Source organism: Nyctereutes procyonoides, unplaced genomic scaffold (genome assembly GCF_905146905.1).
Source record: "Nyctereutes procyonoides isolate TBG_1078 unplaced genomic scaffold, NYPRO_anot_genome, whole genome shotgun sequence".
In the NCBI taxonomy this organism is placed as follows: Eukaryota; Metazoa; Chordata; class Mammalia; order Carnivora; family Canidae; genus Nyctereutes; species Nyctereutes procyonoides.
In genome coordinates this window covers 28,415,752-28,479,976 of record NW_026575049.1, presented here as the reverse complement: position 1 = coordinate 28,479,976, position 64,225 = coordinate 28,415,752, and the positions used below count along the sequence as shown (strand labels likewise).

The 64,225-nt window shown below is 51.1% G+C and overlaps 3 protein-coding genes across 5 annotated transcripts; 1 reads left to right on the top strand and 2 right to left on the bottom strand.

The window, feature by feature from the left end:
* Positions 1-19,137: 19,137 nt before the first annotated feature.
* On the bottom strand, positions 19,138-35,163 carry TEX33 (testis expressed 33). Its single transcript, XM_055329485.1, has 5 exons — positions 35,142-35,163; positions 31,504-31,952; positions 29,590-29,734; positions 19,439-19,549; positions 19,138-19,235 (listed from the first exon to the last, which is right to left on the bottom strand). The coding sequence occupies exons 1-5, from the start codon at positions 35,161-35,163 to the stop codon at positions 19,138-19,140; spliced, it is 825 nt and encodes a 274-aa protein (XP_055185460.1).
* A 7,685-nt stretch (positions 35,164-42,848) lies between these two features.
* On the bottom strand, positions 42,849-55,787 carry TST (thiosulfate sulfurtransferase). 2 transcript variants are annotated; one of them, XM_055328310.1, is made up of 3 exons: positions 55,705-55,787; positions 54,373-54,988; positions 42,849-43,309 (listed from the first exon to the last, which is right to left on the bottom strand). In XM_055328310.1, exons 2-3 carry the CDS (start codon positions 54,983-54,985, stop codon positions 43,011-43,013), a joined length of 912 nt encoding a protein of 303 aa, XP_055184285.1. In that variant the 5' UTR covers positions 54,986-54,988; positions 55,705-55,787; the 3' UTR covers positions 42,849-43,010. The 2 variants fall into 2 exon arrangements, with proteins under 2 accessions (XP_055184285.1, XP_055184284.1); XM_055328309.1 differs by lacking the exon at positions 55,705-55,787 and having other exon boundaries at positions 54,373-55,570.
* A 171-nt stretch (positions 55,788-55,958) lies between these two features.
* On the top strand, positions 55,959-64,023 carry MPST (mercaptopyruvate sulfurtransferase). Of its 2 annotated transcripts, none has more exons than XM_055328308.1 (3): positions 55,959-56,073; positions 59,670-60,297; positions 63,453-64,023. In XM_055328308.1, the coding sequence occupies exons 2-3, from the start codon at positions 59,700-59,702 to the stop codon at positions 63,749-63,751; spliced, it is 897 nt and encodes a 298-aa protein (XP_055184283.1). In that variant the 5' UTR covers positions 55,959-56,073; positions 59,670-59,699; the 3' UTR covers positions 63,752-64,023. The 2 variants fall into 2 exon arrangements, with proteins under 2 accessions (XP_055184283.1, XP_055184282.1); XM_055328307.1 differs by having other exon boundaries at positions 56,069-56,170.
* Positions 64,024-64,225: the final 202 nt, after the last annotated feature.

Sequence of the window (64,225 nt, the reverse complement as noted above, 5' to 3'; positions counted from 1 at the left end):
TATTTCTTATAATTCTATTCATTTTTTCTCTCTCCATGACAACACTTGCTTTTCTCCTTTGTACATTGTATGCTTTTGTTTTCTCTCTTAAAAATTTGAGGTGGGCAAGGTCAGCATTAAAGCTTCTAAACACTGAGGATAAAATTATTGATAAAATCTCCACGTAATACATGAAACCACTAATATCCTCAATGTACAATGCTGTCTAACCTGGAAGCAGAAAGATTCCTAGTTGTAACTTTATCCACATTAACATTCCACCTCGGTGGATCATTTTATCAGGTTTCTTTGGGGAAACTCTCTGTGGAGCCTAAGACCAAAGTATCAGGACTTTATTCTTCTGGTGGGAAGAGGAGAATCTTTCTTTCTTCTGAGGCCAGATGCTCAGTTCCTGAAACTCTTTTGAAAGCATAAGCAGAACTATAGTTGGATTAGTTGCATTATTAACTTAGTTTCACATTGTGTTTTGTTCCCTACTTAATTATGTGTTATGTACCTCTTAACCTCATGCAAGATCTATTGTTAACTCTGCCTTTTTATCCCTACTCCCTGTTTACCCACTGATTGTAGAAACCTAACAGGGACAGGGCAGTAATATTTGTCTTGACCTATCCGATCTTACCAGGTTCCAAACAGCGCCTCCCTGTCTGGAAGAGTGCCACCTCCAGGCTGTTTCAAGCCCTCCTAGCCCGAGGTTTCAAGAAACCCTCCTCTCCTGTATTTACCTCCTTCCCTAAATATCTAGCAGCTGTCCCTCAGCAAGACAGAGCAAGGCAGCTTTGAGAATGACCCCCTGCCTTCTCAGTGGGCTGCCCTTCTGATAATAAAGCTTTCCTTGCTTCAAACCATGTCTCATATATTGATTTCCTGCACCTCGGGTGCACAGACAAGTTTGAGCTGGGTAACCCATCCTTCTCTCCTTCCTTCCTTCCTTGCTTTGTATTTTCTTTCTTCACCTCTTGTCTGTTTTTCTTAAGCAGCCTAACTAAGCAAAGGAAACATAAAGCATTGAACCAAGTGGAGAATAAAATATTACCTTCATTAATGGCTGGAAACTAGTCAATAACTCAAGTTGCAAAACTTCTCATAAAACATGTTAGGCAAAAAGGAAGGTCTTTTCATCTCTTTCTCTGAACCCAGACTCTATAACCCACAAACCAGTCAGGGAGCTGGGTCTGCAGTCCCTACTCGTCCTGACGTACCTGTGAGTCACTGGCAGAGAGGCTGGAAAGCAGAGGGTCTGTCCCAGCAGCTGGAGAGGAGCGGACAGGTTGCTTGAATGATTTCGGGGATCCCCCAGGGCATTTGAGGCTGGTGTGGACACACCTGAGCAGCAGCCTCCTGAGCCAAGTGTGGTTTCTTCCCTAGGGAAAAAGAAAGACAGAAAGGAGGGGGAAGCTAGAGAGAGGGGTTAGGATTCCTCCCCTCTGTGGACATCAGGGCTGTATGTGTGTGAGTGTGGGTGCATGTGAGTGTGCACTGTGCATGGGAGTGTGAATGTGAGTGTGTGGGTGTGAGTGTGTGAAGGAACGAGTGCGTGAGAGGGAGTGTAAGAGTGAATGAGTATGAGTGAGTGTGAGAGGGAGTGAGTGGTTGTGAGTGAGTGCGTGAGAGTGAGTTTGAGTGTGTGAGAGTGTGAGTGTCAGAGTGTGTCTGCATGTTGAGTGCATGTACCTTGGGGGAGGAGGGGTGCTCTCCCTTCCGAATATTCCAGGGTAAACATGGCCCACAAATGATCACTACCTATGTTATACAAAAGGCTCCCTCAAGAAAATAAAGGAGCAATTAAAAGGGAAAAAAAATCTAGGGGCACCAGGCTGGCTCAGTCTGTGGAGCATGCCACTCTTGATCTCGGGGTTGTAAGTCCGAGCCCTGAGCTGGACATGGAGATTAATTAAAAATAAAATCTTCTTTTTTTTTTAAGGGGGGAAAATCTAGAAGAAAATAAATGAGCAAAAAACTTAACAGAATGGGGCAGCCCCAGTGGCACAGCGCTTTAGCACCGCCTGCAGCCCAGGGTGTGATCCTGGAGACCCTGGTTCGAGTCCCACATAGGGCTCCCTACATGGAGCCTGCTTCTCCCTCTGCCTGTGTCTCTGCCTCTCTCTCTAGCTGTGTCTCTATGAATAAATAAATAAAATCTTTAAAAAAATAACAGAAGAAGTACAAATGACTGATAAAGACCTAGCAGATTGAAAGTTATTTTTTTTTTCTTTCCTGCATCATCTTTCCTTGATCTCCTCAATCCTGGGTGGGAGAAGACTTGTGGCCATTCAAAGATTATTTTTAGCATGAAAGCACACAGAAGTTATGCTAGGATAGGTGTTCTGTATGAGCAAGTTTTTCGGGGTTCAATTGGGAAAATGGAAATCATTCTATGCATTTTGAGCGTGAAGGATTAAATACAAGAATTGGGGGCTTGGGACGCCTGGGTGGCTCAGCGCTTGAGTGCCTGCCTTTGGCCCAGGGCGTGATCCTGGAGCCCTGGGATCGAGTCCCATATCAGGCTCCTTGCATGGAGCCTGCTTCTCCCTCTGCCTGTGTCTCTGCCTCTCTCTCTCTCTCTCTCTCTCTCTCTCTCTGTGTGTGTGTGTGTGTGTGTGTCATGAACAAATAAATAAAATCTTTAAAACAAAAAAAGAATTGGGGGCTTATGCAATTTATGGAAGAGCAGAGAAAGCAAAGATCAGAAAAGCTCCAACCAAAGAGCCCAGCCTCAAACACCAAGAGGAGGGGTCCTGAGAGTTTGCCAGGAAAACTGTGCCTCACCTGCACTCATGGGCCTGGAGGCATCTGCTTCCAAAGAGTAATGCCTTGTCACCAATCATGCCTTCCACAACTCCCAGAATATCTCTCACTAGCAAACTTGAATCCTGGACCGCACAGTGAAAGGGATTCTGGGAACTGTAGTTCCTGTCTTCTCCTCTGCAAGATACCTCAGTGGGCTGGGCACAGGCCACCCGAATCCACACACATCCCTTTATCCGTGTTTAAGTTCCAAAAACAGGAAGTGAGGATGTCAGACTTCTGCATACCATGAGCCAACTGTCTCTCAATCCAATGAAACTGTGCTCACCTCTCCCGAAGAGACAAGCATCTCTCTCTCAGAGACATGCATTCTCAGCTCAATCACAACTCCCTTAAGTATCCAATAATGTAAGTGTTGAATCAAAAATCCTGTGTATTCAATAGAGAGGAGTAGAAAAAAAGATTTTTTTAAAGAGAAAAAAAGCCAAAAAGCAAGGCAAAATGTTGCAACAGTGTTTTATGGGCAACTTCTCATTTAATGATGTGCCTCTTTTCTTTTCCTTCCTCTTCTTTAAAGATTTATGTATTTATTCATGAGAGACACAGAGAGAGGCAGAGACACAGGCAGAGGGAGAAGCAAGCTCCTTATGGGGAGCCCGATGTGGGACTCGATCCCAGGACCCTGGGATCATGACCTGAGTGAAGGCAGATGGTCAACCACTAAGCCACCCAGGCGTTCCGATGTGTGTGTTTCAAAGTGAAGATGTCTCTGGAGAATCCCTTAAAAGGAAATGTGTATCTGGGCACCTGAGTGGCATAGTTGATTGAGTGCCAACTCTTGGTTTTGGCTCAGGTCGTGGTCTCGGGGTCCTAGGGTTGACCCCCACATCAGGCTCTGTGCTCAGCTTGAGATTCTCTCTCCATCTCCCTCTGCCCCTCCAGCTTGTGCTCTCTCTCTCTCTCTCTCTCAAATTAATCAATCTTTAAAAAAAACAAAAAGAAATGTTTGTCAGTCAAAACTGACTTGCATTTTGAATGCTGATGCTTCAGAATACTCTGCATTAGTATTTCAATAAGCAATAAGATGAAGTATGAGTTTTTTTCAGAGACAAAAAACTGAATAGCACCTGCACAGTCCTTTCTGCAACTGGTCATGTGAACATGATGGGAATTTGTAACGGTTTTTTCCATCACACATCCTGTGCTTTCCTTGTCCTCAGCCACCACTTTGGCACTCATGGTTCTTTCCCTCGCAGGGGGATCCAAGCCATTCCTGTCCTGAAGGTGGTTCTGCCTGCATTGGGTTGCTATAGTATTTTCACTGATTTTTGCTACTGGACCTGCATTATTAAGAAGCATTGCAGACAATGCCCAGGTTCCTTTCTTCCATCTGCATTGTGGGATAACAATCTTCTTCCCCTTGATATCACCACCAATCACTCCAATGGGATAGTGCCTGCCTTCTGGTCTGTTGGTTCAGTGGGATGAGAAGCCCCGAGTAGCCGGGTGGCAGTCTCAGCTTCCAGGTCAACAGAACCCTTGTCTGATTTCCTGTGAGAAGCATTCTCCCGGGAACTAAAACCCCTAAACCAGCACAGCCCAATGTTGCAGAAACAGGAATAAAATGTTTGCTAAAGGGCCATTAAGAAAGGCCTATTCCAGGGGCACCTGGGTGGCTCAGTGGTTGAGCATCTGCCCTCGGCTCAGGATGTGATCTTGGGGTCCTGGGATCGAGTTCCACATTGGGCTCCCCGTAGGGAGCCTGCTTCTTCCTCTTCCTGTGTCTCTGCCTCTCTCATGAATACATAAATTAAATATTTTTTTAAAAAGGAAAGAAAAAAAGAAAGAGAGGCCTATCCCAGATCTAACCTTATTTCTGCAGCAATAATCTTCAAAAAGTCTGGGTACTTCCCTTCCCCAGCACCCAGTGCCTTTGGAGAAGGCAGGGAGAAGCACTTCCCATGCACATTTTAGGCAGCACAGCCAAGTCCTTCCTTCCTCGAGAGAACCACTTGCCCCTTCAATCAAGGGGCTCTGGGTCTGTGAGCTGGCTCGGTTCTAGGAACTGGTCAAGAGGGCAGGACTCCCCAATGAGGTGGCTCACATCACATCTCTGTCCATTAAGAATTTTCTCACTTGTACAGATGAAAATCCTAATCGTTGCCCAGCTATTTCAGTCCTAAGTACCCCAGGGCCAATTAACTCCTGCTAAAGCTCTCTCAGGCCATGCTGTACTTTTCCTACCATGTCTCTGCCTCCCATCATGCTGGCCACAGCCACCTCGGAAGTTCTTTCTCCTGGCCTCCTCTACACCTGGATCCCACCATACCCACTGCATGCTCCAAGCCCATCTTGGAGCATCTCCCACTGTCGTCCCTGATCTGCAAAGAGCAACCACCACAGAGCCTCTCAAGGAGGCCGGGGTTCCTCTCACCACCGAGGCAGGAATGACCACATCTCCAGAGGTCTCTACAACAGGTGGTTGGTTTGATGGAAAATGACAGAAATAGATGAAAGAGAGTAAGGAGCTCTGGGGACGTGAGTGTCAAGCATTTTGTGCTTCTGTCCTCCAACGTTAAGATGCACCTGCCCCGAGTGTCTCGAAGAGGTCGTGGGGGAGGGGAGGTCACCTGGACGATCCAGCTAGTTCTATCAGCTACCAAGTGCTTGCACATCACCGCAAATTACGTCCTGTTATGAATTTGTTCTAACAACGATTCACTCCGAGCACTCTGCATGCTCATTAGATAATATTTTTGTCCCTCGCAGCTGCACATCTGCACCGAGGAGCAGCTCCGTGTCCCCAGATGACTGGTGGCAACCGGCTTCTCCGTCCTCAGGAGGCCCTACCGTATCTTATCACACCAACAGATGCTTCCCCCGCCCCCAGCTTTATTAATCTATGATTGACAAAAAGTGTACACAGGTGATTTTTCACGATGTACAATACGATGATTTAGTACATGGGCATGCTGTGAAATGATTACCACAGTCGAGTTCATTAATGCATCCATGGCCTCATATAGTTATCTTGTGTGTGTGTGTGTGTGTGTGTGTTGTGTGTGGTGAGAACACTTGTGATTTACTCTCTTAGCAACTTTCAAGTCCACAAAAGAGCATTATTAACTACAATCACCACGCTCCATATCACATCCCCAAAATGTATTCCTCTTATGACTGAAGGTTGGTACCCTTTGACCAACCTCTCCCCCATTTCCCCAACCCCTCAGTCCCTGGCAACCGCTCTACCCTCTGGTTCTCTGAGTTTGACTTTTGCAGATCCCACACAGAAGGGAGATCATGCAATCCTTGTCCTCCTGTGTCTGGCTTATTTCACAGGATGTAATGTCCTCCTGGCTCATCCCTGTTGTCACAAGTGGCAGGATTTCCTTTTTATGACTAAATAATATTCCGTTATACATATTGTGTAATGAGACATATAAATAGTTATTATAATATATATGGAATGAAATCTATATCCTATATGTATTTTTGTGATTTATATCATGGTATTTGTTTTGGGTTTTTTTGGCTGGTTGGTTGGTTCTACTACTGGGTTGTAACAACTCCTTATATTTTTTAGATATTAATCCCTTATCAGATACATGATTTGCAAATATCTCCTCCCTTTTGTACATTGTTTTTTTTTTTTTTCATTCTTCTGATGGTTTCCTCTACTGTGCAGAAGATTTTCAGTGTGATGGAGTCCTACCTGTTTATTTTTGCTTTTGTCTCCTGTGCTTCTGGTGTCAGGTCCAAATCCCATGTCAAGAAGCTTTTCCCTTATGTTTTCTTCTAGTCATACACTTTCAGGCCTTACATTTAAGTCTTCAATCTATTTCAAGTTGATTATTGTATATGATCCGATCTTGTTCCTCTAAATTCAGACAGAAAGGTATTAAGGACCCCACATCTAAAAAGAATCACAGGGACGCCCGGGTGGCTCAGTGGTTGAGCGTCTGCCTTTGGCTTAGGGCAGACCCCAGGGTCCCGGGATTGAGTCCCATGTCGGGCTCCCTGCAGGGAGCCTGCTTCTCCCTCTGCCTGTGTCTCTGCCTCTCTCTCTGTCTCTCATGAATAAATAAATAAATTTAAAAAAATAAAAAAATAAATAATCACAAACGAGGGGGGTCAGATGTCCTCTCTGGGTTCTGCAACCCCAAATCATCTGTGACACACTCTGGCTCTTCCCCCCACGTCCCATCGCAGAAGCCTGGGTGAAGAGGAGAAAAGAGTATCAGAGAGGTGAGTGCTCAGCCACTTGGAAACTCTGTGGCTCTTCCCCTCCCTCCCTATGAGGAAGGGGGGTTGCTCCCCACTACACTGCGCCAGGTGAGGATGCCTGCAGGAGAACCACTGGTCAAGGCTGGGTTGTGGGCTGGAAAGGGAGACTGACATTTCACTCCTCAGTTAGAAAGTTGGGACCTGCAGGGGGTTTGCTGCTCTGCCTTCTGAACATCCAACAAGGAGGAAAGAAAACTGGAACCCGTGGTGGGTACAGTGGTGGGTGCAGAGGAGCTGCCTATACTCCCCCATCTGATGGGTAACGTTCCACTGAACTCTGAGGATGGCCACCCAGGACCCACCCAAGAGGGCAGGCCACTAGTGAGGACACCCCAGCAGGCAGAGGCCATGGGATGTTCTAAGAAGGAGGGCAGGACCAGAGGTGGGATGGAGAGCCGCTGAGCCCCTTGGCACCTCCCTCATCGGGACACTGGGCAGTGGAGATGTCCCCACGCAGCATGCACTGCTTCTCCAAGAGAGGGCCTCGACAGCTGGTCGGAGCCGGCCAGAGGAGCAGCAACAAGTTCCAGAGGCTGGCCATCTACAGAGGCACAGAAAAGAAGCAACCCTTCTCCGACCCTCCCACCCCAAAATGTCAGAGGAGCTGGAAACATGAGGGAGAGGAGTGGGGGAGCCAAGTGACCAAGACTCTTCTTCTCTGGTTCTCTCAGCAAGGGTTCAAGTCTTAGGGGAGGAACGTGAGGTTGAGCAGCAGTGGACTTTTAAAATAACTGGCAGTGGTCAGAAAGCTGGGGAACTTTCCCAAGATGTCAGTAAGGGATGAGAAGGGTAGAGTCCACATAGTTTGGTGAGGGTGCTGTAATTTGAGAACATAAAGCTGCCTCGTGGGTGCACCCTTCCGAGAGCAGATCCTTCAATTAACCTGCCACCTGTGCTATGCTGCAGCCAGACTTAGCAATATTGGATCCAAACGTGTGTAAATGTGTCACATTAATTGAAAAGTGAGTTGAAGAATGTGAACAGAATATAAGTCTATTCAGGGGGAAAATAAAACACTTATATGTGTGTTTATATGTGGAGGTAAGAAATAGGGGTAGGGGCACCTGGGTGGCTCAGCTGGTTGGGGGTCTTGATTTCAGCTCTGGTCATGCTCAGGGTCGTGGGATTGAACCCCTTCCTCAGGCTCTGCACTCAGAAGGGAGTCTGCTTGAGAGTCTCTCTCTGCTCCTTCCCTCCCCCCTCAAATAAATAAATACATCTTCTAAAAAAAGAAGAAATATGGGTAGGAGATTAGCTACGGAAAGTGTCTTGAAACATGTGCCAAGTTTCCAGACAGGGAGAAGTATTGTCACCTCCTTCCACAAAAAGAACCAAGAGGTGTCGGCTTATGAGTGATTTTTGCTGCTGTGTGTGTGGTATTTTCTGCAATAAAATACGTTGTGCTTGTCATCAGAAAGTTTTAAGAAGCCACCAAAAAAGAAATGTATTTAAAACTAATGGGAAAAAAAATAAATTGGATGACAATACAGTCACAGAAGAATGGATTGGGAAATCCCTTGGAAAGTCAGCTGCTTCTCGAAATCTCCATGCTTTCTGGAAAAGGGTAGATTCCGGGAGGGCGCCGGTGACACCCACTCGCTTGGGCCCCCACCCCTCCCTCCCTCCGCGGACGGCCGCTCTGCTCGGCTCGGTGCTGCCACCTAGAGGTCCACGGCCGGCATGACTTCGAGCCCGATCAGCAGGGGCAAGTCCCTCCAGCTGCAGTTTTCAGTTTTCATTTTAAGAAAACCGGTTTCGAGGCTGAGGATAGAACTTCGTGGGAACTTCCTGAGAAAAGACGAGATGGGAGGACGGAGCAAAACAGAACGAGAGGGAGAGCATCTGTGTGTGCATTATTAAGCATTTCAAAACCAGAACGGGGTGGGGGGGTGCGCTGAACAGGTGTGGGGCCCTTCCGAGCATAGGCTGGGTCCCCCAGAAGCCACCCCTGCTTACGCACTTGTATTTGGACGTGTGCATGTTAGCGATGCTTTTGTATGGCGTGCATTTGCAGGTGTGTGTGCACACACGTGGACGTTGGCACTGTGCATCATGTCGATGGGCACCTGTCACAGAAGCACGTATGCAATGTGAATGTGAATACACGTTTGCTTAGGTGACTTTGTGTCTGTTCGCATACGGTCTGTTTGTGTTTGCATGTTTATGTGTGTAAGAGAGAGAAAGAGAGAGCAGGTGTTTGTGTTCTGGGTCACGGAAGCCTCGGGTCTCTAGCTGAGGCTGCAGTAGAATGGCAAAGGGCTTCCTTGACGTTACCGTAACAGGCGCTACAGCATTGAAAGAACTCTCAGCACATAACCGCTCCGCTCAAACCCTTGCACTAAGAGGCTTGACCAAGCTCTAGCATGGGCTTCTAGCAACAGAAAGCTGGGTCCCTAGGATGAGCCCAGGCTCCCACTGAAATGCTTGCCTGAGAAAGCTCGCTGCTGCCAGAATTTACTCTTTGTTCCAGACAAACCTGAAGAGAGGCCCCTGCACTCCTTTTCTTAGGGCATTCAGGAAAGAGCTTAGACTTGCAAATCCTTCTTCCGCCCCCTTGAAACTCCTCGGTCTCTCCCAGGACCCAGTATTTTTTCCCAGGACCTGAAAGCCATTCCTTTAAAATGCAGCCATCTGGAAGGATGGGCCTCTGTCTCGAGTCTCTGCAGGAGGATGGAATCCCACCTTCCATAATTGCCAGTCACAGCTGACCCAATGCCATTGACATGGACCAACCTTCTGTAACTTGCTGCGTGAGCCCCCTTCTCCCCCTGCTACACCCTCATTCTGCCTTTCAAAATTTATTTTCCCTTCTTTAATGGATGTCTGGCTTTGTTTACCTTTGACGCCACACCCCTGCCCCCTTTCCCACTCCGAGTACTTGACCTGACGTCCATGGCCCAGACCTGCATGGCCTCCCAGGGGATGCTGTCCGGCTGCTGGAGTGTCCTTGCCAAAGGCTGCGAGCACAGGGGAGCTGGCATCCTGGGAGCGGCTCTCACCCCCGCCCTCCGGTGGCATAACTCAGAAGCCCAGGGCCCCGCACAGCACCCAGAGTTCCTTGGGGGAAAATTAAGTTTCTTGCAGTGGTCTGAGCAGTCATTTACCAGATAATGTGCATTTTAATGGCTTCCTTCTCTCCCTTCCCCAGCCCCCTAGGGCATCTCCTGGAGAGGGCTTCATGGGATCCTCACCCCAGGGTCTGCTTCCAGGGAACCCAGACTCTGAGGCTGGTACCCAGCCATCGGGGCTCTGCCCCTAGGGGCTGTACTTGAGGTGGCTTTTGTTGTTTGTTTTTAGTTTCTCTCTGCTCAGCCAGCTGACAATGGACAAGGACAGCTGGTTGGTGGGTAATGTGTTTTTCTGTCTCCTGCACAGCAAAGCCCTGCTCACATTCCAGAAAGGGGGCCTGATTTCTGACCCTCTGGACGTCCTCCATCCTCCATCTCCCCTCTCAGCTTTTCTGCTTGCCCAACTGCTTCTCCTTTCTTTGCTTCTTTGTTTTGTTTTGTTTTGTTTTGCTTTTGATGATTTCTGGGGAGCAAGGGCATATGCGGAAAATCATAAGACAATAGCATTTACCAAGCGCCTCCTCTGTGCCAGGCACTACTGGCACACAGTGTCAGGGATACTTCTCGCCCTTCTCACCACCCTGTGATGGAGAATCTCTGACTATCCCACTCCAGGCGGGGAGCCCAGCTGGGAGCCGGCTTAGGTAACTTGCCCAGCACCTCACAGCTGTGTGGGGGCCAAGCCGGCACCTGGAGAGAATCTGAGACTCAGGACCCCACTCTGCCAGCTGTGAGCTGAATTAGCGAGAGTCACAGGGCTCACGGAGATACTGCTTCACTCACCGTTGTGTGCCTCAGTTTCTCCATGTGTTAAATGAGAGGGTGCTGTGTGCTTGGTCACCTAGAAACATCACTTAGGTTAGTTTTCTTCGCAGACGTTGCCTGGCGCTCACTCCAATCAAACACTCTACAGCTTTTCCTCCTCCTTCTCCAGCTTTAAAAGATCACTGACATTTCATTATTAGGAAGAATTCAGAGACAAGCAGCACATGTGAAAATCTCTGTGTGAACTTCCTCCTCTGAACTCTTAATACAAACATTTCTCATTCCAGGCCAGGGCCTCACCCCTGCCCATACTAATTCCTGAGAAAACCACTGTTTACTTTCCCTCAGAACACTGTAACCTAGCACGTGAGGGCGTGGACTTGAGGATTAGACCACCTGGACTCGAGCCCCAGCTCCAGCACTTACTCACCTTGGTGTGACCTTGGGCAAATCACTGGGCTTCCCTGTGCCTCATTCTGGATCTGTAAAGTGGGACAGTAAAAGCTCCTACACTGCAGCTGATGTGGTTTTTTGTTTTGTTTTGTTTTTATTTATTTATGATAGTCACAGAGAGAGAGAGAGAGAGAGAGGCAGAGACACAGGCTGAGGGAGAAGCAGGCTCCATGCACCGGGAGCCCGATGTGGGATTCGATCCCGGGTCTCCAGGATCGTGCCCTGGGCCAAAGGCAGGTGCTAAACCGCTGCACCACCCAGGGATCCCCTGATGTGGTTTTGGAATCCAGAGCCAAAGGCCAAGAAAGAGTTCTTGAGAAGACATCTGGTACAAAAAGGTGATTTTATTAAAGCACAGGGACAGGACCCATGGGCAGAAAGAGCTGCATTCTGCGTAAGGGGTGACTAATTATATGCTTGGGGGAGGAAAGGAAAAAGGGAAGTGTCCAAAAGGACGTTCATCTGCTAAAGATGACTTTCAGGATACTGGAGGCCGGCTACTGTCAAGCTAAGGGGTTTGTTTCCCCCTCTAGTAAGGCATTAGCTTTAAGATAGTTGAAAGTTTCCTGGAGGAATGTTCTACTCTGCCTATCTCAAGTATTTGTCAGTGGGCTGCAGGTTACAAAGAAATCTCATTTTATTAACCTTCCCTTCTGCCTTTGTTTCCCACACGCTGTGGAGAGGAGAGTGAGATTAGGGCTCCAGGAAATGGAATCTATGGGTCTCTAAGAGTTAGGCCATTGACAAGAATGCTTTTTTCTTGTAAATTGCTAAGACATTTGTAAGCTGGTGGAGACTCAAGTCCTGAAGGGCGGTTAACCATTGGTTTTCCCTCCCCTTAGTTACAGGGCAGCCAGGAGTCCAGGAGTGGCCAAGGAATGTCACACACATACCCGACCCAGGAGTCGGGGGCTCAGGGGGAGGGTTGGGGGGCTGCAGGGTGGCAACCTGTGCTTTGCCCTCGGCCAGCCTTCTGTTCCCTCATCACAGGGCTGTTGTGACTGACTCAGTGCATGTGAAGCCGTCAGCGCCAGCCAGCTACTATTCCCAACAGGCTCACCCTGGGGTGTGAGTCTCCAGCCTGGGGAGATACCGTCTCCCCTGGGACTCAACTTCTCCATGGTGCACGTGTGCAAGAGGGCTGGGAGTGGGGAGTGAGCCTGGGTAAATGGGTTAGCAGACCCCACTGAAAGACAAAACCAAAACCTAGGGGAAATCCCTTTGGAGCCAAAGGTGGAGGTGAATTGAAGGAAGAAACTTAGAAATCACAAGGGCTTGAGAGCCTACAGAAGCAGAGGGGAAGAGCTGTGGGAATGAGCAGGGGCCCATTAAAACACAAAATGCAACTGAGTAAATTCAAAGATTTTTTTCTCCTTATCCATGAGAGACACAGAGACACAGGCAGAGGGAGAAGCAGGCTCCATGCAGGGAGCCCGATGCAGGACTTGATCCCAGGACCCCAGGTTCACACCCTGAGCCCAAGGCAGATGCACAACCACTGAGCCACCCAGGTGCCCCTAAATTTGAAGATCAAATGGGCTTTGTTCAGCATCAGGCGGCCTCCCAGGTAGAGTGGAGTTCAGACAGGCTGTAAAAAATAGCAGGATTTTATGGGGAAAAACAGGGCAGGGCAAGCAGCAAAGAAAAGAAAGGGTCCTATCAGTCACCTTCCCTGAGGGGGAAGAGCAGGTGCAGGTGGCCACATCCTCCTTCAGGGGACAGAGAGGCCCTGTGACAGATGACCTCACTGGTGCCAACCGGAAGAGATCTGGGGAGGCTGGAAGTACCTGAGGTTAGGTATTAAGCCCCGGCTTGGTGACTTGGCCTAAGTGACTCCATTTGGGGCCTGTGCTTTCCTTCTTAACAGGAGCAAAGAGGCAGCTGTGGAGCTCTTCAGTTCTGACCTCCAAAAGGCCAGCAGTCACAAATCTCCTTCCCTTAGATCTGGAATGTTCTACCCCGCCAGTACCCTGACCTCCACCAAGGCTCCAGCAACATTCACCCTAAATCTCCTGGGCCCCACAGGGGGACAGCACATCACAGCTCCTGAGCCCCTGCTGCAGCCTCTCTCCCTGCTCTGTCCTGACCCTCTTGTTCCCATGTAACATGCTTATCTATGGCCTCCATGATCACACCCCAGCCTGGGATCCCTCTGAGCGGACGGGGGACTCATCCCTGTTTCTCCCATGGTGCCAAGCACCCCACACATAGTAGGTGCTCAGTAAATTCCAGACTTTTGGAAGGAGATTTGGAATAAGAGAGGCCCAGGCCTGCCTCCTGGCCATCGCCTGGGGCAGGTCACCCTTTTGCTTGGAAACCAGGGAAGTTTGCAACACAGGGCAGTGAGCAGGAGGCTGGGGTAGCCCTCACTCAGCCTGCCTGGTGCAGTACCAGTCATAAAACTCATCCCCCTTATCCCGAGGAGAGGCTCACGCCTTCTCTGATTACTTCTCTGCTCCCCAGATGGAATGCCTGTGGGGTTGGCCAGAGGGAAGGGGTGGCCAGGCCCTTTGGCAGCCATAGTTCTCCTGGAACTTGGATAATGGGCATCTTGGTTCACACATCAGCCCATTTACCACCTCCCAAAAAACAGGGTTAAGCTTCCTGGGCTGACTTCCCAGGTTTCTGAACCTGCAATTTTAGTAAAATCACTACTATTGTCCCAACTATTAGTGGCTTGCTCTGTCTGCGCCATGCACACTGTGAAACAGTGGACCCTACATGCAATACTTTGGAGTGACACAGTGAAATTTAGCATATTCCAGGTTCTAAGAAGTCTTGCACAAAAGAAATCTATTTAGTGTAATTGAAACCAACATAACCCAAATTCACTTGACAATGGGACAATTTTTCCAGAACACCTACTAACATGTAGCAGTGTTCCCTGAAACCTGGACGGGGAAACCTGGCTACTCGGTGGACCAGTGACAAGTAGAGGAAGGAAAGAAAAGAAGAAGCATTTTATTGCACCTGTAAGAGGGCTCTGCACTGTGCCAGGCCCTGGGTGAGCACTTCCTCAAGTCATCCTTACAAAGACCTCTGCCGGATGTGAGCACCAAGCTCTGACAAGCCAGGTGCTCTTCCTAGGGACTCAAGCCCAGCCTGAGAATCACCTGTGGCTGTAAAATCCTTTGTTGCCTCTAGACTACAAACCTGCATTTGGTTTCTCCCCTGCTGTTGCCTGTAGCTCCAGCTTGCTCCTCCTTGACCTTATCAAGGACTATGATTCCCCTAGGGAGAAAGGGAAAAGTCTCTGCCTACCCCCATACAGCACCGCTGACAGTTTGGATTTGCAAAGCTGGCCGCATGGACTGTTCACCTCCAGATTAGATATAAATTCACTCAACTGGGCCTCAGTTTCCTCATATGTAAATGCAGCTATGAATGAAGGCATAAAATGCATGGTTAGAAAGATGTAACCCAACTATCTCTAGGTCCCCTCTTTAATTTGTACGACCTGGGTTTATGAAGCCCAAGTACTAGGCCTGCAATTTAGAGGTACCGCCACCAGGAGGCGAGCTGGAGCAAGACAATAGCCACGTGGGGTCCGTGGACTGGCTCTCTAACTAGGGTAGAGTATCAGGGGTTGCTTTTTTAGGTTTCCCCTCAGGTGGTACTTGGGTATAAGAGAAATTACGAAGATGGTTCTGAGTCCCTCTGAGCAAATGGGACGGCATGGATTAAAGGATGCATAACTTTTCCCCCACATGAACTAATGCTACTTAATGACCCTGGTCCCTGTACTTTAAGAATCACTGAATTCCACCATCTAGGGACTTCAAGAGCACCAAGAACGAAGAACACTGTTGGAAACAGCACCAGGGGGATAAAGTATGTCAGTTAAAAAGAAAAAAATCAATGCATGTTTTATTTTGCCTGTAGCACAGCTTCTCCCTTTCTAGAATATTCAATATCTAACCTAAAGGAGTTCGTCTTAATGTTCCGGGATGAAATCTTTAGCTGAGGCAAAGTCATGCCACATGTTAGACTCACTTGCTAACGTCAAAATTGAAATCCCTGGCTTGACTTTCAATAGCTCCCCAGCCTCCTGTTCCTCCACCACCCTTTCCAGCAGGCGGGCTGGGGGGGGGGGGTCGGCTTTGGCAACTCTCTTGCAAATACAGGAAGCCACGCATCTGAAAAGAGCTAAATAAATACAATATGGAGCTGAATGACTGTGTCCTTCCTGCCTGCCTCCTCTACTTGTCACTGGTCCACCGAGTAGCCACCAACTGGTTCTGTGTGTGCCTTCGGAAGGTTGCACAAATGGTGCCGTTTCATGCTGTAGGGCTCGTTCTGCAGACTGTCGTTTCCAAAACCCACTGTCACATATTGTGAGATCTTTCTATGCTGGCATATGGCAACCTGGGTCATTCCTTTCTTTCCCCTGCTGTACATTACCCATTTGTCTATCATCCCTCTGTGAGACGTGTGCACACAGCGTGGCAATGGGTGTCTCGTGCAGGGCCCCTCGTGTGCATGTAAGCGTTTCTCCAGGCTACACAGAAGTAGAGTTTGTAGGTTATAAGACATCCGTTTTGCTAAAGTCTTCCTTGCTGTTCTGCACTCATGATTCATGGAGTGTAGGAGAGGTCCCACTTCCCACCTCACCTACACTTGCTTTTTAATTTTAGTTTGCATCTCTCTGATCACTGGGGACCCTGAGCATCTTCCGACTCTTCTGTTTGGCTTCTTCAAGAGGTCATTCTGAACCCTTCTGTTCTAGGCTGTGAGCCTCTGGAGGAAGGGGCAGGGTCTCACATCTAAGGCTCTCCCAGGGCACAGCCCCATCCGGGCACAAATTTTTCCATCTGCCTTTCCCACCTGATCTCTGTGTCCCACCTTGGGAGCTCTACCCTCAAGCTTATCAAGACACCTGGGCTGTGTGGGTGGACAAGTACATCATGCTGAGTTTTTATTCACCTTGTGTCCTCTGTCCCAAAAGGTACGCTTCTTCCAATCCACCTGAATGTGCCTATTCGTGTGCCAAGACTCCAGAGCTACCTCCTCTGTGAAGCCTCAGACCCCTCCAAGTTGTCTTCTGTGTTCCCTCTGCCTTGTGTGAACTTCTCGCTGCATGAGCAAAACTTCTGGTCATCCATATACTTATGTATCGGTCTCTCCACCAGACTTGGCTCCCTAAAGACAGGCACCACGTCTTAATCATTTCTGAAATCTCAGTTCATTGGACAGTGCTGCTCAGAGGGTAGATGCACAGCACATGTTGGTCAGAGGGATGGATGAGCCCCAAAGCCAGCCTTTCCCACATCAGTCCTTTGCAGGCTGTAAAGCCCTTGAGGACAAGGACTATATTGGATTCACATCACCATTCCTCACAGTGCCTAACAGAGCCGAGTATTTGTGGTGTTCAGTATGTATTTGTTGACATGACAGTATGATTGTCTGCTGGAGTAGAAAATGGCTTTGGTCAGAAATTTCTGGACTTCCGGTCCCAGCTTCCTATTGGTATGAGCTTGGGTGATTTACTTGGTTTCTCCAAGCCTTCGTTTTCCCACTTCATAAAGATCTTAGCTCTGAGGACTAGTGTCAGGATGAAAGAAGGCTGTGTGTGTAAAGCACCTGACAAATAATCATATGCATCTGCCATATTATAACTTCTATGTCAGAGCAGCATGAGGTCTGCTATTACTACAATACTCAGGACGGCATGTGTCTTTAGTTGCCACTTGCAATGAGCAGATAGCTACTCAATAAAGATGAAGTCTGGTTTTCCAGCACAAGAACAGTATCTTGGGACGCCTGGGTGGCTCAGTGGTTGGACATCTGCCTTCGGCTCAGGGCATGATCCCGGGGTCCTGGGATGGAGTCCCACATCAGGCTCCCCACAGGGAGTCTGCTTCTCCCTCTGCCTATGTCTCTGCCTCTCTGTGTGTGTCTCTCATGAATAAAATAAAATCTAAAAAAAAAAAAAAAACCACCACCACCACCACAACAAAAAACAAGCATAGCATCTTGTAGAGGTAACGTACCCAATAAAGAAGTTGAGCTGAACTCCACACGTCGCACATAATTAGGTACCCAATCAATATTAAGTCACTCACTGCCCCATGCTGCATCCTGTTCCCATCCTATCTTTTTTTATTAAAGATTTTATTTATTTATTCACGGTAGACATAGAGAGAGAGAGAGAGAGAGGCAGAGATACATGCAGAGGGAGAAGCAGGCTCCATGCCAGGAGCCTGACGTGGGACTCGATCCCGGGACTCCAGGATCGCACCCCGGGCCAAAGGCAGGCGCCAAACCGCTGCGCCACCCAGAGATCCCCCTTCCATCCTATCTTTAAAGTCTTTCCTTTTTGTGGTTTCCCTTTTCCTGACAGTTATCTGCTTTCAATTTTTCCAAAGCATCATGATCACCATGGTAGTCTGTTACTGTGGTGAATCCCCTTGAACCTGTCCTGCCTGTAGTAATACTCTTGTGCAGTCTCTTACTATGGGTCTGAGCTGGGCCATATGTTCCTTTGACTACGGGGACAGTAACAAACCAGTGCAAGGTGTGATAAGCTCTTACACATTAGAGTCCTGTCCCTTTGGAAAGCCGCTTCTTGGGACACAGTCACCAAGTCAAGAAGCAGCTTAAGCTAGCCACAAGGAAAGGCCCCACACAGAAAGAGTAAAGCCCAAGCAGCCTCCAGCTATGCACTCATCCCTGCTGAGGTCCCAGGCATGCAAGAGAAGAGGTCATTTTCACAGCAGATGTCACATGGAGCAGAAAGGAGCCACACTGAGCCAAATTGCACAATCAAAAGCAAATAAATAATCATTGTTGTTTTAAGCCTCTAGGTTTGAGGGTGGTTTGGAAACACAGGAAATAACCCATGAGTGGAACATGTTTTGAGAATGCACGTCAGTGACCTGCAGGGTGGGATGTGCTGCTGGTTTGGAGACCCACCAGGTAAAGTGCTTCAAGATCAACTGGCAGACAAGACTGTCTAAACTGGAACCCCATCTCTGGGGGACTCTTCCCTGGGAACCTAATTCCCAGGTTCCTCTCTTGTTGTTACCAAAGACCCTGGTTGGTTAACGATGACTTTGTCTTAAACAATGAAAAGTTGCCCAAACTTGCATTATAAGTGGTGGCGGCTTCTGGCCAGGTGGATGGAGCAGCTCAGTGAAGTCAAGGAGATCCCAGATTGTGCCTCAGTGTCTCCAGTTCCTCCTGTCCCAGACTGTCCGCCAGGAGCGGTCTGCACTGCATCATTCCTCACTCAACACAACAGGAGAGAGGGATGCTTCCCAGCTCTCCCAGCAGAGAAGAGAATTTCCCAGAAGGTTCCACACACCCACACTCTCCTTGCATCTCATTGGCCCAAATTGAGTCATACGCCCACTTCTGAACCAATCAGTTTGTGTGTGCAGGGGGAGAGGCGAGAATTACCCAGAGACCAATCAAACCCATCCCTGCAATTGGAGGTGGGCAGCAAATGCCTGATTTAGGGGCTGGGGAAGGAATGAGTGTCTGGAAATAATTGGGGTTCAGCTAGGGAGGGCATGCAAGTAAGCTTCTGCAGTATCCTCTGTGAGACCCCTCCCAGCATGAGGGAGAGGCCAGGCAGTGCTCAGCTCCCACATCCTGCCCTGGAATTATGAGGGAAGGGGTGTATGTCTAGGCAGAAGGTCTGGGGGAGAGCTTGGGTTCTCAGGGTTTCTCTCCTCCCTTCGTTGGTCTTTCCAGCACCACAGTCTGCCCCCACCCCGACATGAAGAGAGACCACAAGAGGAGGAGAACATTCAGATGTGTGCCTTTTTTTTTTATTTTAGCTCTTTCTCTGAGTGGAGGGCACTCTTCTTGGTCGTATCTAGTACTTTGAGCTCTTGCTTTTGCTCTTTTCTCCAAATTTCTCATCCAATGCTTTCTGTAAGTTCATATTCATAGCATTTTTCTGGTGCCACCGTCCTACAGAGGGCAAGGAAAGAGCCAGCCCAGATCACCCAGAGGACATCTGGGGTGCCCGGGCCCCAGTGGTGATCCATGCCTCTTCCAGGCCCCCCCCCCCAGAGCTCCACCTGTTGCTCTGGTTTCTCTCTGCACCTTGGGGCCAACATGCCCTACCCAAGTAGGGGAGCGCCCGCCTCCCGCGCCCCAGCCCTCGAGCATACCCAGATCATCCGTCTTCCTGCCATGCCAGTGCTCTATGTCCCTCACTGATTTCTCAATCACCTCTGGAGTATAGGAGGCCTTCATGAGGCTCTTCGTCTCCTGGGGGGCCCCTGTGGAACCCCATAAAGAAATCCCCAGAAGCCCCAAGTCAGTGAAGGTCAGGCACTCAGGGATTCATACCCAGGTGTCAGTTTTCCCTACGGATGGTGAACTATGAGAGGGTAGGGATGTGGGGAGGTGGGCCTGGGTTCAAACACCAGCTCTGGCACTTATGAACAGTGTGGCCTCAGTCAAGTTTTAACCTCTCATAACTTTGGTTTCCATCTATTCAAAGGGATAAAGTTTTCCTGCAAGATTGGGAAGATTACTAGAAATTTGTTGGAACATCTAGTATGGAACAATTAATATCCATATTTTCAGAAAGTTCATTTCTAGGGGCGCCTGGGTGGCTCATTTGGTTAAGCATCTGTCTTTGGCTCAGGTCATGATCCCAGAGTCCTGGAATCGAGCCTGGTGTTAGGCTTCCTGCTCAGCGAGGACCCTGCTTCTCCCTCTCCTCCTGGCTCATGTTCTCTTGCTATTTCTGTCTCTCTGTCTCAAATAAAAAAAACTTTTTTTACAAAAGAAAATGTATTTCTTTTATATTGTATTGAATGCTAACTAAAATTTAAATTAAAAAGTGAAAATTTGTTTCTATGTGTACAGTTAAAATACACACACAAAGAAATGTTACCAGGATCAAGAGTCAGTGGAAACATCAGAGGACCAAATCCCAAAAGATAGCAGATTCAAACACTCAGTCACAGAATACAGAGTAAGTGTATTTAACAGATTAGTAAAAGAAGCAAATGATATTTCAGAAATGAAACCTTTAGTAATTGAAAAATAAATTCAATGGATGATAAGAGGCCTGGGATTTGCTTTAAAATAATGAGGGGTGGGCAGATGGGTCGGTGGGAGAAAAGATGGAATAAGATTGGCCATGGATTAATTGCTGATGCTAGGTGACAAGTGCAACATAGTGGTCATTAAATTATTCTCTCTTTTAAGTTTGAAAACTGGCATCAGAATGTTTAAGAGAAAATTCAGGGGACAGAGAAAATAGCAGATTAGATGCAGCTAAGAACAAAGTGGTCATCTGGAAGATTTAGCTAAAGGAATTAACTAGGGAGCACCTGGTGGCTCAGTCGGTTAAGCATCCGACTGGATCTCAGCTCATGAGTTGAGATCTCGATCTCAGGGTCTCGATCTCAGGGTCATGAGTTCAAGCCCTCCATTTGGCTCCACATTGGGCATGGAGCCTGCTTAAAAAAAGAAGAAGAAGAAATTAACTAGAATGCAGCACAGAGGAGGGAAAAAGATGTGGAAAATGTGAAAATGCTAAGATGAAGGTTGATTGAGGAGGTCTAATATATAAGTGTAAGTGGAGTTCTGAAGGTGAGATTGGAGAAACTGGGAGAGGTGGCATTTGAAAAGATAATCATAGCTAGAATTTTTCCAGAATTAGTGCAATATATGAATTCTTAGGTTCATGAGTTAGTTTCCCAATTCCCATATGTAAAAAGAATTCTTTAGCTCACCACACCCAAGTAAAACTTAAAATGCCAGAAACAAAGAGATCTTAGAAGTGTATAATATATATACATATATATATATTATGTATATATATTATACATAATATCATGGGTTATGATTTATGGGATAAAATAATGATGATGATCTCTATCTTTGAAGATTTACTGTGTGCCAAGTGCACAGTTCCCAGAACTTTATAGAACTTATTCACAGAATCTTCTCAACATCCCTGAGAAGTAGGTATGATTATTATCCCTCTTTCGTTGTTGAAGTCATGGAAACACAGAAAGGTTTAGTCACTTGTCTAAAGTCACACAGCTGGTATTAGAAAGATTGAGAGCCCAAACCCAGACCCTCTGTCTCCAGAATCCACAGCTTAAACTGCTTGGATTCTGGAGAATTAAAATTCTGTAAAATAATAACATATAAGCTGAGATGGGGGCAGAGAGAATAAAATTGAAGCCTGTTAGTGTCTTTACATGATCCAGGAAAGCCTAAATATCTTGTTTAACCTTAGAATGTATTAACTATGCACATAGAAATATCAAAGGTAACCACTAAAAAAATAGGGAGATTAAAGACACAAACTGGAAAGAAAAAAAAAAAAAGAAACTTCACTCGCATGCAAAACAAGGAAGGAAGGAGAAAAAAAGCATCACCAACAGAAAACATCAAATGAAGTCATAGGAATAATTCCACATGTATCGGGGATTAGTGACAATATAAATAGACTGGGATCCCTGGGTGGCGCAGCGGTTTGGCGCCTGCCTTTGGCCCAGGGCGCGATCCTGGAGACCCGGGATCGAATCCCACGTCAGGCTCCCGGTGCATGGAGCCTGTTTCTCCCTCTGCCTGTGTCTCTGCCTCTCTCTCTCTCTCTCTATCATAAATAAATAAAAAAAAAAATTAAAAAAAAATATAAATAGACTAAGCCCTGTTGATTAAAAACTATGATTAGACTCCAGAAAATATTTTCCAAATATGTATTATGTACAGCATACTTAAAAGGACACAGAGAAAGGATAAACATGGAAGTATAGAAAAAGAGTGCCAAGCACATACCAACCAAAAGCAGGCTGGTCACTTTTGGTTTTATTGATATCAGACAAATAGGCTGTAAGGCAAAGGCATCGTGAGATAAAAACATGAGATAAATCAAAACGACTGCAAAAAATAATAAAAATTAAAAAATAAAAATTAAAAAAATAAAAATTAAAAAAATAAAAACGACTGCAATTCATTCAGGCGATGTAATAGTTCTAAACCTGCTGCATTAGAATAAGTTCAAAATAGATAAAGCAAAATTGCCAGAGCTACAAGGAAAAATTGACAAATCTGCTGTCATCGGGAAAGACGTAAAGATACATCTGTAGTAATTAACAGATCAAGCAAAGAATATTAACAAGACATTAGGAAACGCATATAGGAATACTTAACAAGCCTACTCTATCAGACAAACACAGAACTCTGAACTCAAGAGATTATTTTCAAACACATATCAATCATCTACAAAAATTGACTGTCCACTGGGCTATAACGCAGGTCTCCAACAATTTTGAAGAACAGAAACCATGACAGGCCACTTTCACTAACGACACCACCATCCAGCTAGAAACCCACAGTTTTAGAGCAGTTTTCATTGTTTGGTGTTTATGGCTTTAAATGCTAACATGACAGAAAGTTAAGTTAGAAATTTGAGGGCCGCCTGGGTGGCTCAGTAGGTTAAGTTTCTGCCTTCAGCTCAGATCATGGATTCAGGGGTCCTGGGATCGAGCCTCGTGTCAGGCTCACTGCTCAGTGGGAAGTCTGCTTCTCCCTCTCCCTGTGCTCATGCTCTCTCTAGCTCTCTCACTTTCTCTCAAATAAATAAATAAAATCTTTAGAAAAAAAAAAAAGGAAATTTGGACTAAAGAGGCTCCTGGCTGGCTCAATCGGTAGAGTGTGGGACTCTTGATCTTGGGGCTGTGAGTTCGAGCCCCATGTTGGGTGTAGAGATTACTTAAAAATATAATCTGGGGGAAAATGATGTTTATACAAGGGAACATTACTCAGCCATCAAAAAGAATGAAATCTTGCCATTTGCAAAGACACGGATGGAACTAAAGAGTATAATGCTAAGTGAAGTAAGTCAAAGACAAAATACCATATGATCTCACTCATATGTGGAATGTAAGAAACAAAACAGATGAACATAGGGGAAGGGAAGACAAAATAAGACAAGATGAAAATTGAGAGGGAGACAAACCATGGGAGACTCTTAACTCCAGGGAACAAACTGAGGGTTGCTGGAGGGGATGGGGGTGGGGGGAGGGGGTAACTGGGGGATGGGCATGAAGGAGGGCATGTGCTGGGATGAGCACTGGGTGTTGTATATAATTGATGAATCACTAAATTCTACCTCTGAAACAAGTACTATGCTGTATGTTAACCAACTAGAATTGGAATAAAATCTTGAAAGGAAAGAGAAAAGAAGAAAGAAAGAAAGAAAGAAAGAAAGAAAGAAAGAAAGAAAGAAAGAAAGAAAGAAAGAAAGAAAGAATTTAGAGTGAAGGCCTAATGATGGCGGAGATCAGAAATCTAAGCAAGCTGTGAAGCAGATGCCTCTGGATGGAAATTCCAAGTTGGCATCTAAAAATCTGTCCAAGGAATTTACTAGCATCAGGGTGTGAATGGTCCGACTTGGGAAACTGGCAAGGATGATTCTGAGAGGACTTCTTTGGCTTTTTATATGCGGAGTCACCTCTCCCACTGTCAAAGCCAAGGTGGGGCCCATTTCTCATGTAAAATCGAATTAGAGGTTCCACAGTGGGGTTACCTGGGGAGCTTGATGTATAGCCCAAGAGTCTGGGGGCTACCAAGGCTTGGAGCAAAAGGCACTGGCCCAAGATGACAGGGCAGAGAGAGTGCACAGGCCAGTCATCCTTCTGCAGAGGGCAAGGGTGCTCCATAGCCCAGGTGTGGCCTCGTAGATAGAAGACCAACATGAAGTCATTTAAATTAAAATCCTACTCTCGTCTGATCCTTCTCACTGGTCTCCCTGCTTCTTCTCTCACACCCACTGTGTTCCTCGGTCCAGCCTCAACATAACAGCCAGTTGGATCCTTTGAAATCTAAGTCACTCCTCCGTACAAAACCCTACAATGTACCCAGCATGGTCATGGTCCCTCTGCTTGACTGCAATGCACAGGTGACCTGCTCCCCTACAGCAGGTCTTCACTCAAAAGCCACCTTCCCTGTGAGGCTCACCCAGACAGGTCTATTTACCATTGCTTAGAGGTCCGCACATAGAGGCTAACAGTATAAAGAAAAGCACAGAAACCGTGAGCAAAAGGCAGGTACTGCAGCAGGAGACATACTGGAAAGGATGCCCAGGTACCTGTGAAACCTGACCTGAACCTGACAGGTGGCAGAGGAGGGAGCTGTTACCCTTATGCTTTAAACTGCACCCATAGTTGGGGCACCTGGCTGGCTCAAACTCTTGGTTTCAGCTTAGGTCATGATCTTAAGCGTCATGAGATCAAGCCCCGAGTTGGGTTCCGTGCTCAGCAAAGAGTCTGCTTGAAAATTCTCTCCCCTCTGGCTCCCCCTCCACTCATGGTCCTCCCTCAAGTAAATATTTAAAAAATAATGTGAACTCAGCCCTAGGTTGCCAGAATTTAAATCCCAACTCTGACCATTCCTAGCTGTGTGGCCTTAAACGGGTTATTTAACATTTCCCATCGTCAACGTTTCTCCCCTAAAAAAAAAAAAAAAATCATAGTACCCATGGCTATGTGAAAATCAAAATGTATCTAAAATACTTAGAGAAGGGATCCCTGGGTGGCTCAGCGGTTTAGCAACTGCCTTTGGCCCAGGGCATGATCCTGGAGTCCCGGAATTGAGTCCCACATCGGTCTCCCGCATGGAGCCTGCTTCTCCCTCTGCCTGTGTCTCTGCCCCTCTCTCTCTCTCTCTCTGTGTGTGTGTGTGTGTGTCTCTCATGAATAAATAAATAAAATCTTTAAAAGATAATAAAATAAAATAAAATAAAATAAAATAAAATAAAATAAATAAATAAAATAAAATAAAATAAAATAAAATAAATAAATAAAATACTTAGAGCCATGCCTGGTGACACATATCATCTGTCGTGCATAAGTGCAGCCACTATTAGTACTAAAAACAAGCCCCGGAGAACCTACAAACAAATTATTGGAATTAGTGAGCTAATAGAACCAGACTTCAGGATAGAAGATGAATATGCAAGAGTGAAAACCCCATCTGTGTATGCAAGCAGCAGAATTAGACGATGTAATTTTTAAAAAGATACTATTCGTAAGAAGCAACGGAAAAAAAATGAAGTTCTAAGGAAGCCTAGCAGAGGAGGTAGGACGGGGCCTAACAGAGGGGTAGGGGGCCCTAAGCTGGTCTCCTCCCTCCAACGCAGCTGGATAGTCAGCAAGTCATTCCGAACGCCCGAGAAATCAGTCGGAGAAACTGCAAGTCTGCGAGTCGCAAAGTGACCTTTGGGAGGGAAGGGGCGCAGAGTTGTCTTGGGGGAGACCCAGCTGAAGGTGCCGCGCTGGGAGGGCGGGGCGGGCCCGGGAGGCACCGTGGAGTCCACGCCTGTGCGGCTGTGCGCGGCCTGAGGCGCTCGGCCGGGGCGGCGGCGCGGAGTCCCGGGGGGCTGGGGGGCCCGGGGCTCCCGGGGCTCCCGGGCCGGGGTCGCGGGAAGGGCGGCGCGGCGCCCGGGCGCGGGAGCGGGGAAGCCGCCGGGAGCGCGAGCCGCCCTCGGGCCCCGGGTTGCCACGCGCCGCGGACCGCGGGGGCTCCCGCCACCCTCTCCTGGGACCGCCAGCAAGGGGCAGAAGCGCGGCGAGACGTCCCGGGGGGTCACTGCGGGTGCGCGCTGCGCCAGTGCCTGAAGCTGGGGGGGTCTTGAGAGCCAGTCGCACGCCGGCCATTCAACAGCGCAGATGGCAGCGTGAGCGCAGTTCTTGCCCCGGGAGGCAAGAGTGATGGCTTGCCTTCCGTGAGGGCCCCCCCCCGGAGAGTGGGGCGCAAGCCTGCGGCTCTGGGGCTCGCGAGCCGGCACCCGCTCGTCCGCCCTGCGCGCCCGCGCCCAAAACCTTCGGGGAGCCGGACGGCGCCACCCAGTGGAGGCCGGAGCTGCTTACACCGAGCCGCATGCCCGAGCCCTGGAGGCGCGTCCCACCGAAACAAACCCGCGCGAACAGCACCCTGGCACCAAGGCTGCTGGCCACAGAGGGCTGCAAAGCCTCGGCCCCAAGGGGAAGAGCCTCTAGCTTCCTTTTACTTTATTCTTTATTATTATTATTATTATTATTATTATTATTATTATTTCTTTTAAAAATTCCTTTAACTCATTATTATTTTTAAACATTTTATGGTTATATATATTTTCGTTTTATTTTGTTTTATTGGGATCCCTGGGTGGCGCAGCGGTTTGGCGCCTGCCTTTGGCCCAGGGCGCGATACTGGAGACCCGGGATCGAGTCCCACGTCGGGCTCCCGGTGCATGGAGCCTGCTTCTCCCTCTGCCTGTGTCTCTGCCTCTCTCTCTCTCTCTCTCTCTCTGTGACTATCATAAATAAATATAAATAGATAGATAAATAAATAAATAAATAAATAAAATATAGAAAATATTATTATTTTGTTTTATTTTTGGATCTAGATTCTATTCATCATTCATTCATTTACCATTCAGAGAGACACACAGAGAGAGGCAGACACAGAGGCAAAGGCCACAATGAGGGATTTGAGCCCAAGACTCCTCCAGGATCATGACCTGAGCCCAAGGCAGATGCTCAACCACTGAGCCACCCAGACGTCCCTGGATTCTTTTAACAAGCAGACTAAAACACACCCAGGATCTAGTTTTGTTTGTTTGTTTTGTTTTGTTGGTTTTTTTTTCTTTCATCTTTTCTTTTCTGGACAAAATAATGATATGGAGAAATCCACCTCAAAAGAAAGAACAGGAAGTAGAGCTCATAGCCAGGGATTTAATCAGTGCAGATAGATGATGCCTGAACTAGAATTTAAAACAATGATTATAAGGATACTAGCTGGGTTTGAGAAAAAAAAAACAAACAAACAAACATAGAAGGCACTAGAGAATCCCTACTGCAGAGATAAAGGAACTAAAATCTAGTCAAGCTGAAATTTAAAATGCGGGTATCCCTGCTTCTCAATGACAACAGAAATCAACTTTGGGTGGATTAAAGGCTTAGACGTGAAAAACAAAACTAAATATTTTAGAAGATTAGGTAAAAGATTTGCTTTATGACTCAGCATGGGATGGGATTTCTCCATCCCCTCCTCCTGGAACCTTCTCTTTCAGGAAATAATTCCTCCCAGGTTTTCAGGTCAAAAACCTTGAAATCAGCCTTAATTCCTCTCTCATGCACCCAAATCCATTTATTTTTAAAAAAGATTTTATTTATTTATTCATGAGAGACACACAGAGAGAGGCAGAGACACAGGCAGAGGGAGAAGCAGGCTCCTCACAGGGAGCCTCACGCGAGACTCATCCTCAGACTGAGATCACACCCTGAGCCAAAGGCAGATGCTCAACTGCTGAGCCACCCAGGCTTCCCACACCCAAATCCAGTTAGTAGCAAATTCTATGTGCTCCAGATTACAAACATCCAGAATCCTACTGCATCTGGCCACCTTCACCACCTTTACCTCTCCACGCTGCCCTATTGCATGATGATGCTCCCAGAGTCATAAGGGAGCACCCAGCCCTGCTCCCCCAGTCAAGCCACCATCATCTGTCCCACCTGGATTTTTGTAGTCAACTCCTCTGAGTCTCCCCGTCTCTGCCCCAGCTCCCCCGCAACTATTCTCTACGGCAACTAGAATGGTCCTTGAACCCACGCCAAACAAGGCCATTCTCCTGCTTGAGACACTCCCCTGGCTCCCAATGCCCCCCACCACCAAGAGAAAAGACTTTCTGGCCGCCTTCCCCACCTAGCCCGTATCTCCTCCCGTCTGATTTCTCCTCTGCCACTCTTGTTCAAACACAACCTGGAACAGCAAGCGCAGGGTTGAGGGGGTGGGTGGAAATAAGAGGGACACATGGGCGAGGGACACTGGCAGCTGGTGCCAAAGTTGAAGACCGAATTTATGGTGCTTGCCAGGGTCTGGAGTATAAATACCACTGTGGTTCACTGTGATATAGCGTCGTAATGTCAATCGGTTAAGGAAAACTTACCAATTGACCTTTGTGAGCAGGTGCAAGCTGGTTTGCGCTGGCTCCAGCACCACCTCTGGCACAGCTGCCAAGGTTGTATTTCGCAGGCTGGTGACAGGTGCCAAATGGTTTTATGCTACTCTTTCACCCTGTGTAGACGTTACCAGACAAGGTTGTGTACACTCTCGGGTGATAATTATTAAGGAGACAAGTGAAAGGCAGGAACCCCGAGGCCCAGAACAGAGGACAATCTGAGCTGTATTCTCTCTTCCTCCTCCAGCACCACCCCTTCTCCAAGCTCAAAGAAAGAGCCAGAAAGTCTTCCAGGGGCTGTCTGGTTCCTTCGGTGACAGGGATCTGAGCCAGGTGCGAATGTCTGCCAGGCCGTGGGGGCACTGGAAAGAGACTGGCAGGATGGAGGGAAGAAAGAAGAGCACTGGAAGGATGTCATGTTTTGCGATGAGGTGAAACTGGAACATGGGGGCCGAGAGAAGCCCCTTCCATGCTGGCTGTGGACCCCCAGCCGAGAGGTCCATTAAACAGCTTGCAAACAGGGTCAGGGCTGAGGAGGTGACTGGAAGCCGAAGAAAGACTGGGGCTTTGGAGGCAGGAGGAAAATGTGAATTTGAGCTCTGACCCACCTCCTAGCACTGAGTGGTCTTGGGCAAACTGTTTCCGATGAGCCCGTGATATGGAGCTACTAGCTGTCACCCCAAACAAACAGGACTACGGTAGACCCTCAGGAAACACTCTGCATTGATGTCTGAACCCCCAATCCACCCTCCCATGGTGCCACCATGGCTCTGGGAAGGAAAAACAATAGCCTGCCAGCTACTCATTTCAAGTCCCAGGCCAAGAGTCTCCAGGAGGCACTTCAGAGAGCCATCAAGGACCTGGTGAGGGCCACGTCATCATGATTATCCCCATGGTGCTAAGAAGGTGACTGAGGCCTTCTTGAAGGGTCCTGCCCGAGGTGAGGACAGGTGAAGAGAGGTGAAGTGTCCTGCCCGAGGCCACACCCAGGAAGTGCCAGAGCTGAGCTTTGAACCTAGGAAGCCTGATATTGTCGCTCTGACCAGAGGTGCTGAGGCCAGGGGTGCCTGGGCCTCCCTCTGGCAGCTTAGAGGTACTCGAGGGAGTGAGGAGCTATTTGCCAACTGAGGTGGATCATGTGCATGAGGAGAGCAGATTTTCCTGGAACCTGAACGTTCCCAGCACAAGGCACAGGGCCTGGCCCATAGAGGGGCCTTGGTGGCCCTGCAAGGATCATCCCGTGTCCCCAGGAGTACATCTTGGGTCTCAGACCCCATAGGGGTCCAGGGAAGGGTGGCTTGGGGATCACAGGTGCTGACAGTCCCCACCCTTGCCCCTTGGCCTGACCTTGAAACAAGTTTGATCGCATGTTGTAGCCCAAATCATAGTAGTCTGAGAAGATGGAGGTGATTTCCATGGGACTCTGGATCCTGCTGGGCCACGAGTTTGCCCTCTTCTGGCCCTCAAAGACCTCACCGATGGCCCTTCGAGCCTGAGCAGCGAGCGAGGGAGAAGAGACAAGGGATAGAGAGAGAAGCAGGGTCAGCCCCATCTCACCTCCAACCTCCCTCCTCCGTCTCACCCTGCCCTCACCACCCCCTACCCCACCCCTACCCTGCAGCCTTCAACCAGACCCAGGGCTGGGAGCTGGAAGAGCTGAAGGCCCTCCACCCCTCACCCCACCTCCCACACAGGCACTGGGGACAGTAACCTTCCTGCCTTGAGCACCTACTCTGTACCATCAGGAAAGGGCTTCATAATCACTCCTGCCATTTTATAAATGAGGAAGCCAGGCCTCAGGGCAGGACTCACCCTGTCGCCACAGCTAGTGAACCCCAGGGCTCCACTTGCCTCTAGAACAGAGGCATCACCCAAGTCAGCTCTGGGTGGCTCCTTAGGTTCCACTGGGGCCAACTCCTTCCTCTACTGAGGAGGCAACTGGGAGGCTCAAGTGGCTGAGCCCAGGCCTGAGCCAGGAAACGGGTTCAAGTCCTAGTTCTGCCGTAACCCAGCTGCTGACATTAGATGAGTCTCTGGTCCTCTCTGGGCCTCAGTTTCCATGCTTGTAAAATGGGGGCGAGGTGCCGAACTGGATGGTCTTTGAAGTAGCTTCCTCTCTGATATTTGCTGGCTCAGGGACAAAGCCATGTGATGTGTCAAAGGTAGACAGAAAAAAACAGATCTCTTGATTCAAGCCCAGGATGATGATGGCCCAAGAGAGAAATGATGGCTTCCAGGGCCAAGAGGAGCAATGAGAGATAGCAACCATAGAGCCAGCCTCAAATTGGGACAAGATCTTCCTAGCGGGACAGGATATTTAAGATTGTGACCTCCCAGACTAGCAGGTGAGGGTGGTCACCACACCTTAAAATGACAAGGTAGAGGGAGACCCAGCCCACAGCCTTTGTGATCCTGGGGATCCACTTGCTCAGTGTGACTTGAGCAGATCGTGTCACCCTTCTTCAAAAAGAAGCCATAACTTGGGCCTGGCCCACTGCGCGATGTAGTCGCTATGGAGGTGGAGATAACGGCTTTTGAGAACATGTCTCAAAACACCAGAACAAGAGCAATTCCTAGTATTTGACCAGAAATAGCAGTTTTATCTCAACTTTCAGTTGATCAATAGTGACTACCTAGAATAATGTAGCAGGTGGGAAAAAGTGCCAGCATCAACTAGTAATGTCTGCCATGAATGCAGTCTAGGGACATTGGGCTATGCATGCCATGTATTTGTCAGCCTGGTCTAGTCAACTGCCTCGTTTTACAGAGGCAGAGACTAGAGCCCAGAGAGCGGAAGTAACTCCTCCAAAGTGACCCAACATTCAGGGGGCAGAGCCAGGGTTCAAACCCCAGTCTTCTGATCCCAGCCAATGCTGTCTCCTTTAGGAGATTTGTTCAACTTAAGAGCATCTAATCTAACACCAGACTTATACATGAAAGGTCAGTAAGCTCCAGGCATCCAGAATATGCTGGCCCAGCTTGGATCCTTATCCCGTAGAACTGAGTGAGTTTGGTTCATTTACTTAACCCCTTCCTCTAAGCCTTGGGCTCCTTATCCATAGGATGGTGATAATAGTTTCTTCCTCACTGGGAAGATCGAATGAATTTGTTTTATGCGAAGACTATAAAGTGGGCTCCGCTGGCACATGCGAGGGCCTAGTTAACACTCCTAATGATATAATCATAGGGACTCTGTGCTCAAGAGCAGTCTCCACGCATAACCCTCCTGCCACCCTCAGCGTCCTGTGCCCACTCTGATACCTGGTCCTCGGAGACCAGCTGGTCCACCATGCTGCTCCCAAACTTGTGACGAATGTTATCTGGAATGACGCTGCTCCTCTGGCCCTGGGCTCCTGTGTTGGAGCCCCCCTTTAGCCCCTGGTTCGGCTGAGCCCCCTCTTGAGGAGAAGCCCTGCTCTCCCTTGAGGAGGGTCTGTAGCCTCCCTTCTTCAGGGACCCGTGCTGTGGGTCCATCCCCGGGGACAGACAGTCCCTGCTGTTGGCCAATGGGGGTGGAGTCTGGACCTCCTCCATGTGGGCCTGCCTTAGGGGGCTGCCTCCCCGGCACAGGGAATGCTGTGGGGAGACTGGGGCCTGGTACTTGAATTTGGAGGTGTCCAAAGGGCTGCGGGCAGTTCTCCAGGGGTCCGTGTCCTGCTGGCCATCCTTTTCGTTGGCCCTTCCATGGGCCCTGGTCAAAGTAGTGGTACCTGAACAGGGCAGGGGAGAGAGAGGGAGAGACAGGTGCAGAGTGGGGGCAGGAAGGGAGACAGCGATGGGGTTGGGGAGGAGGAAGAGACAGACTGAGAGTCCCAGAGCCCCAGAACAGCAAGGGAAGGGGAGGCAGGGAAACTCCTAGAAAAACTGCTTTCTTGGCTTCTTTGGCTGCCTCTGTTCTTGCAGAGACCTGCACCCCACTGCCTCACACAAGCCTTACAGACAGATCGTGTCTGTCCTCCTCGTAAAGGTCAAGGATTTAACGATTTCTTTGGAGTCTTCCAGCACAATAGATAACATCTAAGGAATGACAGGAACATTTTCCAAGACCACCGACTCACCAGGACCCCTGGTTCCGGTATCAGTGACTTAGGAGGAACACCTAACCACTCACCCTCATTCCTGGGTACCTGAGGGGACCATGCACTGGGTCCTCAGTAAAAGCTCCAGGCCCTGTGCACAGATGAGACTCATTCTGCTTTCCTTTTCTGGGTCTTCCAGACACTCTGTATGTGCTCTCTCTCTCTCTCTCTCTCTCCCTCTCTCTGTCTCTCACAAACTCTGCTATCATTTCTTCTCAGCACACATTGGATTTCTATGCTGTGCAAAGCCAAAGTCCCTCTCGGCTGGTCCTGTGGGCCCCCCTACCCCTGCCCTGCTTCTGGGTCCTCAGACCCAGCCAGCCCGCATCAAAGGGACAGGGATGGAGAAAAATCCCGGGACCCAGAAGGTAGGGTGGGAAATCAGGAGAGACGGAAGAAGGAGGTAGCTCAGTCGGCCAAGCCTCCCATGGGACAGAATCATCCCACACTGTTTTTGACAGTAGGAGCTGCAGGCCAAGACGCTCCAGCCTTGAGGCCTAGCTGTGGGACCTTGACCTCTCTGTGCTTTCATAAAACTAAACAGGCTGCATCTGACAGTTGACAGTCCTTGGTCTAACCGGCAATGTTTTCTCTGTTTTCTCTTTCTTTGTGGTGAGTGAGCCACATAAGTAACAGTGCCTCTGACAACCAAGCTGATGGTGACTTAACACTTGATTTGTATAACATGTTACATGCTATAATCCCGGAGTAGTACAGAAATTCTTTCTTACTTTATTCTTTCCTGTATTTTCTGTGCAAAATGCAGAAGAGGAGCCGTTCCCCTCCCCCACCCCATCCCCCCACAGCCTTCGCCTCACCCCCTGCTCCCCAGTCTTCAATCCCAGCTATAAACACATTTGGTGAGCTTCCCTCCAAAATATTCTAGATGGCTCCTCCAGCCCTCCTGAAGGATTCATAGTTTTGCTTTGCTTTTGTTTATAAATGAGATTGGATTCTAAGTATCACTTTGTAACTTGCTGTTAAAAAACACCACTGTGCCTGGGGGATTGGCTGACACAGACCTGACTTCCCCTTCAAACCGGGCAGGATTTTGCAGCTGCCCCACTGGTGGTCATTCAGATTGTTCCAGGCTTCCTTTTCAGAAAAGGCTGCTGGAAAGCAGCAGGTTTTACCAGCTTTGGGGGGTTTTATTTTGCTCTCACCGAATCCTACTCTGCTGTCACCAAGTGATAATGGTGCTCTGCGAAAAGCCCCTCTCGCCCAGCCCTGGAGAGGCAGACCCTTCCCTGGGCGGTGGAGACTGAGAACACGGATGCCCGCTTCCTCCTTTCCCTCCCTCCTACCCCCACCTATGAAATCAGATGCTATTTCATTCTTGCTCCTTTGTCATCCACACAAAAGGCAGAGAGAAAACCTGTGCCTGAGACCAGAAGGCCTTTCCTCCCTCCAGTTCTGGTTCTGCCTCAGCGAGCAGGAAGCCAAGCAAATGGCAGGTGCCTCTGGGGACAAGGGAGGCTTTCAGGAAGGGAATGGCCCCCCATTTTGGAAGCCCCGTCTGAAGCCCATTCAGCACCCACCTGCTCAGCCACGGCCTCTCCTTCTGCTCCTGAGGGGCCTGGGGCCCAGCACAGTGAGGGGCTCCTCTTGGGGCCCCTCAGGATGCTCAGCTCAGGACTCCAGGAGCAGAGCTCCCTGTTTCTGCCGGGAAGCCTTCCTGACAGCCTCATTTACGGGCATGTTATAGTGGAATCGCCTGCTCCCCACTGCCCACCATTCGGGGTGATGAGCACGCTTCACTGGCAGGGCTGGGCTCAGAGAGCGGCTATGCCCCCCCATTCACCCACTGGGGGAGGACCTACGGCATCAGTGCTGTGCTGAGCACTGGGGATCCAACAGGGAAACAAACTCCACCCCCCCCCCAATCCTCTTGGAGTTCAGTCTGTGTTGAATGAATGAATGAGTGTCTGCTGGCAGCCCAGGAGCCTCCCCGGAGCCCTGCTGTTCCCCCATCCCCTCGGCCATAAAATGGGCCAAGTGAATCCAGCTTCACTTGTGAGTGTGAGGCCCAAATGCTCAGTGGTCAGTTTTTCCGGCTTGGCCCCTTATCAGAATCCACTCCCTACACACACACACACACACACACTTATTACATCTGCAGATTCTTGGGCCCCTCCAGGCACCTGCATCAGAACCTCCCTGGTAGAGGCTGGGATTTGATTTAACATTTGACGAGGCCTGGGTCCTTGGGTTGTGGGAGAGATCTTCCAGCAGCGTCACTGGATGGCCACTCTCGTGGGGTGCCTGCCAGAGCTGACCTGCCCCAGGCACCCTGGGTTGAAAGCCGTCCCCTTGTCCTGAGGGCAGAGCCCCCACTCAGGGATCAGGCCTGGGACCCAGCCTGCACTCATCCCGCACCTGCCTCTCTCCAGTCCCTCCAGCCATATGGACTTCCCTCGGCTCTACTTCCAGACTTATGCCCTCACTGCTGCCCATGCCTGGAACACTCCCTTCGTGCCTCCTAGGGCCACAGCACTCCCTGGGCCAGGCTCACTCAGGACCTCCAGGTACCTTCCACTCTGACCAGACCTGGCCCCTGCTGGGTTCTCCGTGAGCCCTGCCCTCTGGGTGCACACATCTCCTTCTGAGCCCCCAGAAGGGCACTGAATGGGGCAGAATGGAGGGACCCAGCCATGTTCTCTTCCCTTTGATTTCTGCGGAGGAAATCAGGGCCCCACAGTGGGTCTGGAGGCCCAAGGGAGATGAGAGAGAAGGAAAAGGGGCTGTTCCCTGCTGCCCACGGGGCACCCATCCAGAAACCCTGACTGTGCATTCAGCAAGTCCCTGGGCAGCCTGTCCTACCTGCTCGGTGGCCCAGCTCCATCAACTCTTGCTCTCGGACGGGTAATTCCAAGCTTAGTCCTGTAGACAAAGAAACACATTTGGTCGTCTCAGATGACACACAGTCTCTGCAGAGGAGGATGAGCCGGGCGCTGATCAGGGACGCTTGTGACCATATGCCCAGCCCCCAACCAGACGTCCCTCATACTGTTTCCAGTGCTCTTTGGTACTCAGCAAGCCCCCGGCCCCATCACCCATCCCCCCTGGCCTGCACCCTGGACCCCTGCAGACTCTGCTCTCTCTGAAAAGCCCATGCCAATGACCCAAAGACCTTTCTCAAACACCCTGGGGGCCCTGAGCTCCTCTTCCTGGCAGCCTCTTCCTTTTACCTTCTCTCCCATCTGCAGCACTGCAGCAACCAGTGCCCCCCTAGGATTCCCCAGCAGGCCCTTGGTAAGGCCCCCTATCCTGGTGACTATGTGCCTCCCTGCAAGTAAGACTGTGTCCTTTTTAACAGCTTGACAGAAAGGAACCAGCCTGGCCAACATAGGAGAGCTGAGAGCAGGAGCCACACTGCTATGAGCTCAGTCTTTGCTCCAAAAGACAGGCCTTTGGGACAATTTTGAGGAGCAGCAGCTCTGACATCTACAAATAGCCTCTGTGGCTTTCAGGTTTGTGTTCCTTTTCCGAGTGAACTTTTTCTTAGTCATAATATCTGATATTATTGCAGTGTCTTTTAAGATCTTTGTGAATCTTTTGATATGAAAACGTAAAACAGTTTATTGTATACAGTGAATGTTTAGTGCCTCGGCCTAAGAACTAAGTATCTTTGTAAAAAGGAAAGCATAGAAGCAGCAAGTCAGAGCTGGAAGGGATTTTTGGGATTACCTAATCCAATCTCTTCATTTTATAAAGAAACCAAGGCTCAGAGAGGGGGAGTGACTTGTGTCAGGTCACCCAGCAAGTTTGTTTGCTGGTAAGCTCAGAGCACATTAAGAACCAGATCAACTTTAGGAGTGCCTGGGTGGCTCAGTCAATTAAGTCTCTGATTTAGGCTCAGGTCATAATCTCAGGATCCTGGGATCAAGCCCAGGTTGGGCTCCCTGCTCAGCTCAGGAGCCTGCTTCTCCCTAGCCCTCCAACTCTCCCTTGACTCATGCTCTCTCTCTCAAATAAGTAAATAAAATCTTTTAACAAAAGATAATTTTATTCTTTCGAAAAATCACGAAGTGAAACATCCTAATTTTGACACTTAATAATTGTGTGGTGCTAACTGTGTGACTGTGCTGCTTCTGGTCCCTATCCTTTCCGTATTCATACACAGTGTTAACTCTCCATCCCATCTCCCTGAGTGTGGGCTTGATTTAGCAGCTTGCTTCTGATCAAAAGAATATGACAAAAATGGTAGGATGTCACTTCAAGATTAGATTAGTGACTTCTGTCTTGTTCACATTCTTTCTCTGGCTCTTCTTGGCTTGTTTGCTTACTCTGGCAGAAGCAGCTGCCATGTTTTGAGTGGTCCTATGGAGAGGACAACAGCTCATAAAAAACGGAGACCCATGGTCCAATAGTTCTCAAAGAATTGCATGAATCCTGCCACCTGAATGAACATGGGAGTGGATCCCTCCCCGATTGAGCCTTCAAATGACAACATAGCTCAGCTGATACATTAAGTATAGCTTGTGGGAGACCCAGGGCCAGAAGACCCAGCCAAGCTATACCCAGGATCCTAACCCATAGAAACTGTGAGATAATAAATTTGTACTTTTTTTAAGCACATAGTTTTAAATTGCTAAGTCTTCTGGTCATTTATTATGTAGCAATAGCTCAAACATATTTTGGTACCAAGAATGGGTTGTTGCTATAACAAATACCTTAAAATTCAGGAGTGGCTTTGGAACTGAGCAGTGGTTGGAGCATGGATGGATTTGAGGAACATGATAGAAAAGGCTTAAATTGCCTTAAACAGATAATGAGTAGAAATCTAGATTTGGAAGTACTGCCAGTGCAGACAAAGAACATGTTCTCAGAACCTTGTGGGAGCCGTGTCCGAGTTATGTAGTTACAGAACCTAGTGACACTGTCATTGATGGTTATATGGAAAGTAGAACATGTGACTAATGAGCCAGGGGATCTAGCAAAGGAAATTTCCAAGCAAAGCATGGAAGGCACCTCCTGGTTTCTTCCTGCTGCTTGTAGTGAAATGTGACAGGAGACAAAAGCATCGAAGGAAGGACCATTAAACATAAAAGAGGCAGGACTTAATAGTTTTGGAAATTCTCATCCTCCCCAGGTGCCAAAAGAGGCTAAAATTAAGAAATAGCTTCAGAGCACCATCCAAAAAGGTAGCCAAAGCTGTGACTGTACCACCTTTTGTGAAAAGCTTATAACGATAAAAAGCTCAGAGCATATTATTCAGTCACACAAAGGACCCTTTAAAGAGATAAGGATGCACCTCACAGACCCCCCCCCCTCAGTGGGGTAATAGGTCGTCTAGGAAACCTAGAGGTGCTGTGTCTTCCCAGGAGTCCCAGAAAGGGGAGCAGAGCTGTTGTCAAGCCCCTGTAGGCTTAAGTTCTGGAGAAAACCATATTAACAAAAGTACTACCAGCTTGGAGCAAAAGGGACAGATGGTACAAAATGGAGTCTAGTGGACCCTCGAATCTACCAGCAGAAGAGTCTGACAAAACTACTCAGCATATGGGCAGCCCTGGTGGCTCAGTGGTTTAGCACCGCCTTCGGCCCAGGGTGTGATCCTGGAGACCCGGAATCGAGTCCCACGCAGGCTCCCTGCATGAAGCCTGCTTCTCCCTCTCCCTCTGCCTGTGTCTCTGCCTCTCTCTCTCCTCTCTGTGTATTCTCATGAATAAATAAATAAAATCTTAAAAAAAAAACTACTCAGCATACACATGTGCTATCTTTTTTTATTTCTCAAAAAAAAAAAAATTAGAGAGTGGAAGCAAGGACCTGTGGGGCAGAGCTGAGAGCCATGGAGAATTACTTCCAGGCCTCGAAACCCAATCAGGAAAAGTTCAACAATCCCTGCTGGATTTCAGAACTGCTATGGACTGGTAACTCCTTGTGTCTCCAGTGTCCTCAGTTTTTAATAGGGATGTTCATAGCCCTTATCCCAGGTCAGCCACACCATTCATTGCATGGTGGTATGTTCAGAACAGATAGTTTAGTTTCCTAATATCTACTGATGGGGAGATAGGACTGAGTCCAAGAAACCACACTCAAGGAACCTCATCCACACGCAGGCCTGATTTGTAGACAGGTTCTAGATTTTGAGCTGATGCCGTAATGGAATGAACCTTTTGGAGATCGTAGGGCAGAAATGAATGTATTTTGCATATGGAAACAATGTATGTTATCAGGGCCAAGAGGGCCAACTGCCACCAAGGTGGGCAGTTGACATGGCTCCCAAGGATCCTGTTCCTTGGAATTCACACCCCTGCTTTATCTTTCCCCTTGAGTGTGGGCTGGACCTGTTGACTTGCTTCTAACCAATTAAATATGGGATGAGAAGCTACTTCCAAGGTTATTGAAGATTGAATATAGAAGATTGTGACTCTGTCTTGTTCACACTCTCTCAGGCTCTCCCTCACTCTGATAGAAGAAGGGTTCATGTTGTGAGCTGCCCTCTGGAGAGGCCCACGTGGCAAAGATCTGAGGGAGGCCTCTGGCCAACAGTTCATGAGAAATTGAGGCTCTCAGATCAATAATCCATGAGGAACTGAGCCCTACCATATGAGTGGCCCTGGAAAGGGGTCCTTCTCTAGTTGAACTTTGATTATAGTCTATGGAAGACCCTGAGATATGGGACCTATTGGAGCTGCATCTGTATTTCTGACTCAAAGAGATTGTGAGATTAAAAAAAAAAAAATCTTAGGGGCACCTGGGTGGCTTAGTAGCTTAAGCATCTGACTTTTGATTTTCGGCTCAGGTCATGCTCTCAAGGTTGTGAGATTGAGTCCCACATGAGGCTTCACGCTGAACATGGAATCCTGTTTGGGATTCTCTTTCTCCCTCTCCCTCTGCCCTTTTCCCTCTCTCTAAAATATTAATTAATTAATTAATTTTTAATAATGTTCTTAAACCACTGAGTTTTGGGGCAATTTGTTAGATGGAAAGAGATAACTAATACAGCTCATATGTTACACATTCTCCCATCTAGTAGGTTAGTCTGTCTTCGTAAGGACTCAGGTGTTCAGAGAAAATATAACTCCTCCTCTTTCACAGATGGAGAAAGTGAGGCTCAGAAAAGAAATAGGACCTCAGCCAGGTGGCGCTGAAACCAAGCCCTTCACCTTCTGTCTCCTTCAAGTGAGCTGTCGGCCCTGTCCCAGTTCCCCATCTCCAGTTACCCAACTGATGTGCCCACAGCAATGTCCCATCTGCCCTAATGGCACCCCCAGCCCAGAGCAGCCTAGACCAGCTTGAGCAGAAGTGTGGACTCACTGCCAGCTTCTGATCTGGAGAGGAAGTCCCAAGAGACGTCAGTTAAGGAGGACAGGGAAGGGGGTCCCGTTGCGTCTGGGCACTCTTCCCTCACGGGCAGCCCTGAATGGAGAGAGGGGAGATGAAATCCCGGGTCCTGGAAGACCCCCGTCCACCCCACAGGTCTCTGCCTCACCTCTCCACTCTCTCTCATAACGTCAGAAAACACGTGAACCACTCTGGTGTGTACTGAAGCCCAGGAGTGCAGATCCACACTGCAGAACTGCTGGTGAAGACCACTGGGTGGTTGCCAGGGAGCGGCCCCCCTCCACTGTTCATTGGAGTCGCCATGGTGACCACTATTCAAAGGGCTCTGTTACCTCAGAGGGCTCCCAGACCCACTCCAGGGGCCCCTCTGGGCTGGGGAAAGCCAGTACTGTGGGGCATGGAGGAGCCCTCAGGCATCGCTCACCCTCTCACCCCCTCAAAATGTTTCCTGAGCCCCCACATGCATCAGGTTTGGAGTCAGACACAGAGGCCTCAGCTGCCATCAGGTGGAAAGTTAGTTCTAGTGACTACAAAGGATTGGATAGAGTGATGAGTTTTGACTGGGGGAAGGAGTCAGGGTTCTCAGAAGGGCCACATGAACTGGACTTTGAGGGATGCATAGGAGCTAAACAGTTTAGAAGGGACTATTAAAGGTGTGGATGTGTTTCTGAGCATGGCTATAGGCCAAGAGGAGTGGGGAGGGGAGAGAAAAGTGCACCTGAGCTCTCTCAGCTGGACATGAAGGGATCAGGGACCAAGTAGTAAAATGAGAGCAGGGTGTGACATTGAGACTCTGTTCTCCACCCCTCAAACCATGAGGGCTACCAAAGATGAACAATTAAGTGGCTTCTGCAGTTGGCACCCGCAGTATCTCAGCCCTGTCTGGCTGTTGCTCAGCAGGGGTGGGGGTATGGGGGAGGCCTCCTCACGCCAGCCTTCCGGGGGCTCCCCGGGAGGCAGAGAGCTTGGTGACACTCAGGGCCCCTGAGTCTGGTCCTGCCACTTAAAGAGTGACTTTGACCAGATTCTTTGGCAGAACTTTCCTTGTATGTGAAACAGACACAGCTCATGGTGAAGGGTAAGAATTAGAATTGAACAAAGTCACTTTCATCAAGTGCCTAGCCCATCGCTCACCACGGAGAGATGTGGCCTGTAACCCACAGCTCACCCCATAAGCGACTCATCACCAAGGCCTTCAAAGTACACCAGACTTGAGTGCCTGGGTGGCTCAGTGGTTGAGCGTCTGCCTTTGGCTCAGGTCGTGATCCCAGGGTCCTAGGATCGAGTCCCACATCGGACTCCCTGGAGGGAGCCTGCTTCTCCCTCTGCCTGTGTCTCTGCCTCTCTATGTCTCTTGTGAATAAATACATAAAATCTTTAAAGAAACAAAAACAAAAAAAACAAAGTACACCAGACTCGCACCTGCCTCAGCCACTTCCACAACATCATTGTCCTGCCCACTGTCCCCAGGTCCAGACCACAGCCACCTCTTGCTGCCTCACTGGTCTCCTGGGATTGTTCTTATTCTCTCGTTAATCATCCATGGCTGCATGACAGTATTATCACAAACTTAGCAGCTTCACTCATATTCCCTACGGCAGTTGCTGTGGGTCATGGGTCTGGGTGTGGTTTAGCTGGGTTCCCTGGCCATTTGAGGACCTAAAGCTGGTATGACAAGACAGCACGGAGGCAGGAAGGGTCAGCCCTAGCCCTCTTCCCCGCAGACCCTGCAGCCTTCAGCCTGACCCAGCCTGACCCCAAGTCTCCTCAGCATTTACTGAGCTCCTGCTTGCCCCAACGCCAGGCTAGGGGCTGGGGCGTGTCCCTGGTGGATTTGGTCTGTGCCCTCCATGGCCCTGTCCTTGCCCAGGAAAGCTGCACAGTGGAAGCAGGAAATCCCATTTGGTGAGGCCAGGGCTCAGCTTGCAGGCTGTCAGGGGACAGCAGGTCTCTCGAGATGCTACCCAGACACTCGACAATAGGACAACACTCCTGTGCCCAGAGCCTGGACATAGACCAGGACCTGAGCTCAGGATTCCCGTCTCACGTTCCAGCTTTGCGCTTCCCAGGGCACCTGGTCAAATAACCACTTCGAGCTGAGCCTGTGGAAAGGTAGTGCCCTCCGCCCCAACCGCCTTATAAGTAATAGGTGTCTGCGACCCTGCTCCCTGCTGTCTCCCCTGCTCACGCACCACCTGGGACAGAGGTCTGTCCTCCCTGGTTCATCGGCCCCCACCCATGTCTGGGATCTGTAAGTAGTGAATCTTGTGACTTAACTTCATTTGTGTGGGTGTATTGAAATTGCATCTTCCGTCGAAATAAACCCAAGATTTTCACTTTCCCAAATGGGAGCCAGGATGCTGAGGGGGCTACCGGCCGACCCTTTGGGGATGACTTGTGCCCCCTCAGTCAGCAAGCTGTAACCTGATGATTTTTTTTTTTAATTCATAAGAAACACACACAGAGAGAGGCAGAGACCCAGGCAGAGGGAGAAGCAGTTTCCTCGAGGGGAACCCGATGTGGGACTCGATCCCAGGACCATGGGATCATGACCTGAGCTGAAGGCAGATGCTCAACTGCTGAGCCACCCAGGTGTCCCTAACCTGATGATTCTTAATTTGGTTCACCAGCTATAGGACCCCCAGCACAGGGCCCCAAAGGAGGGCTCAGAAAGCCTGTTTCTAGGAAACTCAAAACCCAGCCACATGGGCCCAGTCTTCTACTGTAGCTTCACATTGCCAGGGCTCTGGAACCTTCTCCCGGGGCTGAGGTTGCTTCTCTAGCCCCTTTTCATGTGCTTCCCAGGAGGGTCTTATTCTGAGCCAGGAAGGACACCGCAGGTAGAGGCCCCCTTCCTCAGGCCCATCTCTGAGCATCACCTCTTCTGAGAGGCATCAAGGCCTGAGTTGTGTGACACCCCTTTGAAAGGCCGGGTGGCCCCTACCCTATCTCCCGCACCCAGAGGGCTGGGCCTAGAGCAGGAGCAGTTGGCATTGGCTAGCCTTGGTTTCACTTCGCTCCAGCTCCTTGGTACCCCATCCAGGTAGGCCCCAGTATGCCCCACCTGACATGGGACAATACATGGCTTCCAAAACGAAATAATAGAGCGACAGCCTGAGTGCGGGCTCCCCAGTGAGGGACTGCTCTGGAAATTTCTTGCCTTGGTGGGTTCTAAGGAGCCTGAAAGAAATGAGCACATGGGGCAAGGGAGGAACCCAGGGAGAGGCAGACAAACACAGCTATTCAGAAAAGGCAGTTTATTCCAGTGTCTGGGGGGAAAGGAGGGCTTTACACAGCAATTTTAAAACCTGGTCAGTCTCCTTCGCTAAAGAGGTACGCGCTGCATGTCAGGCTGCGGTCACTAAACAGATGGGAGCTGCCAGCCGGCGACAAGGACACTGCTCAGGCCTTCTCGCGCTTCCACTGGGACACACGGGTCTCCGGGGGTGCCCGGTGGAACCACTCGAACCAGGAGCCATCGTAGACAGCCACGTCGGGCTTGCCGCAGAGGTAGGCGGCCAGGGCGACGTGGCAGGCGGTGACCCCCTTCCGGCACGTGGCGATGAGGGGCTGCGCTAGGTTCACCTTCTTGGCCTCGAACATAGCACGCAGCTCCTCCAGGCTCTTCTCGAAGCCGTCCTCGGTCAAGAAGTCCATGAATGGCATGTTGACTGAGCCTTGGATGTGGCCGGAGTCCAGTCCTGGGTGCAGCAGAGGACAGAGGGGAGGACAGTGTTAGGAGTGGCATGGGGGTTGGGGTGGGGGAGATGGCCAAAGAAGCTGTGGCTATAAGGACAGGGAGCTTCAGAAACAAAAGTAACACCCTTGGCCTTCTCAGAGCTCAAATTACCCCTGGCCCAACCTACCTTCAATGCTGGAGACATAAGACAAAGGGCGCCCCCTTCCCCAAAGCCTGCCCCTGAGTAAGGATGCCCGAAGTCAGACCTGCTTGAGAGGACAGGGGTGAGTCCCAGCTCTGCCATTTACTAACATTTACCTCGGGGAAATGCTTCACTTCTCTGGATCAGTTTTCCCACCTGTAAAATGGGCTCCGTGGCACAGACCTATCTCACAGGGCTGTGGAGACGTGGCTGTTACGTGCCGAATGGTAAGAACACAGCGGTGGACATGGCCCAGGCTCAGGGAGATTACAGTCTAGCAAGAAAGACAGATGCAGGGCAGCCCGAGTGGCTCAGCCGTTTAGCGCCGCCTTCAGCCCAGGGCCTGATCCTGGAAACCCAGAATAGAGTTCCTTCCGTGTTGGGCTCCCTGCATGGAGCCTGCTTCCCCCTCTGTCTGTGTCTCTGCCTCTCTCTCTCTCTGTGTCCCTCATGAATAAATAAATAAAATCTTTAAAATAAAAAAAAAGACAGATGCTAAGCAGATAGCATAAAATTCATGAACTATAACGTCACTCCAGTTTACAGATGTATACACTGAGGCAGGGCAGCATGAAATGGCTCACCTACAGCCACAAAGAGAGGCAAAGGCCGCCCCAGGAAATCCCCTGATTTTTCTGTTAAGCAGAGTCATAGAAAGAGCTAGACATAAGTATCCCAGCTCTGCCACTTGCCTAAAGGGTGACTTGAAGCAAGTGATGTCACTTCTGAGCCTCAGTTTCTCCAGGGGGTGAAATGGGACTGAAAGTATTGACGGGCCCGGGCTGCTGTGAGGAGCAAAGCACCAGCTACTGCGCCTGGCCCACGCACCCGCAGATGCCGATGCTCCCGCCCTTTACCACCTACCCTGGGGAGCGGGGTATGGGAGCGGGGTGGTCCCTGCAGACCCTTCCTAGCAATGCTGAGAGGCTTGGATAGAAGGGAGAGAAGGGAGTGGGGGTCTGAGCTGGCTCCGAGGTCCATTCCGGACTGGTCTCCCCTCCCAATGAGGCCCCCCTGCCACATCTAGTTTCAGAACAGTCAGCAAAGGGGTCTGGGCCGAGGCCTTGGTCCTGCCCTCAGCACACCAAAGGTCGCTCCTCTCTTCTTCAAGCACCCCACACCCTGGCAGCCTTTGGATGCTGGGAGTGGGACCCAAGGCAGATTCAGGCATCTCTTTGGGCCCCCCCTTCCTCCAAAATTCCCCACCACACCCTTAAACCTGGACCATGGACAGGGCAGGACCAGGGTGGGCAGCAGTGGGAGGGAAAGGACCCGAGGGAGGCACACAGGGTGCAGGGGGCAGGGTGCAGCCAGGAGGCCCTACATCCCTGAGCCTCAGTCTCCCCATCTGTAAAATAGGGAGATAATCCCAACTACCTCACAGCCTTGTGAGCCCCTAGAGACCCTGGGTGCATAGTAGGTGCACAATCGTGCCAGCAATGTCCCATTCCCCATGCCCTGGAGCCAAAGAGGCTTCCAAAATTCACTGGCATGCGTCAGGAGTTCCTTTGATTGCTGTCCTGACTTACAAATTACAGTGAGTTCTTCCTGTTGTAATTTTTATCTTTTTGTCCGGACATTTTAATCTGAGAGTCGATGTGTGCTGACCCTACCAATGAGGAACAACAGATCCATTGGCTTCAAGGGCGCCCTTTGCCAAGACACCCAACTTAAAAATCTCTCGGCATTCAGGCAGTGGGCTGAATCTAAGTGCACTTAGAAGTGCAAGCGTTTGTTAAACTCTGAATGCTGTTTTGTTTCTTTCCTCCCATCCACAATGGAAACAGCTTCAGTGCTTTCTTCCAGTTGCATAAAAGGCACCTCTTCTGAGTAAAGAGTCGGGGGGTTTCTGTGACTCTGGCTTCCCAAATTGGGTCAACCTCAGGAGGTGGGGGGGAGGGGGGGTCCTCCTTTCACATCTGCCAGCGAGGACCCAGGGCCTGTCTGAGGAATTTCAATGAGCAGGCATTGACCGCCTGTGTGTGACAAGGCCCAGGATGAACCCAGCCTGGAGAACCTTGGAGAAGAGCCAACTGAAGCAAAAGCATGTGGGCCCAGAAGCAGGAGCTCCTGCTGCTTTGCTCCCAAGTCCAACTTCCCCTGGAGGCTCCTGGCTTTCCTCCCCACCCCCGGCAGGCAGGCCACCATGCTCAGACCTCGGCACCGGGCACCAGACAGCGGGTTAGCTCAAGAGGTTTATCTTCCAGAATCCTTACAAATCCTCTGATGGGGAGCCTGGGCTCAAAGAGGTGAGGAAACTTGCCTCAGGACACAAGGGTGTGTGAAGTGAAGTCAGGTCTGTCTGACCCTAAGAGCTGTGTCCTTTGACTACCCTGAGCCTTCCTGGAGAAGGAAACTGAGGCAGGGGAATGGATGAGATGACCCCCTCATGTTTCTCAACTGCTCAGAGGCCTGGGACTTTGTGCTGCAACTTTGGCCAACAAGATGCCAGTCCTTGGGGGAGGTCATGGGGAGGATGTGACCCATGAGCTGGACTCTGGGTCCCTGTCCTTGGAATGTGCATTCGCCTTGCCTTCCCTGCTCCCAGAGCCTGCACCAAGAACATGGCCTTGAGATAGTGATGTGGTGCTGAGACCAGCTGGACAGTGTGCATGTGACTTGAGCCAATAAAGGCCTCCATATAAACTTTTAAGATCTGGCAGGTGGGCGTGAAAATCTTCTCCTCTTGGGGCTGGACAGGACAAGCCTTATAAGGAGGTTTCCTTGCTTATTAAACCTGCCACCTACCCATCTGGGGTGGCCTGCTCTTTCTTTAGTCTCTCCCCAGCTCGGCATCTGGGGCTGGTTTCAGATGACCCTGGGGAGGCTCCAGAGGAGGCTGTGAACTAAAAGTTGGCAGGCCAGCCAGGGGACTGAAGAATTGGAAAGTGGCATCTGTCCAGGAAATCTTATGTCGGCCAGTGACCTCTATGCGGGGAGGGGTGGCCCATGCGTTAGGTGCCTGTGGACCTCTGAGTGAGTCCAGGGACGCCCCGAAAACTCTGACTACTTTACTGAGCTTGTTTGAGGAACTATACCCAGAGCATCGTGCCAGAGACATGAAATATGAGCGGTTGTCACAGTGCACTGGCTACCACTGTGGGTAGTTCAGCTGGACACTGATGCCCCAGCTAGAGGCTCAAAGTCAAGTTAGGATGAAGACTCCGGAGTTTGTGACAAAGGCTGATTAAAGTGCTGAGAGGTGGATCCCCAGGCAAGTGACCAGAAGGAAGAGGAGGATGTTGTGGTTGAGGAGGAAACCCGGGAGTTGCCCCCACACCTTCCCACCCCTAATGCAAAGGAAAATTTTAAATAGCAATAATCCCCAAACCTAGGGGAAAACTAAATCCAAAGTTGCAAATCTTATGTCTTTGAGATGTAAACACCCCATGAGATAACCAAGATAGTACCCACAGAGACAGTGGGAAAAAAATCTAGGGGTGGGGGCGGTGGTGGATACACACTGTTCTAGAAGTTCCCTTGCCCAGGGATCCCTGGGTGGCTCAGTGGTTTAGCACCTGCCTTCAGCCCAGGGCATGATCCTGGAGTCCCTGGATCGAGTCCCACATCGGGCTCCCTGCGTGGAGCCTGCTTCTCCCTCTGCCTGTGTCTCACCTCTCTGTGTCTCTCATGAATAAATAAATAAAATCTTAAAAAAAAAAAAAAGAAGTTCCCTTGCCCAAAACCTAGTCCACAGACTCCTAACTACTCACCAAGGGCTAAGTTATGAGGTTTCTGTCTGTATGTTTATATATATCTATGGATATATGTTCAATATACATGTTTTTCTATCTCCTGAAGGTATTACCAAAATTAATCTGTACATGAGTTCTTCAATTAGCTTAAATATAAGCTATATCAAAGTGAACTTTCATAAAACTGAAATTTAAATTTCTCTCATCTGCTATAACAGATAAAGATTTCTCAGATGATTGGTCTGTTCCTGATGGGACTGAGAAAGGCTTTTCTTTGCCTTTTAGGTAACCTACCTAGAAAACAAAGGTTCTGTTTTATCAAAATAAAATCCTGTGCTTCATGCAGTCTTTACCAGGTCTTTGATTAGTTAAGAAAATGGAGTCTTCTCTATTAAAAGAGCTGCTTGTTTGTTTTTACATCTATGCAATTTCTCTATTTGTCTCTGATTCACGATGATCCATACTCCTTTGCGAACACCTATTTTAAAACCTTTTGATGTTTTTGCCAAATCAAATTCTAAATGAAGCTTTACTGACTTTGAACTAACTTTGGGATTTTCTTGGGCCAGCTCAAAAGATTTGGTTTCTCCTTATAAGAGGGAAATATTAAACTAGCCAGACATTTCATATGTTAAATTACATGGGGAGCATCGTCAAGTAGGAAGTGATGCTAATTTTTCCTTAGGAACTATTTATATTGAAGTTATCAATAGAAGTGTTCCAGAAGGTATATAAAATTCCTAAACATCTGATTATGTCCTAGTATAATGTTACCAATCATAATCTTGGCTTTTACTTTAAAATACTTATCACAGAGGCACCTGGGTGGCATCACAGTGGTTAAGCGTCTGACTGCAACTCAGGTCGTGAACCCCCAGGGTCCAGGGATTGAGTCCTGGGGCTTCTCCCTCTGCCTGTGTCTCTGCCTCTTCCTGTGTGTCTCTCATGAATAAACAAAATCTTTTTTTAAATTAAAAAAATAAAACATCAAAAAAAATAACCTCATTCCCTTGTCGATTACATTAGAATGAATTCTCATGGGAATTATTGTTTTTACTGTGATGTTTTGCAAAGCATTTCTTTTTTTTTTTAAGATTTTATTTATTTATTCATGAGACGCACAGAGAGAGAGGCAGAGACATAGGCAGAGGGAGAAGCAGGCTCCATGCAGGGAGCCCAACGTGGGACTCAATCCCGGGTCTCCAGGATCTCGCCCTGGGCCAAAGGCAGGCGCTAAACCGCTGAGCCACCCAGGGATCCCTTGCATAGCATTTCTTGCAAAAAAAATGTTTCATCTTTAGGGAGATTCATGGGCAAGAGGGATGAATAGAGGTTTCTGCTAACTAAGATCATACCACTGACCTGAGTAAGAATTAATTACATGGGATGGTAGCCCAAGGACTGCCCCTTCTCTCCTTCACATCAGTAAAATGTGCCCATTACATTGATGCTATAATGCTAACATGAAAACTTTTATCTGCTGCAAAACATGCTGCAGGCTTTGCTGGAACATCTGTAAGGCAAGAATGGTGGTAAATGTACAGAAAGTTCAAGGCCCAGGCACTATAATAAAGTTTTTGGGAATTGTTTGGTCGGGTGAGATGTGTTCCCAGATATTGCGACTGGTAAGATACAAGTCCATCTGACCCCAAAGGTGGTGAAAGAGATGCAAGCCTTTGTAGGGATTTCAGAGTTTCTGAGCACTTTTATTTCCCATGGCACAGTGCCACTGTTCCTTATGCTGCCTGGTGAAGAAGCGGTGACCGGGGATCAGAATAGCAAGCTGCCTTTGAAAGGGTAAAAAATACTAATGAAATGTTGCATCTCTGGGCATCTCCCAAGCAGTGCTCTCATTTGAGTAAGAGTCTGGGACTCCAGAAGATATGGGTCAGGCACTGTGGTAGTCAGACACTACCTCCATGGAGCACCAGCTCCCAGCAGTGTCCACAGCCCCCTCCAGATAGAGATGCTCAGGGAGGAATGAACCGCAGCAGCCAGTGGGCTCAACTCAGACAGGTCTGGCTGGTAGTCACTCTTGAGCCCTGCTTTTAATTGGATCAACCCTATTGCTTGGGGGAAGCTGAGGGGTGGATGACCATGAATGGGCCCTTATGGGGTCAGGATATATGCTGGACTATTTGGGCTTGCCTCCAAGACCCTGAGGCAGTCCTCACTTTTCCATATCTCAGCTCATGGGGCATCTTGACACCCTTGAGCATTAAGAAGGCCAATGCCCTTGTGTGAGTACAATCCCTAGCAACTGGCTCTTCAGTGGATATAGCAGAGTGGATGCACGGGAAGAGCAGCCACCATTGTGCCTGGGGGGTCCGCATATTGTCAAGGATGCTGACTTGCCCCTGAAATAGAGTGGCTTGGTTAATGCCGTAACAGCATGTCCTGTGTGTTGTACATGACAACCAAGGCAACTGGCAAAGGAGCCTGGGGCCATTCATCAGAATTCCCAACTGATGACAGATTGGCAAACTGGTTATATTGCCCCTCCTCCCCCTTAGTGAGGGGTTTTCATATGCCTGGTTTGTGTGGACACTGTGTTTGGCCTAATCCAGCCTTCCCTTGTCACTATGCAAACCAGGCTGCCACCATGAAGGTATTAGAGAAATGCAATACCGTGTTTAGATACCCTCATCAACTAGATAGCGATTGGGGGTCATACTGGGCCAAAGGGCATGACATAGACTGGAGGTCCCATTTCCCCTATAACCCATAAGCAGTAGGGTTGATAAAAAAAAAAAAAAAAGAAGAAAGAAAAGAAAGAAAGAAGAAAGAAAGAAAGAAAGAAAGAAAGAAAGAAAGAAAGAGAAAGAAAGAAAGAAAAATGAATATTAAAGCAGCAGATTAAAAGACTCACAGGGAAAACCACCTTGGCTGGGTCCACGGAAGCACTGTCCTAGGCTGTCATACATTTGAATGATCAACCCGTAGGGCCTGTCTCCCCATATGCCAGACTGGGGACCCTTGCTGAGACACCCAACACCGTAAAGGTATGAAAGTGGAGGGAGATAACCACAGCCCTGCTAGCTGCGGATCATCGTGCTGTACTGCTGAGAACACTAAGCCCATCACACCTGGGCAAGGTGTCATCTACTGGAATTTTCTGAGATGTCCCACCAGGATGGGGGAGTTGCTTCACATCCTTGGGTGAGGGGGAACTGTTCAATCTCTGCTGGGATCTCATGGTCCTGCTGTAAGGCAGACTTGTTAAAATGCATTGGGAACAGAATGAATGCCATTGGGAGAGGGGAAGAGGTGGGGGTCCTGGGCTGGCACATCCTGTCCCCCATCCATCTCCTCACTCCTGACAGCACAGACAACCTCCCTCTCCTCAAGGCCAGGTGTGTATGTTCTGCTTCCTCTGGTACAATCATTTACCTGCTTTTTCCCCTCCATTGGCCTGAGGGAAGTTCTCACACACACAGAGGCCCTTACTAAACTCACCCAGCAAGCCTTGAATGATAGCCAACAAAACCTGTCCTTGCTGAACACTGAAATATTGTCAATGAGAAAAGCTGTCCTCTAAAACAGGGTGGCCTTAGATATATTGCTGCCTTGCAAGGAGGCACCTGTGCCCTTACCCTGAATGTTGTGTGTTCATATCTCAGGAGTCTATTGTGTCATCTTCACTAAATCACATGAGAATACGAGTGAATGCCCTGAATGATCTGACCCCTAGCCTAGGGGACTCAATAAATCAATGGTTCAGATCACGGGGCTCTAGATGGAAAATATTACCCTGACTTGGGCAATCTTTGTCTTATTCTGTACTTTCTCTTGGATGTGCCTCATCTGCCTCCAATGTAGCAAGATAGCCACCAAAGGAGTCCCCACCATGCTCACAAAACCCCTTGCTGATCACTCAGGGTACAACACAGAAGAGGCAGGATGTGAAGTTCTGGGAGCTGATATGAGGGGTAGAAAGTTGGGGGAGGCCATGGAGAGGACATAACCACCAGTTGACCCATGAACTGGACCAGGACAACTGGAGGCTCCTCTTCCCCTCCCCTGTCCTTGGAATGTGCATTCCGCTTGGCTACCCCACTCCCAGCGGCTGCCCTAAGGACATGGCCTTGAGATAGTGATGTGGTGCCAAGACCAGCTGGGCAGTGTCTATGTGATTCAACCCAGTTAAGACCTCTGTATAAACTTTTAAGATCTGACAGGTGGGTGTGGAAATCTCATCTTGTGGTCGGCCACCCAAGACAAGCCTTGTGAGTAAGTTCCTTTGCTTATTCAACCCACCGGCAACCAGTCTGGGGTGGCCTGCTCTTTCTTGGGTCCTTCCCTGCCCTCTGCATCTGGGGGCTGGTTTCAGATGACCCCAGGAAGCTCCCAGCTCCTGAGACTGTGAACTAGTCAAGGGTGTGAGGTAATGTCTTCCAGGCCACTGATACCCACTGTGTGGGTTTTGGGGGCCAGGAAAACCCGTTTGGCTCTTTCTTGCTTTCCTCCTAAAGACACAACGCAGTCCGGTGCAGGCTGCCGCGGTGGGCAGCTCCCAATCCTGGTCACTGGGAGGCAGCTCAGCACTCTTCTGCACCCTGGGGGTGGAGGTGGGGGGAGACAGGAAAAGGGGCCACAGGATCCCATGAAGCAACACTACACTGAAGCTATGACCTTTCCCCCCAAGTCCCTGTGTTTGCTTACACAGCAGTGGCCTTGGGAAACAGCCCCACTTTGAGGCCTGCCGACTGGGGTCAAATCTTGGCCACTCTGCCTCCTTAGAGAACCCTCTCCTCCCTTTTCCCAACTGCAGAGTGGGAACTGCCATCTTCCACCCCACCCGGGGTGGCTGTAGGTGTCAAGGAGAGAACATGCATAAATCATTGTGCAGATAAAAATGCCCACAAGGGGGTCAATCTCCTCCCTTTTCACCCTCACGGGAGGAAAAGAGAGTGAGGTTTGTCAAGAGCTGGCTGGCTCCAACTCCTTCACTGGCTTCTTCCCCCAGCGCTCTAGAAGGTGAGCGTGTTCTCGAGGTGAAGGGCTCACAACAGGCGGCAGAGGACAGGGTGCCAGCTCAGGTCTGCCTGACTCTCAGCCCCTTACAAACAGGAACAAAGGTGCCAGGAGGCACAGAGCTGGGGAGCACAGAGCTGGGGCCAGAGAGGTTGCTTGCCTAGTGTCAGTAGGAAGCAGCTGTCGGGTGTCCAGGGCCCTGGTTCCAGCTCCTCCTCCAGGACACTCTTTCCACAGCCTGCCATCCACACTACCCTGGATGTACATCTGGACCGCTGAGCCCACGGGCTTCTTTCCTGACCCCACCCCAAGGTGGGGGCTGCAAAGTCAGGGAGCCTCATACACCTCTGTGCCCCCAAAGTATGCGGTTTGGGAGGCCAGCAAAGCCTTCTAGGGAAGGAAGTGCTACATGCAGGCTTTCCAGATGGCCCTGGCCTCTGCACAGCTCCTTACCTTTCTCAAAATCCCCTTCCAGCATTTAAATAAGTGCAGAGCCAGGTGGCCAAGGCTGGCATCCCCTCTCTCATTTTATAATAAGAGAACCCAGAGAGGCCAAGAAATTGGGATGGAAGTCCCACCACAATGGAGGGGTTCATCTTGCAGGAAGGAGAATCCATGCTCCCCCAGGGGGATCCCAGAAGAGGTGGGAGGAAGTAGGGAGCAGGGTGATGGGGAGGGACCCCCTCTCTGAGCCTCGGTGCCCTCATCCGAAACCAGGAGTGAGGAAATCGGCTCTGACATCTCTAATCTTACTGGATCTGACATCTCTTCGCTTATTTGCAGCTCGCTCAGGGCAAGCTGTGAGGCAGGTAGAGAAACAATTCTATCATCTCCCCCCCACCTCAGTGGCAGTGGTAAGTCCCAAGGAGAGAAGGTATCTTGGACCAAGGCCAGGAGGGGGCTGCAGGAGGTCCGTGCCAGAAGTCTCTGAATCTTCGACTCCAGATTTTCAGAGAACAAGGTGGGCAGGAAAAACACAGGGCCTGCAAAAAGCCATGGCTCTGCCACTAGCTAGCCCTAGGGCCTTGACCTGCCCCTTCCTCTGTGTGCCTCCGGCTCCCCTCGTCTGATGAGATGACCTTTCAGGACCTCCAGCTCTAAGAGTGTCCAAAACAGTTTTCACAGAAAACTTTCCTCTCCCTCAGAGGCACAGAAAGGAGGAGCAATTTTTCAGCAAGTTAGGAAAAACGTTGCACAGGACTTAGATTCTGCAGACCCTGACCGAGGACACAGCCCAGAGCCAAGAGGTGCCGGCCACTCAGAGAGGCCACCAGAGAGAGGCCCCTAAAGCAGTGAGATCCCAGCCACCAGAAGTGCCCAGGCAGGGGCTGGGGGAAACCTGGCCAGGGTTGATGGTGAGACATCTATGGTTCCCTGTTCGGAGGTTCTAGAACTCAGCACTTCCTCCCCTGAGGCTCCCCCCACCTCCAGTGATCTGGAACCCTCCCGGCCTCCCCTTTGGCCTCCCTTTGTCCGTAGGAGAGGACTGAAGAGCCACCTCCCTGTGGATGCCTGGCGGATGCCTGGTTTAGAGTAGTGGTTTAAAACTAGTTTCAATGTCGACCCTGCCACTTCACTGAGCAAGTAACTTAATGTCCTCACATCTGCGTTTCCTTCTCTCTAAAATGGGGATGTTAAGCCTTCTTGAATGAGATAACGCAGAGTCAAAGTGCTTAGCATGAAATGGCAGTTACTTTTATATAAACTCTGTAAATAGGCTGCAGCTGTTTGGAAAGGTCAGGGGGGCCCGGAGAGCTGGAAGGAGTGAGGGGGTGCTGCGGGCAGGGCGTTGTTGATGTCTATATGGTTTTCTAGGGAACTAGAGAGGCGCTGGGAAGTTAGGTATCCTTGAGAGCACTGTACAGAGATGCGTGTGTTGGCTCGTGGACACACTTTTGTGCATGTAAGGGAGTAGTGCCTGGGCATGGATGTGGGTGGAGATGTCACCGGGCACCTCTCTGATGCCACCGCCATGCGGATGCTAGGTTGCTTGTTAGCGCGTGGCTATGGGAACACATAAGCAGGTCCTCAGGCCACGGAGCCAGAAGAGCTTTTAGATTTGGCTCTGTTCTCTCATTTCACAGATGCAGACCTGGGGGGCCTACCTAAGGGGAGACTGAGGACAACACCTGGCCAGGGCCCCCGACATCCTTAGGGTCCATCATTCCACCGGGCATTACTCCCCAGGGGCCACCCACCCACCAGGACACCTACCTACTGCATCTGGCTCTGGCTCAGTGCCCAGGTACCGTCCTTGGGACCGTGAATCCACCAGCTGGAACCTCTTAGACTCGAGGTTCTCCAGCACCTGCTCGTAGGTCTTGAGCAGGGAGCGGTCCAGGGTAGCTTTGAAGACGGCCGGCTCTGGGCGCGAGGGCTCAGATGTCACCGGGTGGCCCTCCTTCAGCCAGTTCCGGAAGCCGCCATTGAGCACGGACACGGTGCGGTGGCCAAACACACGGAACATCCACCAGACCCGCGGCGCATAGAAGCAGCCCAGGTTGTCACCGTCATACACCACCACGTGCGTCTGGTTGCCGATGCCCAGGCGGCCCACGTAGTCGGCGAAGTGCGCCTCGCTGGGCAGCATCATCTCGTAGGGCGACGCCGTGTTCCGGCACTCCTCTATATCAAAGAAGGAGGCGCCGGGCACATGCCGCTCCAGGTACTCCTTGCGGGCCTCGCGGGTGCCCGGCGAGTACCAGGACGCGTCCAGCACCCGCAGGCCGGGCCCCAGCTTGCCAGCCCGAACCGACTCCGCCAGCCACTTGGTGGAGACCAGCGCCCGGTAGAGCACCTGATGAACCATGGTTTCAGCTCTGCGCATCACCTGGCGCGGGTGGAAACCAGGAGAGAGAGCGGCATGAGGTCTGTGTGTGTGCAGTGGGGCGGGACCTGGGAGGAGCTCGTTCTCCCACCGCTGTCCCCGAGGGTGGCGTGTTGGCGGCGGCCCGGCAACCGGCGGCGGCGCCGCCCGGGCAGGCGGTGGGAAGGGTTTGCCCATTCCCCGAGGAAAGGCGGCTCCGCCCCTCCTTGGGGCCCCCCGCGCGGGGGGGGCGGGGCCGGAGCCTCGGAGGGCCCCAGAAGGGGGAGCCGGCGGGGAGGGCGTCCGGCCCGGGGAGCGACGGTGCTCGTCCTCGGGATCGTGCCGGGAGGCAGCGGCGCTGGGATGCCCAGGAGGAGGGGCGGGGAGAGGGCCCGTGGGGCTCAGAGCCCCCCGGCCGGGAGGGCAGGGGAGTGGGCGCCGGGGGAGGGGTCGCTGGGGCCAGCGCACGCCCCCGCCCGCGCCTCCCGCGAGCCCGCCCGCCGCCAATCTCCGCAGCCTGCGCCGGCTCCCCCCGCCTCCCGATCGCCCGCGCCCGGCCCCGGCCCCGGCCCCGGCTCGGTGCCCTCTGCCCCTGCTCGGCCCGAGGTTACCCGGCCCCCGCCCCCGCTCCCCCGCCCCGCTGTCGCCCGCGGGGACCCTCCCCGGGGTCGCCGGGGCCAGACCGGCGGCCCAATCCCGAGCGGCCCGGGCGCCTGGCCGCCCCACCCGGCCGCACTCACTCGCCCTCGCCGCCGCCCTGGCGCTCGCCCCTGACCGCGGGAGAAGTTGGCGGGTCCCAACCCCAGCCCACACCTCCCCGGCCGGCCCGCACCATCGCGCCGCCGCCGCAGGGGGGTCCGCCGCCCCGCCCCGCCGCGCCCCCGCCCCGCGCCGCCCCGCCGCGCCCGTCCCCGGCCTCACCCCCCGCGCGCCGCCCCGAGGACCCCGAGGACCCCCCGGCGGGCGCGCGCGGGGCGGGGGCGGCGCGGGGCGGGGGCGCCGGCGCGGGGGTCCCCCTGGCCCGGGGAGTGGAAGGCGCGGGCAGCGGCGGCTCCAAGTGGCCGCGGCGGTGGGCTGTGCCGGAGTCTCCTCCCTCTGGCCGGCCTCAGGTTGGTGGCGGGAGGCGGGGACGGCTGCGGGCGCGGGGAGGGGGCGCCCGGCGCAGGGGCCATGACCGATCCCGGAAGCCCGGAGCCCGAGAGCCGGGTAACTGCTGCGGCATCGCGCTTGCCTTTCTCGAGGGGGAGGTGGAGCACCGGGCGCGGGCGCGGCGCGGGCGCGGGGCTCCCCCGCGGGGCCTGAGCGGAGCAGGGGGCTTCAGCCCGGGAGGGAGGGCGGCCCCGTGGCCTGGCCCTAAGGATGGCTGTCCGCAGCCGCTTGGGGCGGCCTGCACCGAGGCCTCCGCGTGAGCCGCGGGTGGGGAGCTGGGGGTGGGGGTGGGGTGGGGCCACCTGGTGCCACCCGAGAGAGTGAGAGGGAGGGAGGACTAATAAAGCCCCACGGAGAGGCCAGGGAGGCCAGGCCGAGTGACCTAGAGGCTCCAAGAGAAGAAACTGGCACAGAACTTGCTGGAGTGAAATGAAACTAGCAGTGGCCAAGGCCTGCGCGGTGAGCGCTTTGCTCCTCCGGTTTTACTGACTTCCCACAACTCCTCTGCGGAGCAGGCCCAGAAACTTATTTTAAGTTAGAGAGACAGGCCTAGCGAGTTACCCGAGTTACCCCAGAAGCTCGAAGTGGGGTTGAGGCCCCTCAGTGGTTAATCTCAGATCTGAAGCCTAGGTGGCCTGCGTGGCCTGCCTGCTGCCTCTGTTTACCTGGATCACCGCCAAAGCCTCATGATTTTTTGAAAAAAAAAAAAATTGCCTTTGTTTTTAATTAACCTAATTAATTGTAAATTTATATAATTTATTTTCTTAACAATGGCTGTGTTTCACCACCACTGAACTGTCGTTCCTGAAAATGGAGCAACTGGTTCTTGCAAGCTGGTGGGCCACCCCTCCTCTTACTCAGCTTTTTGCATATGTCTGTTCCATATGTCTGTTATGCTTTTCTCATCCCCCTTTTAAAGTTTTTTCTCATTCTGAAATAATTAGATTCTCACAGGAAGTTGAAAAATTCATACTCTGATGAGCATTTCCCTGGAGAATCATCTGAACTTTGTGTTTTGCTCTGAGGTGCAGAGGGGTTCTCAGGAGGAAGTAGGTGGGGGGCAAGTTCTTGAGGATTGCCCAGTGTGACTGGAGCCCTGTTCTCTCAGGGCCCACCCCAGATGACAGCCTGGGCCTCACACTTCCCCTAGTGTAGTTGTGTACACTCCTGAGATGGGCTTGGGGCTGTCCTGTGTGTCCTAGAGTCCTTCACTCCCAGAGCACGGGGCCCTGCATGATCCAGGCCTGGCAAGCACACAAGGACTGGGTCTGTGCCCTTCAGTGACACACAGCCTGCTCCCCCAGACCCTTCTTTGCCTGCATCAGTCCTTTGTGAAAACTGCCAATCAAGGGGGGCATCAGGGCAGGATGATCTCAGACCTGAAGTCCCACCCAATCCTGAAATTCTAAGATTCTAGATATGTTGCTGTTGTTCGAAGGTGAGAGTAACTTTTCAGAAATAGTGGGATTTTTAATAGGCCATTTTTAGTGATTATTAAAACCAGCCATATGCAGTGCATTATGGTGGCCCCTTGACATTCGTTAATTTCCACCGTAAGAGCTGAAGGTTGGACGCTCCATAAGAAGTGAAAATGGGCAGGGAGCCCACCATGCCAGCCCTCATACAGCTAGTTAAGGAACAGAATGATTCACACTGACTTGAGACTGGGGCTCTGACTCAAAATTCGGAGTTCTTTCTACTGTAAGTGGATACTTGGAAAAAAAAAAAAAACAAGGAGCCCCAAGAATAGTGGGGGGGGGGTGGCGAAGCCACCATGGCTCATGGATGGATTCCTCAAGAAGGGGCTCGCAGCATTCCCCAACATTATCTAGCTGTGGCATAACCCACAGATATCGGGATCACCCCTTAGCCAAAGTCCCCTTGGTAGCCTCCTTATCCTAAAGGTCAAGCTGCAGGTTCCTGGGCCTCTGTAAAGGTCAAATCAGTTTGCCCCTCCTCTTCCTCCAGGAAGACTTACCACCTCTTCTCCCACCCTGGGCTGACACAGTGCTCACACAGTACTCCAGACTTTCCTCAATTATGCTGTTGTTTGAGCTGGCCTGTGACATCTTTACCCCCAGGGCCTGGTAAAATCAAGAGTTTCTGGGTGTCCAGCACAGTGCCTGGCCATGTGGGTAGAGTGACTTCCTAAAAGGCAGACTGTGATGAGTCTGGGAGGCCTGGGGCACAAGGTGTCACAATGCGAACTCATTAGGCCCTGGTCATCACTGACCCGGGGCTGGGGAAGAAGTCCAGCCTCAGAAGCTGAACTCTGGCTTCAGGTCCTGAGGCTGCTCCTGACTGGCTGGGTGAGCAAGGGCAAGGCACTCCCATCTCTAGTTGCCTCATGCAGCAGATAGGCATCCTTCTATGCCCACAATTAAAGGCTGCGGTGCTTAGCATGTGGCCTGGCCCACAAAGCGCCTGTTCTCTACCCACCCCTTCCCCATGGCAGGACTGCCTGGTATGGATGGTAAGGTTGTGCACTGCTAAAGGGGTAAGGGAGTGCAGACCTGCAGCTCACACTCACTCACCCATCGGGTCACGTGCCCTGGCCTAAGGGGCACCTTTCTCTAACCTTTGCAGAGGCACCCAGTGGACTAGGAGCTGTTTGTACAGGGGCTCAACATGTTCAGAGCATCCCAGCCCGGGAAGGTTGTGACCTGGCACATCCTGGGCTGGTGTACTCTCAGCTGCTGGCCCGCAGAGGAGCGGAGGAGAGAGGGCATGAGGCACTGTCACTGTTGCAGCTGCTGCACGAAGGTTCAGAGAGAGAAGTTCAGGCTCAGAGGTTAGAATCTGACCTTGCCAGATCCTCAGAGCGTGCACAGTGCTTGCCCTCGAGCATCTGGATTCTGGTGTCAGAATGCCCCGGGGTGAAGCCTGGCAGCAGGGCTTTAGCTGCTGACCTTGGCCAACTCAGTACACTTATATGATCCTCACTGTCACCCTGTGTGAAACGGTGAGAATATTACCAACCTTCTTGAGGCTCCTGGTCCAACAAAAAATTGAGAGCCTACTCTGTGTCCTGCAGTGTTCTGAAGTATTGTGAGATTAAATGACGCACAGCAAGGAGTCGCATATCCCAGCTACTGTTCCCATGAGGCCGCTTATATAAACGCTGGATGAATGAATGAGTGAATGAATTCCACCAGGGACCCTGGTTGGTGGCAAGTGAAGCAGAGCTGCATCGGGGAGGGCCTCAAGCTTGGCCCCTACTTGCCTGCGGTGCTTGTGCTCTGTCCCGACTGCCCCCCACCTGCCACCCCCAGCCAGCAGCGGGTGAAAGCCCCCCTCCCCTGCCCCCCAGCCGGTCATTCTGCTGCTCCCCAGTGTGTATAGGTCCTGGAGCGGGGAGGGGAGGAGAGGCTCTGGCGACGACGGAAGTGTGCCCCTGGGTTCGCCGGCGCCGCCGCTTTTCTGTGCTCCCTGGACTCTGCCCTCCCCGGGGCTCCACCGCCCTGGGGGCCAGGCCAGCCCCAGCGGTGCAGGCGTTTCCCAACCCCTGCGCCGGCCTCTTGCAGGATTCCCTCCTGACACCCTCCCTGTCGCCCAGGCCTGCAGCCCCAGGGACGCCGCCGCCACCATGGCCTCACAGCAGCTCTTCCGCGCGCTAGTGTCGGCGCAGTGGGTGGCCGAGGCGCTGCGGGCTCCGCGCGCGGGGCAGCCCCTGCAGCTGCTCGACGCCTCCTGGTACCTGCCGAAGCTGGGCCGCGACGCGCGCCGCGAGTTCGAGGAGCGCCACATCCCCGGCGCCGCCTTCTTCGACATCGACCAGTGCAGCGACCGCACGTCGCCCTACGACCACATGCTGCCCAGCGCCGCGCACTTCGCGGAGTACGCGGGCCGCCTGGGCGTGGGCGCCGCCACCCACGTCGTGGTCTACGACGCCAGCGACCAGGGCCTGTACGCCGCGCCGCGTGTCTGGTGGATGTTCCGCGCCTTCGGCCACCGCGCCGTGTCGCTGCTGGACGGCGGCCTCCGCCACTGGCTGCGCCTGGGCCTCCCGCTGAGCTCGGGCAAAAGCCGCCCCGCGCCCGCCGCCGACTTCCACGCCGCGCTCGACCCCGCCTTCGTCAAGACCTACGAGGACCTCAAGGAGAACCTGGAATCCCGGCGCTTCCAGGTGGTGGACGCCCGCGCCGCCGGCCGGTTCCGGGGCACCGAGCCCGAGCCCCGAGACGGTAAGGAACGCGCGCACGGGGGCGGGCGGTCCGCTGGGGCGCGGGCGCACGTGCGCCCCGAGCCCTGCCTCGTCCTTGCCCTGAAAGGACATCCTGAGATTTGGATTCTAGTCGCCTCGCTCTCTGAGCCAATGGCTTTATTCCTAAAGAGAGGAGAGTGATATTTGCGCCACCGCCCACTGGTGCTTGGGGCCGTGACCACCCCAAACTCATTGAGTGTCCTGTATTAGGGTGAGAAGCCAAACAGCCCCACCTGGATTCTATGGATGTAAGGGGGTCTCTGAGGAATAGGCAGGGTGGCAGGCCAATTTAGGAAAAACCCAAAAGGATGGAGCTTGGTCAGGTGTACACCTGCTGGTGATGGAGACAAACAGGAGGAGGAGAAGGAGTCTGGGAGAGGGGAGTCCGTGGAAAGGCCCTTAGAGGGACCAAGACTTGCAGAGGGCGGGATAGCGGGGCCACTAGAGAGAGGGGGGAGATTGCTGCCCCAGGTTGCAGAGAAACTTGAGATGGTTGCTGGCTGGGGTTGGGGCAGAGGCCTCTGCCTATGAGCTGGAGGCAAGGAGACTACAGGAAAGCCATGTATGAGGTGGCCAGGGGTTCCCACAAACAGGTTGGTCAGTGGCCACATTGGTGCGAGCCTGTGTATGATCCCAAGACGTGGATGCTGTCATAGGGCAGAGGAGGAAATGGAGTCTCAGGGTAGCTACCTTGCTCCGAGTCAGGAGGCAGCCCAGCCGGGATTTGAGTCAGTAAATTTAGCTGCAGTGAGCAACCAGTAATTACCCAGCCTTTTCTTTTAGTGCCTTCTTTGGGGAGGAGGCAAGTTACTTGCCATTTCCTCTGGGAGTCTGGCCCTGAATGGCATCCCCCCATTCCCCTGAATAAGGGTTGGGGCTTCTATTCTGTGCTTACAGAGCAGCTTGACCTGTCCTATCCTAACAGTGTTTCGGACAGCCCGAGGACAAGGGTCATCCACGCCTCTGGTGCATCCCAAAGACTGACCCAACAGCTGGCACAGAGTCAATGTCCTAAAGAGATCTGGGGAATTGAGAAGGACCCTGCTGCATGGAACCGTGCAGAACAATATTGACATTAGGTCAAACCATAGGAAATTACTGATGGCCAAACATGTTTGATGCTACATAGGTGACAGTTTTATGTGGCTCAGCCTAATAAGGATGCCACCTTGAGCCTGTGAGGTGCTGTAGCTCAGCCCTTGGGGGAGGGGGAGCAACAGAGGGCAGTGAGCTACTTGGCAGGTCAGCTAATCTAATCTCTGAACTGCAGCTTTTGCACTGTGTGAAATAAGAGCAGAAACAGAGCTTACAGGAAGCAGTGAGGGTCAGATGTCAAAATGAGAACAAATGTATACAATGCTCAGTTCAGTGTTTGCACACACAAGGCGCACTAAGAAACAGGACATGACATAATTAAGGAGTGCTTCTGTGGTTGTGGCTCTTCTTGGAGGTGCTTAATGCTACCGCAGTCCTGCTTACTCATCTGTAAATGGGCCACCGTGGTACACACCTCACAGGCTTGTGGAGGTGGCCTGAGCCACTGCATATAAAGGCTGGATCTAGATCCGTGGCAAACATTACCTCATTGTTCCCGCCACACAGCCTGAGACCTGCACAAGTGACCCCTTGAAGATGGGCCACATGGGTGGGGCAGGGTAGGGGAAGCATGCTTTACTTGATGGGGGTTCATGGCACAGGGACAGTCCTGCAGTGACAGTGGCCAACCTGGGTTGAGAGCTTGCTCTTCATCCTTGCTCCGGGTTGGTCTCTCTGTGATGTCTCCCAGCGAGCCATTTCTGCACCTACGCGAGGCTGCAGGATGCACTCCAATCTCACCAGGGACTCGAGTGCTGGCTACACGCTAAGTCCTGGCAGCAGCTACCCATGCGGGTCAGCAGTTCCCTGGAGGAGGGTCACCCCTCTGCAGGAGGAAACCAGGGCAGAAGCCACCAGTCTAGAACCCCACCCTTGAGTCTGAATGGTGGAGATTTTTGAGTCATAGGCTATGAAGGTTTATCCTGTTGTAAAATCTCAGTCCTTGGCGTGAACATGGGAATATTAGTGACACCTGCCTCCTAGGAGGTGGTGAAGGCAAAATGATTAGGTTTGGGGGAGGGGAGGTGACCAGCTCTCTAGGCTTGCCCAGGTGCTTTGTGCTATGATCGAAACAATCTTTTGAAAATGGGAGTCTGATTTCCCCTTGCAGTCAGGTCAAAGCCCAACGCCTTAATCCAGGCGGTTTCCCTTGGGCCTCAGATTCCCCCGTGTCTGTGCTTTTGCCCAGTGACCTTTACCCCTATAAACACCATGTGATTTCCTGCCTCCTCTGATTTCCCCCCCTGCCCCGCCCCACCTTTCTCCAGTCTGTGGTGCTTTTAGCCCCCAACGCCCAGACCCCTCTGCCTGCAGACCCCTTCTCACCCTCAGTGCCTTCTCAGAGAAGCTTCCCTGCCCCATGGCCTGGCGGTTAGCAGCACCAGCTCTGGGGCCTCTCTGACTTGGGCAACTTAGTCTGTGTGCCTCAGTTTCCTCATCTAGGTAAAGGGGAGGATCATCATTTCTGTCCCGTAGAGTTTGGGGGAGAATTAAAGGAGAAGATACACAGAGGGGCTCAGAATAGTGCCTGGCACAAAGTAAGCGCTCAATAATAATCAACTATTATTATTACTGTTAATATCTTTTATAATGTGTCCCATGGCACCCCGTAGGGCCTTTGTAACAGCTTTCATACATGTAATGGCTCACTTACGCCTGTCCACCCTGCCAGATCAATTCCTTTACTGCAAGTGCAAGGAGTCCTAGCCAGGCAGAGGGCTTGTTTATCTTTGTCACCCTCAGGGCACATGAGTGATCAGGAAGCCAAGGGCAGGGCAAGACTTGATGGGGTCTGAATCTTAGGTCCCAATTCCAGCCAGCAATTTGCTAGATGTGGGACCTTGCACAGTACCAAACCTCAACATGCCCGTCTGTAATATGGGAATGCCCATAAGTAGCACCTGGGTCGCCTGGCTGTATGGACTACGTGGGATGACGCATATAGAGAGGCTTTAGTGCCGTGGCTGTCGGGGAGGCTGTCGTACAGCGGGGACCATTCATACACCATTGTACTTGTTCCTTCTTGCCCTCCTGCTGTAGGCATCGAACCTGGCCACATCCCCGGCACTGTGAACATCCCCTTCACAGACTTCCTGACCAGCGAGGGTCTGGAGAAGAGCCCCGAGGAGATCCACCGTCTGTTCCAGGACAAGAAGGTGGACTTGTCCCAGCCGCTGGTGGCCACGTGTGGCTCCGGCGTCACAGCCTGCCACGTGGCACTGGGAGCTTACCTCTGCGGCAAGCCCGATGTGCCCATCTATGACGGCTCCTGGGTGGAGTGGTACATGCGCGCCCAGCCGGAGGAAGTCATCTCCGAGGGCCGGGGGAAGACCCACTGAGGCTGGGCAGGACGCAAGGAGCTGTGCCAGAGTCAGTTCTGACTCTGCTTTGACCAAGTGTGTGTTTCTTCCTGCGAGTCAGGTGGCACACAGGGGGACATCCCAGAGCCCAGGAATTCTGTTGACTTGTGGGCTCCCGACAGAGGCCGGAGAGAAGGTGGTGGTGGGCGCAGGGGAAGGCAACCTCCCACCTGCTGAGGTGAGGCCCTCCCTCCCTTCTGTTTCACTAATGAGGAAATAAAATGGCCAAGTGCCTAATCTTTCTAACTGGAGGGCTGCCTGGTTTTCCTGAGGAGCTGGTGGTTCCAGCATGCCCAGCTAAGGTAGTTCTGTGGAGCCTGAGGGTCTTGGGGATCCCATCCCTGCCTTCTGAGCAGGACAGGAGCCCCAGAGCCCTTCCATTCCTATGACCAGAGTGCCCCTAGCAAGCTGTCCTCCACTCCGTAATGCTGGGGGCCTGGCTTCTGGCTTCTG

Excerpts from the sequence above, each read along its gene's own strand:
- MPST (XM_055328307.1), top strand. The coding sequence starts at position 56,135 with ATGACCGATCCCGGAAGCCCGGAGCCCGAGAGCCGG. Across the intron at positions 56,171-59,669 it reads GCCCGGAGCCCGAGAGCCGG|GCCTGCAGCCCCAGGGACGC; the intron begins GTAACTGCTGCG and ends CCTGTCGCCCAG. Across the intron at positions 60,298-63,452 it reads CGAGCCCGAGCCCCGAGACG|GCATCGAACCTGGCCACATC; the intron begins GTAAGGAACGCG and ends CTCCTGCTGTAG.
- TST (XM_055328309.1), bottom strand. The coding sequence starts at position 55,162 with ATGGGCAAACCCTTCCCACCGCCTGCCCGGGCGGCGCCGCCGCCGGTT. Across the intron at positions 43,310-54,372 it reads GCCAGAGCCAGATGCAGTAG|GACTGGACTCCGGCCACATC; the intron begins GTAGGTGTCCTG and ends TGCTGCACCCAG.
- TEX33 (XM_055329485.1), bottom strand. The coding sequence starts at position 35,163 with ATGGAGCTGGGCCACCGAGCAG. Across the intron at positions 31,953-35,141 it reads GGAGCTGGGCCACCGAGCAG|GTACCACTACTTTGACCAGG; the intron begins GTAGGACAGGCT and ends TGCCCTGTTCAG. Across the intron at positions 19,236-19,438 it reads CAGGAAGACGGATGATCTGG|GACGGTGGCACCAGAAAAAT; the intron begins GTATGCTCGAGG and ends TGCCCTCTGTAG.